Source organism: Schistocerca americana, chromosome 10, assembly GCF_021461395.2.
Source record: "Schistocerca americana isolate TAMUIC-IGC-003095 chromosome 10, iqSchAmer2.1, whole genome shotgun sequence".
NCBI classification, from domain to species: domain Eukaryota; kingdom Metazoa; phylum Arthropoda; class Insecta; order Orthoptera; family Acrididae; genus Schistocerca; species Schistocerca americana.
The window spans coordinates 119,334,477-119,395,424 of record NC_060128.1 but is presented as its reverse complement, the minus strand read 5'-3'; the positions used below and the strand labels follow the sequence as shown (position 1 = coordinate 119,395,424).

The following is a 60,948-nucleotide window of genomic DNA, read 5'->3' as shown; positions in this document are numbered from 1 at the left end:
TAATTATACAGTTTGGAAAAAAAAATAAGAATTTGACAATATATACATATACTTCCAAAGTTACAAAAAATACCAGAGATACTGTTGTACAAATATGGTGAAGATATACTTTTTCTTAGAGTTCATGAAAATAGAGCGCCTTCATTTGTTGGTTCCCGTAACAAAAGAAAAAGGTAACTCAATAGTTGTGTATTTCTACAAAAATAAATAAATAATAATGTTACTAATTCAAACTTCATTAAACCAAACTGGCTATATTTCAGTGTCTTGAAATTCGGTTAAGCGAGGGTCCACTGTAGTGGGCAATGGCACCTACTTGGGAGCAGTCACTTTTGTTGTCAAGTAAACTTGCAACAAATCTTACTCCATGTCAAACAAGCTTTACTGATCTGCTTGTATTTGGTAACCATACAAGGCACAGAGTACACAATAGATATTTTTGAAGTGGATGATGTGCTGAATATTTCAGCATTTGTGAAAATAGTTTTGTTTGAGTCACAGTTCGAACTACTTTCTTTGGTGGTTTCGTGGACTTTGCCAATTTTTGGAGTGCATTTCTAGGAATTTGTAATATTTCCAGTTGTGGATGCTGGTTGAGTGTTTGAACTTTTGTGAATTAGCCACAGTTAGTATTTGAATTCACCTGTGGTTTGACAAATAGTCAGGACACTATTTACTTGCAGCTGATAGTTCAGACATGACTTGGATTATCTACAGTCAGAACTTCATTTGCCACTGTTCCGGTGTCATTCCAAGTAAAATCGGTCAGGCTAACATTCATTTTCACAGCAACATTAGTAAATGGAACAAAGAGTCATACATATTTTAAATCACAAACTTCTATTAAGTCAGTACTGTTATACAAAACGTACCACAGCCTTTGAAAGAATAATTCAACATTTTAACAAGTAAATATACATATATATGTTTGCACAACATGCTGCAAAGGTTTGTGTCTGTTTCTGCTATGTATTCCAATTGTCCTGATATCACAAATAAGTATATTACTAAAAAAAAATTTCTATTTAAAAATTTTGCAAGTACCAACATTTACTTGTAACTCAGTGTTTAGAACATAGAAATTCTGAAGTGTTATGTATAGTGTAGTGGGTGGGCTCACGAGTCAGACTACTGACTTTAATAGTTTCAAGCATATCTGGTGCAGTACTTTGCTGTTAATAGCACTTTGGGCTAACAGTGAAGAGTATTGATGGAATTTGTTACGTTAAATTCTCGGTTAATTGCAAAAAAAATGGTTCAAATGGCTCTGAGCACTATGGGACTCAACTGCTGTGGTCATAAGTCCCCTAGAACTTAGAACTACTTAAACCTAACTAACCTAAGGACATCACACACATCCATGCCCGAGGCAGGATTCGAACCTGCGACCGTAGCGGTCGTGCGGTTCCAGACTGTAGCGCCTTTAACCGCTCGGCCACTCTGGCCGGCGGTTAATTGCAAACAATGAATCTTGGCTAAAGTAATTTTTAGTAGCTTGCCACTTCACTACCACTTATTTGTGCACTTACAGGAAATTGGGTGCAGTTGACCATTAATGGAAGTGAAAGCAGGGCCAAAGACAATAGTTTCACTGCACTGCAGATTGGCCATATTCCAGGTGGCAGTGTAATTTATTATTAACAATCTAGCAGTAGTGCAATAAGAGGCCCATTACTGGTGTTACTGCATACAATTGCATTACATCAAATTTCAAATGGAACTTACTTTCTGAATCCTCTTTCCATTAAACACCAAGTGCTGAATAAATCACAGTGGATGTGGGAGACATCAGTAATTTTAAAATCCAACAGCTCTGTGCAGGGAACAGAGGTATATACTGTCACAGGTTAGAAAACAATTGCACAATGTGATGTTCATTTACCTACAATGCAAGTGCAACTGCTGAACAAGAACAGCAAGCAGTGGGAGGTTATAGTGGAATTGGTAAGAAGGTTGCGGTTCAACACAAAGTTTTGCAATGCATGTGCTGATGTAACCTACACATGAGATGGTATTTATTATAATCTAAATATTGAAATACACTGTATTTCCAGGTAAAGTCATTTAGGCTAACATTTATTTTCACAGCAACAAAAATAAATAGAACAAGGAGTCATACATTTTTTAAATCACAAACATCTGTTAAGTCTCTGTAAGAACAATTCAATGTTCTTAGCAAATAAATAGATATATACATAGATCTGCACAACTTGCTGCAAAGCTTTATGTATGTTTATGCAATACATTGCAACAGTCCTGATATCACAGATAAGCATATTATTAACATTTATTTCTGTTTAAAAATTTCACACATACCAACAACATTAAGTACAAGAAAATATGAACCCCTTGAATTTGCACAAAAACGTGTGCTTAAGATATGCACATGTTGCAAAAGGACCTTAACTGGTTTCAATCTTTACTTTACTTTGAAACCCTTATAGATACACACTTGATATGCAAGAGACAAGATGCCGACTATTATCCTCCATCCCACTCCTGCTGTGCTACAAACCCTGTTGCTTTCTGTTCAACAAATAACAAGAATTTCTCCTCTCCAATATGGTACCAGTTTTCACTGAAATTCTACTATAAGAACAACAAACCACTTTCTTTATTACAGTTGTTGCATAAGAGGGAGGGAATAGGATATGAAAAAGTACCCTATCACTTCCTATCATCAAGTAATCAAGCAAAGGCAGAAAACTGAACGAAATTTTTGTAGGAATCTAAGATTTTGGCTGCAGATTAAGTCAGATAATTGACATGAAATCATGTGTTGCTATACAACACATATACTAAAGGCTACTGACATGTGGCATTTTACAATCTTTGTTTTTTCAAACCCCAAATACTGTTTTACATGGACAAACGTACAGTAGCAGCATTAATTATTCAATGGTACACATACTATTAGTATGAACCTTGTATGTAAACATTAGTTTTATTTTCATAACAACTGTCCAGTGTGTCAAAATATCAGTACTGGTGTCACAGGGTATGTAGCACTTTGTTTTACTTGCTGAACTATGAAGCTAAGTCAGTAAGTATCTGCACTTCTGCTCTATTTATCTTTAGGCTGCCTCTATGGCTTTGCGTGCTCACCAGCCACTACACTGCACCATCGCCTTCACCTGTGATAGGTTACAGCATCATTACATCTGCTTTGTACTGTTGCAACATAAAGAAGTCTGTGACGCTCTGTTTGCACCGTAGAAGAACAGCGTTCCATCCGTTTTTTGTGGTCTGAAGGTGTACCAGCAGTGGCAATTCGTAGAAGATTGTCAGCATAAGATGGGGACAACGATTTGTTCGAAAGTGGTTGGTTGAGTGTGAAGGACAAAGAAAGAGTGAGTTGTCCAGCTACAGCCACAACTATGCCAATATTGAATCAGCCCATCAAATGACTGCTCATCATGTGGCAAACCATATACAGATTAGTTATAGCACACAAAATCGTACATAATGAGCCCAACTTTCACAAAATCGGTGTTAAAAAAAACTCTATGAAGAGCACAAGTGTAACTACATGAAAATCGGTCGGCACCATCATGCTAATGAAAGTGAAAAATTTCTGAAATGAATGGTCCTCTTAAAGATGATTTAAGTGGCCACCGATTCAGCTCCAGTCAACAGGCAAAAGAAACAGTGCATACATGGCTTATTGTGCAATCAAATACCTTTTTTTCAGAGGGTATCACAAAGCTTGTGCAATGATGGACTAAGTGCACTGAAAAGCAGGATGATGATGTTGAAAAATGATATCAATAAAAATTTTGTACTCTTGTAATAAATTATAAAAATTGACTGTAGATACTCATGACTTACCCTCATATATATGAATAAAAGAAAACACTACCTACCATAATTTCTAAATTCTGTAACTTCAGACAGCCTCAATCTTATTTAAAGAACATGATATTCAAAACAAAGGTTAGAAACTACACCAAGAAGAACTATCTGCTTTTAGTAGTTTCAGTAACTGAAAAATTATAGAAAAGCTAAGAAAACACAGAACAGTAGAACATTTTTTTTTCCTACATTACTTTCAGGAAATGATAAAACGGTTCCATCAATTAGGACGAGAGCAAATGTTTTTTCCATCTAATTTGGTGACCCCAGGGCATGACAATGAAAAGGGAAAGACTTGGGGTGAAGGGTGATGAAGAACTAAAAATACCTCTGCGATCAGGTCCAGTAGACCATGGGATGCAGCACCGCTGGCTGCTATTCATGCACATAAAAATTTAATGTATGCCTTTTTCTATATATTTCCATCCCTGTTAGCTCATTGTAAAATACTTCTGGAGTTACATTTCTTATCTATAACCGGCTGCAGCTCATAATTTGTATTCTGGAATTTGATATGGTGTTTAGAGATGCAGCATCAGCCTTCTCATACTGAAAATCACAGCGTTCACAATAATCAATTTAGGAAAACCACTGGAAGCTTAACTTGGATTGTCAAATGAGAATTGAAACCTTGCTCCTCCAAAATTAAAACAAGTGTATGAAAGACTGTGCCATATTGCTTGGACCTGTTTACAATCTTCAATATAATCACCAATCCAATCTGTGCGTTAATGTAGTTTCTTTCTGGAAAGTTAACCTATATCATATCAACACATCAAGAAATAATGCTTAAAAATGGGAGGGGGGGGGGGGGGGTGTTCTTTAATTTCTGCCAGACTTAATCCCTTGGATTTCAACACTAAATTATATCTTTGTTTGAAAGTTGAGGCTTTAGTTAACCTTCCGGCCTTGTTATTTGTTTTCTGTGATTAAACTGTTGATTTGTCTTCCTCCACTCCCTTCTAAGATAATGTTTCCAGAAAGGTAGTCCATTTCAGATATAGCCTATAGCTTTTATTTTCATTTCTTCTAACCCAGTTCACTCATGATAACTACATAAAATGCAACCTGTATGTTATACTGACCTGAGGGGAATTTCAAGAAACAGTTTTTTACTTTCCATGTGCCCAACATGTTATCTGACGTTTAAATATACGCATCTAGCACTGTTTCTCATTTTATTCCAAAAGATTATGAATGAAATACAAGCCACACAACAACTGCTATTCAAGTACCAATGCAGCCATAGAAGTTTTTATATTCTGACTTACATTTCAATTTGGTATGTGGTGGATGTTTGTCGACACGTTTGAGAATGAGCAACACCACAAACTAGCTAGTAGTGCATAATAAAGTACTGTTTTAAAAGGACAGACTGGTAGAAATAATGTTCTTCAAATTCATTATTACCAACCCACTACTGTAGATTAATGCTCTACTTTTTGTTGTTGTCCAAAATAAGATTTTTAATGGCTAGTGAAACACCCTTAACACGAGCATTTTAAAGCATGTGGAAAATTACAACATCGCAAATCTTACACAAATTAAAATATTTTTATTTATTTTTTCTGAAGGGAAGATGAAAGCAAAGTGTCCATAGCAAGAACACACACCCCAGAAATTGCCGTAATTTGCTATGTGACTGCAGAGTTTCTTCAAGTCATGAAATGCATCATCAATTCACAAAGGAAACAGGAAGTTTCAACACATGTGAAAAATATGCGTACTGACACTTGACAAGCACACGTTATAAGAGACCTGCTTGAGAAAACAGACTTACAAAATTTCTAATGCATGTCACTCTACGACATCTCTCTTACCTTAGTAAAATTTTGCCTTTGTTCAGCAACTGCCTCACTTTCATACACTATCAGTATGAACTGAGACTTTTTTCTTTCCCCCTGTTTCAGCTCTCAATTCTCACCTGTCTATTGCTTATTGATAGCAACAATAAAAGTGTAAGTGTAGAAAACAATTCTGAATTTTTAGCTTTTCTCTCATTTTCTATAGGCCTGTCAAACTTGTAGTTACTAGTTATAACATATTCCATAAACTGAAGAGAGATTCAGGCATCAGTTTCATCAGAAACAGGGAAATCAGGTGATAGTGGTGTGTCTGGAGTCGATGTAGCAGGAGAGCTTTCGGTGGGGGAGCTTTCAGCTGGTGATGTGGTGGTGGGAGACTCCGAGGACTCATCTTCTGCAAGTGCTTGCTGCATCTCCCTCTGCCGCTTCAGGCGGCGCTTCACCGCCATCACACCTGCAAGCACAAGAGGTAAACAAATTTTTTTGCAGCAAATGGACTATAAATAAAATGAATGAAATAACAACAGCAGATGGAAGGACGTTAGTGTACAGGAAAAGCAGAAAAAATCAACTGCTCATCTAATAATAAACAATAATTACAGCAGCAACAACAACAAGTGTGAGTTTTGTCAATCCCCATCTAGTGCGTCCCCAAGTGGTGGATATGCAAATGCCCGATAGATATGCAGGGTAGGTGGGAAATAAAATACCACCCATGGACCAAAATAACAACCGAAACCCATGCTGCGCCTGACTTGGAGCAAGTGGCCGTATGGTCAGCATCTGTTCACCACGAGGTGCGGCTGTAAACATGCTTGAGGAACTCACAATCCCTGGTTCTACACCACTGGCAAAAGTCAAAAAATTGATGACAGGCAAACATGACTCATACAAGTGAAGGCAGAATTACCTCAGGTGGACAATCCACCCACACTGATGTGGCAATCAAGCATTTGGATTCTCAAGAGCTTGGACTTATACAAGAGATCAAGTTGGAGTGCTCTGATAAACTTCCATGAAAAAGCGCACACTTATATTGGCGCTCTCAACATTCAGGCACTCAATTGAGCAAGAAAACTAAATAATCTCACAACAGAACTCATGAAACATAAAATCCAAATTCTCGTCTTTCGAGAAAGATGTTTCACAGATTCAGCAACAATAGACTACAACAATCACAAAATCTTCAAAAATGGAACAAACAAGAAAATTGGCAAAGGAGCGGCACTATTTGGCTCATCGTAAAGAAAAAATTTTGGATTCAGTATGAGATGTGAAACCCATCAGCAACTGACTTATGACCTTAAGAATTAAACACACAAACAGAAATTGCACTTTTATTAATGTACATGCACCAATTAAAGGGGACAGTGAAACAAGAGTTTCAATACAAACTGAAAGATTCTGGGAAGAACTTTAAACAGAGAGGGCCAAAATTCCAAAAGATGATGTGAAATTCTACTCTGTGATTTTAGTGCCCGAACTGGCAGGGAAAACAAATACAAGAGGACAGTGAGAGACTATACTGCAGACAAATTCACCAATAAGAATCATACATGTCAGTTTAACTGAGTTACGTCAATGAAACAAACTAAAAATTGCGCCAACCTCACTTTGGAAAAAAAAAAGATATGGAGAATTTCAGATTGACCATGTGGCAATGTCATACAACTACAAAAAGGAATTCATGATTTGCAAGTATGCAGAGGTGCAAACATTGATTCGGATCATTATTTAATCAGAAGCAAAATTAAATTCAAGCCCCCTCCCAAAAAAAGAAACACATCAGTGAATCAAAAATTGGATTTACACAAAATCAAGGCTCTACAATAACAGAGAAGTCAGGAGAACAACCTACAGAAGATAGGGACAAATTTCAAACTAAAATCAGCCAAACAACGAAAGATCTGATCCTTCTTCACATAACCCAAAACACCCTTGCAGGACTCAAGAATGTGAGAGTGCACTAGAAGAAAGAAAAAAGGCATTTCAAAATTACAATTGCAACAAATCAGAAGAAACATAGAAGAAATTCCTCAAAGTTAGCAAACAAACATCCAAGATTTTAAGACAACTTCAAAACTTACAACACATGTGATTTATACAAGACCTTTGTAAATCAAATCAAAGAAAGCAGAACCTCTGCTATCAGAAACAAGGTGATAAATTAACCTTGACAAATAAAAAAACTGCCAGGAACAAGCCACATATTTTTCACAGCTTTTAAACTGTCCAGAACCCAAAGAGAGATTCCTATAATTACATCCAGAAATCACAACAGAAAGTTTGTTCCCACCAATGTGATAAGAAGTTTACTCATACTTAGAGAGAGAGAGAGAGAGAGAGAGAGAGAGAGAGAGAGAGAGAGAGAGAGAGAGAGACAGAGAGAGAGAGAAAGAGAGAGAGAGAGAGAGAGATCAGGGGAGGACAGAATTGTAGCTCAACTTATGCAAGTTTAGGATCAAACTAACTCAAAGAAAGTACACAAATATTCCAGAACATTTGGCAATTTGGCAAACTGAAAAAATGCTCTATGATTGGAAGATTTCTCTAATCTATCCACTACATAATAAAGGCCACAAATCAGATATAAACAACTATAGAGGGATCTCTCTCTTATCAGTTGCCTACAAAATCTTTTAAAGTTGTCTTATCAAGTTGAATAGAGCACAGAAGCAACTAGAACCAAAATTAGCAGAATATCAAACAGGCTTCAGACCCAACAGATCATACCCAGAACAAATTTTTAACCTCAAAATTATATTCAAAATGCGAGCCCTCACAGAAAAACCTCTAGTTTGTACATGTTTCGATTTCAAAAGGGCGTACGACGAATTAACATGGGCCTTCACTATTTCAAATTTTAGAAGCGAAGGGACTGGATCCCAAAACCTGAGACCTCATAAAGCCAACTCTATCTGGAACAAAATCTAAAGTAAAATTTATGTGGAAATCTCAGAACCTTTTGACAAGAAAACAGTAGTGACAAAAGGAGATGGACTCCCTCCTTTCTGTTCAACGTTGTCCTAGAAAGTGTTATGTTAGAATGGGAGGAAGAACTCATGAAACTTTGGTTTTGGGAGCCAATACTACAGGGTTTTCCCAAAAAAGACCTCTACATACCATACCCTGCATTTGTGGAAGACCTGGCGCTACTTACAGAGGGTGAACAGACAGCTGTCAAATAGCTCAAGGTACTTAAAGATTGTGCATAAAAAGTAGGGTTACAAATCTCAGTCTTACGTTCAAAGACAGAAATCGCGAGTGTGACAAAAAAGGTAGAATCAACAGGTTCCCATACTTTAAATACACAGGAGAATTCATCAAACTGACAGGCCTTGAAAAATCTCACAGTAAAAGTCAAACAAGCATCTACAACAAAAAAATCCACATCAAGACAGAAATTACTAAACCAACAGTCCTCTACACGAGTGAAACACTGATGCTTAACAGAATGATCATTAGGAAAATTTCAGGATCAAGACATACTTAAGAAGGTTATGGGCTACAATCACTCCAAACAACAGTAAAGTGTTCAGACATCAAAACTGGTATTAAGAAAAGGCAAATGTAACTCTTTGGTCATCTAAATAGACTACCAGAAAAGTGACTGAAAGAAAGGATAATAGATTATGGAACATCACACAAGATCTAAACACCTCGAGTCAACAAAATTCGAAAGGACCTAAAAAATGCAAATGTAAGACCAACCGACATTTTAGAAACAGACACCCTCAGACATGAAGCAGGCAAAGGTGGAGTTAATTAGAGCATCCAAAACACACACACCTCAGACCAAGGTGGCTGGAAGAACATGAACAAGCCTTCTCATAAAAAATGAAAGCCTACTGGAACAACAATAAGAACCTAAAGAAAAGTTGACAGAGTTATTTGCTTAACGTCTCCCATTTATTGGGAGAATCTGGTAATAATAATAATAACAATAATAATCTTTATCTCTCAACAGTAATTTTAAATTCTTTGACATTATTATTTTTTTTATAATTTGCATATACTGTGTATGTTGTTTGTCACTGTAAAAATAAGCAAACTGCTCACATACACCATGCTAAATATTTAACAAAGTTTGATTCATCATTGCCATTTGTAATCAACTTGCATCACTGAAACCTAAAAATAACAATGACACCTATGTAGTTATAAACATGGTAAAGTAAGTACTAAACAATGGAAATCTCAGAATGGATAATAACAATATTATGAAAAGTATAGTTCAGGTTGGAATATCAACAATATTATGAAAAGGATAGACTGCTACCAGACAGGCACGATGAAAAGACTGTTTTTACACACACACACACACACACACACACACACACACACACACACACACACACACACTACCTCAAGCCAGACTGTAGCGTGGCCAGAGTGCAGCAGTTGTGTGTGGTGTAAGGTGTGTGTGCTTGCTTGCTTTTGTGTGTGTGTGTGTTTGTGTGTGTGCGCCTTTTTTCTGAAGATGGCTTTGGCCAAGAGCTAATATGTAACAGTCATTTCATTATGTCTGTCTGCAACTCAGTGTGTCACCCTTAAGGTGAGAACCAATCTACCCTTTTCATAACATTACAAAAATATATAGCGGAGAGTTGAGTCACAGAGAGGCGCAATAAAAAGACAGTTATACATTTAAGTTTTCAGCCAAAAGCAATACACATCGCACAAGCACAACTCACACATTACCACTGACACTGACTGAGGCCAGACTGCAACTGCGCCTGACGCGAACAGCAATGTGAGCGGTGGGGGTAAGAAGGTGACATGGGGGTGAGGAGGGAGAGGGATAGTGGATGGTGATGGAGAGGGCGTAGTGCTGCTTGTAGGAGCTGCAGGGCTGTGGTGGTGAGATGGTAAGGGAGCTAGGTGCAGTCACAGGAGGTTTGGAGGTGGGGGGAGCAGAAAACAAGAGAAAAGGAAAAAGGCTTGTGGGTGTGTTGGTGGAATAGAAAACTGTATAGCACTGGAGTGGGAGCAGGGATGGGGATAAATGGGTGGAGGATGGGGCTAGTAAAGGTTGAGGCCAGGAGAGCTATGAGAATGTAGGATACATAGCACGCAGGGTTCCTACCTTCCCAGTCCAGAAACGCTGATGTTTGTAGGAAGGGTCCAGATACCACAGACTGTGAAGCAGTCACTGAAATATAGCACACTGTATTGGGCAGAATGTTTAGCAATTGGATGATCCAGCTGTCTGTTGTCCACAGTTTGGTGGTGGTCATTCATGCTAACAGGCTGGTTTTTATTTGTCATGCCCACATAGAAAGCAGCACAGTGGTTGCTGTTTAGTTTGTAGATAACATGACTGCTTTTACAGGTAGGCCTGCCTTTAATGGGGTAGGAGATGCCTGTAAATGGACTGTAGTAGTTGCTGGTGGGAGGAGTAGAGACACTGTCAGTGGTAGGCTGGTATGATGTGGATGGAGCCATCCCTGAGATGGATGTCAACATTGAGGAAGGTGGCTTGTTGGGTTGAGGAGGATCAGGTGAAGCGAACGAGAAGGTATTGAGGTTCTGGAGGAATGTGGATAGGGCGTCCTCACCCCCGATCCAGATGTCGATGCTGTCATCAATGAATCTGATCCAGGTGAGAGGTATGGGATTTTGGGTGGTTAGAAAGGATTCCTTTAAATGGCCCATGAGTATATTCGCACAGGATGATGCTATGCGGGTGCCCATTGCCATACACCGGGTTTGTTTGTAGGTGATGCCTTCAAAGGAGCAGTAACTGTGGCTGAGCATATAGTTGGTCATGGCGACTAAGGAGGAGGTTGAAGGTCCAGTGTTTGTCAGGTGTTGGGAAAGGTGGTGTTCAATAGTGACAAGGTCATGGGCAACAGGGATGTTACTGTACAGGGAGGCGGCATTGACAGTGACAAGCAAGGCACCGTGTAGTAAAGGAACAGCTACTGAGGAGAGTCGCTGGAGGAAACAGATGATGTCTTTTACTGGTAATAGGCTGAAGGGGCTGATGTATGACAGCAGATATTCTCTCAGTGAGGCACAGTAACTGACCCCAAAAAGGCGTCCTGTGTGGTTGGGTTTATGGAATTTAGGAAGCATGTAGAGTGTAGAAGTGTGGAGGATGGACTTAATGATTTTAGGAGTGACTGGAGTTACTGTTGGATTTCAGGAATGGGTTTGCTGTAGCAGGGTTTGGAGGTAGACATATCTGACAACTGGAGACCCTCAGGGTAATACCCTCTCCCAACCCCTTGCCTCACAGCTCGTATCCCTGTAATAGACCTAGATGCAATCAATACCTGTCTCATACATCCTCCTCCCACCACCACCACCACCACCACCACCACCACCACCTACTCCAGTCCTGCCACAGTTATCTCCTATCCCATCAGTAGCAGTGCTATCTGTGAAAGCAATCATGTGATCTACAAACTGTGCTGCAACCACCGTGCTGCTTTCTACATGGGCACAACAACTAACAAGCTGTTTGTCCAAACAAGTGGCTACTGTCAAACTGTGGATAAGAGACAGCTGGAGCACCCAGTTGCTGCACATGCAGCTCAACACGATGTACTTCACTTCAATGACTGCTTCAAACCCGTGCCATCTGTGTCCTTCCTACAGACATCAGCACTTCTAAACTGTGCAGGTGGAACTCTCCCTACAACATATCTTTCATTCTCACAACCCTCTTCGCCTCAACCTTCCCACCCACTTCCTTCCTCCCACTCCAGCACTATCCATGCCTCCCATTCCACCAACACACCTACTAATCATTTCCCCTCCTCTATGTCTTCGCCTCTCCTCTTCCCCCCAATACAGCGAATCAATTCTGTACCTAACAGTTACAGGTGTAGTGCCCCACCACACACCTACCCACTCTCACACCAGCACATCATCTTCTCCCACCCCTAGCCTCCCACACCTCACCCTCCTCACCCAAATTGTGTGTTACAGGATTAAATCATTTAAATAATACATCACAATTGTGTACCCAGTCTCAATGAATATTATTGCTCATTAGATAATTTGTCCTGCTGGAGACTAAAGGATAGAGAGATGTCTTCAATTGTCATTTACGCTTTCAAACCATAGCTGGGTAAGGAGAGGATGCACACACTGCCACAAAGTGGGTAGCAAGGCGTCCAGCAAGAACTTAAGAATCAGTACAAATATTACCCTGACAGAAGAGGTGCAGAATAGCTGTTGATCTCTGGTGGCCCAGAAGACTATGGAGTTAGGCTTATACCCGGCATGAAAATGTGTAAGTTCCTAAGGAGGAGATGCAGAACTATCAGCATTCCTACTTACTGTGTTTAACTGGGTAGTTAGCCTTTGCACAAAGCTGCTTAAAGGTGAGGAGGATGGTCTGTGAAGGGTCTCACTTGACAAGTTGCAGGAACCTTCAATGATCCTGGATAGCTGTTGGAATAACTTCAGTCTACTATGGCATCTGTCAGCAGGTGAGGACTCTATATGAAGGGGAATACCAGTTCCCAGAGCATAGGCGATCATGTCAGAGATGCCTCCCACCATCTCATTGATGAAATATGACAGCGAGGAAGTGATATGACAGAAGAGGCACATAACCGACAGTTAGGTCTTCTAAGAGCCCAACATGATAAATGGTCCACTGGGCAGTGACAAGAAAGGGACAGGATCATTGGAAAGTGGTCACTCTCACAAAGATTATCGTGTAACACTAACTGTAGTGAAGTGGCGAGACTGGAGGAAGAGAACGTAAGGTCAATAGCCAAAAATGTATCCCCATAAGTGGCACTGAATTTGGTAAGAATCTCATAATTGAGGAGACACACATCACGATCAACAAGAAGCTGGTCCATCAGAAGGCCCCCACTAGACGACTTGGTAATACCTTATAGGGGTTGTGCACACTGAAATTGCATAATAGAAGAAACGGCAAGAGAGAGAGAGAGAGAGAGAGAGAGAGAGAGAGAGAGAGAGAGAGAGAGAGAGAGAGAGAGAGGGGGGGGGAGGGGGGAGGGGGGGGGGGGAAGGGTGGTTATCAAGGTAAGTAAATGTCCTGCTTTGAAGTAAATGTGTGTTACAAATGTAGTGATCACGATCGTCACTTGTACCGACACTGCTACAGCTTTCAATGTGATACGGAGAGGAATCCACTTACTGATGACAACTGTGCAAACCAATGTACAGAGCCCTCTACACGTTCTTTTGGGACCAGTATGGTTCCAACAGACTGCACAGTAGCCTCAAAGAGTTAGGGAATGGTCATCAATGAAGTGTGCTACTTGGAGAGCAACACAGATCGCAGAACAAGAAGAAATCACTAGTTGGAATTCTAGCAGGTAACAATTATATCGACTATAGTTCCATTGGATCAGCACACTGAAGTGAGCTGGTTAGGTGTGAAGGGGCCGGGAGGATAGGTCATGCACTATGATCACTGTTTTTGGGTGTGGAACAACAACAATGAACACTTTTTCAGAATTCAATGGCGTGAGGGGTCAAGCAAATCCCGGCATCACTGCAGGAGCCTACTCCTAAGATTTCTTCTTTTTCTCTTTAACAACTTTTGGTGGGCAAAATTCCTGTGAGGCCTTACTCACTAGGTATAGGAACATGGGAAGAGTGAACATGCCTCGGTTCCACGGTCCGTGGCTCCTTCAGTCAGTGATTGGTGTCAGGCCTCCGCTTTGTGGATTTGCAGTGAGAGCATTCCAAAGCGGAAGCCCTGTCGCTAGTAGATGCCACAGGAGGAAGCTGCTGCTACAGCGAGGTGCAGGGAGCGGTTCCCAAAGGTGGTGCTGGAGGAGCTGACAGAGGCAAGGGCCTATTGCCCCCACAGTTAAGTTTATTTGTGCGAACACAGCGTGTCAAAGTGGAGACAGTAAATACGTCAGGTACTGTTGATGACCTGGTCACAGCAGTGCAAAGGTCATTATCACTGTGACTGGATACAAATGATCATATTTTTTCCAAACTTCAAAATAAGAGAGATGATCTATCTCTTTCAGTTCCCGGATTCTATGTTCCCCGAATGGGTTAACACACTTCGGGGTTGGGGAGGGTGGTTGTTTCCATAGTTGACAGACAGTTTGTAGAACACATGGAGAATTTTTGTGCAGTGGCCAGCAAGATTCTCCACAAATCAGGTTGTATTTAAACACAGAAGACAAATGCCCAAAGTGCTTACTTTTAAAATATGGTGTCACATTGCAGCAGTAACATGAGTTGACCTCTTCTAGAATCAGATTCCCCTTTAAAATGAAGAGATATGCGGCAGTGTCTACCTCATTGTCTGGTGCCTCTCGATGTACGAAGTGGATTCCTCACATCTGCAAATGTTTGCCAAGTTCTTCATCTGTCCACAGCATCAGTTCCCGATGAAAAATTAATCTTTGTACCGTGTTGAAGTTCTTGTGGTGGTGTGATGATAGCAGGTACACCAACAAGTTGTTTACAAGAGATTAATGCCTAAGACTGAATAGGATTTGGCACCTTAATTAAGATGGAACCACTTTGCTATTTGATAAGAGAAGGGAGATCACCAAAAACACTTTCAATAGAAGATTGGTTTAGTAGAGAGAGAAGACGTTCTGTCTGTTTGGGTGCAAATCAGGAACTGAGGGAATAACTGTCTGCAAATCCCTTGAATTAGTGTTCCCCTCCTGACATAGCCAAGGAGGAAACAATCCAAGGGTAGTAACAATCAGCACTAAACTGTTGTCCATACTGGAAAGATTGCTGGTGCCTCACAGCGGCCAGTTGTCCTGCGATGCCAAATATCCACCACGATGGCACCCTACTTTGAACGTGGGTTCTTCTCCACCACTGCCACCTGGCATGATAGCCAGTGCCCGGGGTCCAGGTGCTGCCAAACGGACGGGCACCTATTCCTCATTAAGCGCAGGGAGATGACAGCTTGAGCCTCGACAGTGTGACCCCTGCGTGGTCTGGCGGTCACTAATACACAGGTACCTGACGACCTCCACACTGATTGGCTACCACGTTAGATAGTGGGCAATCTTCCCCACATGGCTCGCACAATCTGTAAAAAATTTGGAAAGGTGGATATCAAACCGAGATCTGAGGACTGAGAGCACGATAATCAAAATATGTGTTGTAAAATGAAGGAACAAAGTGGAAGGAGCCAGAATTGACATCCTAAGAGTGAGCTACGTTGTCAACAGGAAATCTGTCAGAGAAAGTCAGAGAAAATATACAATGAGAAAGAAAAATAACAGCACAGAAAAAGATGAAGCACTGCCATGGCTCTGGACCCCTTGCTCCCACGCACCTACTCCAAAAGAGTTCCGATTCCCGTGAGGGCTTCTCTCGTGATTCCCACTTCTTCATAGGAACAAGCACTGCCATTTTGTTCTTCATAACCGGTACTGCCAGAGAGTTTTCGTCAGTGGGAGGATGGTACAGAATGCACTCAGCCTTATGAGGCCAATTGAGGAGCCACTCGACTGATCAGTAGCAGTTCCAAGGTCAAGAAACCCAACAATGACCAGGAGAGCAGCGCCCTAACCACATACCTCACTGTACTGCTGCTGGATAGAGCACTGGCAGGGAATGACACACAGGGCAGTCGGGCGCCGTGGTCCTTCTAGAGCCAAAACACAGAACTTAACCTTCCCATGGTTTTTTTTCTTGTGGTGATAATTACCAGGTGTACCGGTATGAAATGAGCATTAAGATTCAAATGTGTCGATAGGGAACATTTGTTGTGAACGAGCCTTAATTTTGTTTGTTTGTTTGTTTGTTTGTTATGACATCTGTCAAAGATATTTAGTATACATTAAGTCATGGAACAAACATCATCATATGTTTTCATCGTGTTAACAATGTCGAATTTTGTACCAGAAAGTGATGATTTGTGGAAAGCATTAATTTTTTGTTTTCATTTGAAAAAAAGTGCTGCAGAGTTGCATTGAATGCTTGTCGAGGCATATGGTGATCATGCTCTATCAGAAGCAACATGCAAAAGATGGTTTCAGCAGTTCAGAAATAATGATTTTGATGCAAGAAATGAAGACCGTGGAAGACCACCAAAAAAGTTCGAAGACGCCAAATTGCAAGCAATATTGGATGAAGAGTCAGAAGAAAATTGCAGCAACGCTAAATGTTGCACAACAAACAATTTCTGACTGTTTGAACGCTATGGGAAAGATCAAAAAGTGTGGAAAATGGGTGCCACATGAATTGAATGAAAGACAGATGGAAAACCGAAAAACCGTTTGTCAAATTTTGTTTCAAAGTCATGAAACAAAATCAATTTTGCATTGAATTGTTACTGCCGATGAAAAATGGATTTATTTTAAGAATCCTAAACGGGGAAAATCATGGATTAATCCGGGACAACCATCAACATCGACTGCAAAACCAGATCGATTTGGCAAGAAGGCAATGCTCTGTGTTTGGTGGGATCAGAAAGGTGTGGTGTGAAACTGAATACTAATCACTACAGACAACAAATGATCAATTTGAACTATGCATTGATCAAAAAAAGACCAGAATGGGCCGGAAGACATGGTAAAGCAATTTTTTTATACGACAATGCACCTGCACACAAAGCAAAACTGGTTCAGGGTACAATCAAAACACTTGGCTGGGAGCTGCTACCCCACCTGCCGTATTCACCAGACTTGGCCCCTTCTGACCACCATTTGTTTTCATCAATGGGACACGAGTTGGCTGAGGAACACTTCAATTCCTATAAAGAAGTCGAAAATTGGGTGTCCGATTGGTTTGCTTCAAAAGACCAACATTTCTATTGGTGTGGTGTCCACAAATAGACAGAAAGGTGGTCAAGATGTATAGAAATCAATGGTCAGTACTTTGAATAAAATGTTTTTACTTTTCAATACAAAATTAGTGTTTCACTTTCACAAAAAAAAAAAATGCTCATTTCATACCGGTACACCTGGTAAAACTTTTAGCCCTTCAATTTTTTATTTTACATCTCACTTTTATGAAGGGCTAAATGTAAATGGACAAGAAATGATGGAGGAAAAGCTGTTGACGTGACAATCATTAATAGCTTGTTTGTGTGCTGGAATTGGTGCAGTTACAAGTCAACATGACATTCCACTATTCTTACAATACCCCGAACTTGGCAATGAAAGACTTCGCTTCCTTTTCCCAAAGGGTGATATGTCGACTCAGTAAGGCACCCGACAGTTTTTTCAACTGAACACTAGTTTCCCTCTAAGCCCAGGAATTCGTGATGTCTTGTACTGTTTACCCTAAGCCTACATATACAGAACTGTATTATCAGATGTGTAGCTCCACCACCCCTTACAAATTATGGCCACTTATAGAATTCTGGTGCACCAGGCACCTGTTGTGTAGCATAGGGACTGTCTCACAATGAAGTGTGAGCACCTACAGTCTGTGTTGAAAGAAAATGGATATTCACCTGACCAGATCTGCCCTGCTTTAGTAAGATCTCGCATGAGACTATGATAGAATACCATCTGAGGCACTGCAAGCCTTAAGTATAAATTCAATAGCCAGACTGACTGAGGTCATAAACAGAATTTATGAGACAGGAATTTGGCCTCTAATACCTACTTAAGAGCATTGTAACACTTCTACACAAACGGTGAAACATGAAAGAATGCAAAGACTACAGTACAATTAGTTTCAACCGTCATGTTACAAAGGCTGTAAAGACAATGATATTAAGATGAACTGAAAAGAAAAATTGAGGAAAATACTGGGGAAGGCAAGTTTTGGTTCAGGAAGTGCAAAGAAACAAGAGATGCTATGGGTTGCCTGAGGATGATCAGAGAATGAATAATAGAAATGAAGAAGTAGGTGTATATTTCATTTCAACTAGGGCATGACTTTAAATACAGTCACCTGGAGTATACTGCTGAAATTTAAAAGATGTTGGTATGGGCTGGAAAGATTGAAAGTTAATGGAGATGTAGACAAAGCAAATACTGAGAGTACAGAAAGGAGACTGAAGATATGAGCATTGGAAGGGATGTAAGGGATGCCCATTGTCACTGAAGCTGTTCAACATATATGGAGACAAATTGAGATGCAAGGCCTTAGATGACGCAAGAGGCATTATAACTGGAGAAGAAAAGATAAAGATTACAAAATATGTTGACAAACAAGCAGTGCCGGCAGAATCGGAAGAGAAGCAACAGCAGATGTTGAAGAGTATTGGAGGAAGGAAAAAGTAAGAATGAAGATAAATATGCTATAGGAAATACAAAAGTTATGAGAACAAGCAATAAGAAAGCTACAGTTAACACATTCTTACTTGGTAATTAGATAGAACAAATAAAATACTGTATGTACCTGGGAAGCTTAATGACATGGAATGGGTACTGTATAGAAGAAATAAGGAGGTGGATACATATGGGAAAAAGGCATTTGAAAAGGTGAAGCAGTTACTAACATTTAGAAGAATTCCGATGGAGCTAGATTCTATAAATGTTATATCTGGAGTGTACTGTTATACAACAGTGAATAATGGATCATTAAAAAGAAAGATGATGTTCAGAAAGTTTTGAAATGTGGCTATGGAGAAGGATGCTTACAGTGGAGTGGACTGACAGACTTAAGAATGAAGAAGTTATGAAGAAAGAAAGAAGATTTTTTAGACATGATCAGGAAGTGGAAAAAATCTTGGCCGGGACATACACTGCGTAGGAATTGCCTGCAACAAATAATTATAGACGGAAAGGTGGAAGGCATGAGACGAAAAAAAAAAAAGACTGTTGCATGAAAGTCATTTTTCATCCACCTACATAGACCTCACCTCCTCTTGGCTTGCTAATGGGTGATGTTGGTCTGTAGAAAACTGCAATCTGCAGGATACTGCATCTGTATGACAAAACCTGAATTGGCCTTTTGAAGCCCAGTAAACTACGGTATATTGTTAGGATTATTCTGCTACAATTAGACCATTTGGATTTCAGTTATTAAGTTATCTGTGGAAATATGTTTCGATAGGATATGGTGAATCTCTTGATTTCTCTGCAAAGATGAAAGTGTATGATCAGTGCCACATTTACTGACTTTTAATTTGATCAATTTGACTGCCAAGTATTAACTTGGGCAAGCAATTTATCAGAGCATGTGCATTCAGTAACTGCATCACACATATGCCACCATGATTCAGATACAGCATAATTCTGCAGAGGTAACAAAATTCAATGGAGTGTCATAATGCAACTCCAATGGATGTGGATGCACAGCTGTGCCAATCATTCGTTTAAAAACATGGTGACGTGCATCAATTATCTCCAGTTACAAAATTCACCTAAAAGTTGCCCGGTTGCCAGCTGAAAAATTGAGGCGCAGAGTCAACATCATTCGTCATCAATCAAAAACTTGTATGGAACATGAAAGATTGTGCAACATTATGTTGGTGATCTAAGCAGCTGTAAATAAATTGCTTGAAGCATTCTGATTGAAAGCTCGATGTTAGTGGAGCCTAATCACAAAATAATAAATTACTATTGCTGATTGACACTTACATTTAATTGTCTGGTAGAGTTTCAGTCCTCGCCTGTTGATATCACATGCTGTCACTGAGCCACTGTGGTGTTCTGACCTGCAATTACATAATTACTATTAAAATTACTGTAAACAACATAAAACTACTAGTGTTTTTTTGTACTTTATTTATTACCGCACATGTGTTAATGCACTTGAGATCTCGCAATATATTCACCCCCTGCCCTCTCCCCAACATCAATAGACAGGTCCAGCTGTCCTGGTAAGTTCATTACTGCATCACAGGACCGCTGTTTTGGATATTAAACAAGCATCTGTGGGCAGCTCCCAGCAATTCCCTGTTGTTGCCAAAGCTCTTACCTTACACCATCCTTCCTGTTATCGAATAAAGTACAATTTTATGGAGCGAGTTCTCGTAAATATGGTGGATGTGGCACAAAAATGAACCCCAGTGATGTCAACTTTGCAGTCATAACAGCATTGCCAGTGTGGGGCTGCACATTGTTGTGCTGGAGGAGCACTCCTTATGATAACTTACCTTGTCAACTTTGCTGAATCCTGAGTCCAAATCATTTAAGAGGTCACAGTACATCCTGCATTTGACAGCCAGTCCATCGGCAGTATACCTCAAGTGTCCCAAAAGACAGATCATATGCTTACCAGCAGAGGAAGCAGCACAAAATGCCTTGGGTCAGGTACTCCCATGATGTTTCCATAGCATGGATTGGACTTTCTTCTCAGGGGCATGATAGTGACATCTTCATTCTCCACCAACCACTAGTTCTCCAAAAAAATCTATATCTTCATTCTTCGCTTCCAATAGTCAATGACAGATTTCGACTTTGTTGTCTTTATGAGCCCATGTCAAGTCCCCTGGAACCCAGTAAGCACATACATCTTTCATAAACAAATTGTTACGAGTAATGGACCGCCATAACAGCTCAACAAAGGTTATTCACCTGTTGTTGTTGTTGTTGTTGTTGTTGTGGTCTTCAGTCCTGAGACTGGTTTGATGCAGCTCTCCATGCTACTCTATCCTGTGCAAGCTTCTTCATCTCCCAGTACCTACTGCAACCTACATCCTTCTGAATCTGCTTAGTGTATTCATCTCTTGGTCTCCCCCTACGATTTTTACCCTCCACGCTGCCCTCCAATACTAAATTGGTGATCCCTTGATGCCTCAGAACATGTCCTACCAACCGATACCTTCTTCTGGTCAAGTTGTGCCACAAACTCCTCTTCTCCCCAATCCTATTCAGTACCTCCTCATTAGTTATGTGATCTACCCATCTAATCTTCAGCATTCTTCTGTAGCACCACATTTCTAAAGCTTCTATTCTCTTCTTGTCCAAATTATTTACCATCCATGTTTCACTTCCATACATGGCTACACTCCATACAAATACTTTCAGAAATGACTTCCTGACACTTAAATCTATACTCGATGTTAACAAATTTCTCTTCTTCAGAAACGCTTTCCTTGCCATTGCAAATCTACATTTTATATCCTCTCTACTTCGACCATCATCAGTTATTTTGCTCCCCAAATAGCAAAACTCCTTTACTACTTTAAGTGTCTCATTCCCTAATCTAATTCCCTCAGCATCACCCGACTTAATTCGACCACATTCCATTACCCTCGTTTTGCTTTTGTTGATGTTCATCTTATATCCTCTTTTCGAGACACTGTCCATTCCGTTCAACTGCTCTTCCAAGTCCTTTGCTGTCTCTGACAGAATTACAAAGTCATCAGCGAACCTCAAAGTTTTTATTTCTTCTCTATGGATTTTAATACCTACTCCGAATTTTTCGTTTGTTTCCTTTACTGCTTGCTCAATATACAGATTGAATAACATCGGGGAGAGGCTACAACCCTGTCTTACTCCCTTCCCAACCACTGCTTCCCTTTCATGTCCCTCAACTCTTATAACTGCCATCTGGTTTCTGTACAAATTGTAAATAGCCTTTCGCTCCCTGTATTTTACCCCTGCCACCTTTAGAATTTGAAAGAGAGTATTCCAGTCAACATTGTCAAAAGCTTTCTCTAAGTCTACAAATGCTAGAAACGTAGGTTTGCCTTTCCTTAATCTTTCTTCTAAGATAAGTCGTAGTGTCAGTATTGCCTCACGTGTTCCAGTATTTCTACGGAATCCAAACTGATCTTCCCCGAGGTCGGCTTCTACTAGTTTTTCCATCCGTCTGTAAAGAATTCGTGTTAGTATTTTGCAGCTGTGGCTTATTAAACTGATTGTTCGGTAATTTTCACATCTGTCAACACCTGCTTTCTTTGGGATTGGAATTATTATATTCTTCTTTAAGTCCGAGGGTATTTCCCCTGTTTCATACATCTTGCTCACCAGATGGTAGAGTTTTGTCAGGACTGGCTCTCCCAAGGCCGTCAGTAGTTCCAACGGAATGTTGTCTACTCCGGGGGCCTTGTTTCGACTCAGGTCTTTCAGTGCTCTGTCAAACTCTTCACGCAGTATCGTATCTCCCATTTCATCTTCATCTACATCCTCTTCCATTTCCATAATATTGTCCTCAAGTACATCGCCCTTGTATAGACCCTCTATATACTCCTTCCACCTTTCTGCTTTCCCTTCTTTGCTTAGAACTGGGTTTCCATCTGAGCTCTTGATGTTCATACAAGTGGTTCTCTTATCTCCAAAGGTCTCTTTAATTTTCCTGTAGGCAGTATCTATCTTACCCCTAGTGAGATAAGCCTCTACATCCTTACATTTGTCCTCTAGCCATCCCTGCTTAGCCATTTTGCACTTCCTGTCGATCTCATTTTTGAGACGTTTGTATTCCTTTTCGCCTGCTTCATTTACTGCATTTTTATATTTTCTCCTTTCATCAATTAAATTCAATATTTCTTCTGTTACCCAAGGATTTCTACTAGCCCTCGTCTTTTTACCTACTTGATCCTCTGCTGCCTTCACTACTTCATCCCTCAAAGCTACCCATTCTTCTTCTACTGTATTTCTTTCCCCCATTCCTGTAAATTGTTCCCTTATGCTCTCCCTGAAACTCTGTACAACCTCTGGTTCTTTCAGTTTATCCAGGTCCCATCTCCTTAAATTCCCACCTTTTTGCAGTTTCTTCAGTTTTAATCTACAGGTCATAACCAATAGATTGTGGTCAGAGTCCGCATCTGCCCCTGGAAATGTCTTACAATTTAAAACCTGGTTCCTAAATCTCTGTCTTACCATTATATAATCTATCTGATACCTTTTAGTATCTCCAGGATTCTTCCATGTATACAACCTTCTATCATGATTCTTAAACCAATTGTTAGCTATGATTAAGTTGTGCTCTGTGCCAAGTTGTACCAGCCGGCTTCCTCTCATTTCTTAGCCCCAATCCATATTCACCTACTACGTTTCCTTCTCTCCCTTTTCCTACACTCGAATTCCAGTCACCCATGACTATTAAATTTTTTGTCTCCCTTCACTATCTGAATAATTTCTTTTATTTCATCATACATTTCTTCAATTTCTTCGTCATCTGCAGAGCTAGTTGGCATATAAACTTGTACTACTGTAGTAGGTGTGGGCTTCGTATCTATCTTGGCCACAATAATGCGTTCACTAAGCTGTTTGTAGTAGCTTACCCGCGTTCCTATTTTCCTATTCATTATTAAACCTACTCCTCCATTACCCCTATTTGACTTTGTGTTTATAACCCTGTAGTCACCTGACCAGAAGTCTTGTTCCTCCTGCCACCGAACTTCACTAATTGTTATTCACCTATCAGCCATAATCAACTGAGACATAATCTCAATGTTGCTCGGATTTCACATTGCTAACATCAAACAGTACTCACATTCTTCGGTGCATATTTCCTTCCACTACACAACCCAGTGATCCAGCTGTAAGCACTCGTCTGTACAGGGGCTTCTCAATCACACACCAAAGTTAAACTGTTTACAAGTATCTGTTGTTTTGACTCCGTCCTTCCACAAAAACCATGCAGTCTGTCTCTGTTCATGAGAATCACCTTTCATCTTGTTCATAGCTTTCTCCATTTAACAACAAACAAATGCTGTCATTTCAATACACACACTTTTCACAACTACAATGTAGTGTCTGTGTAGAGTACTAGACTCAGTTCATTGTCCTATGAGAGGATGTGTCCATAGTTCGGGCACAATTTGTAAAGCAACGTAACTGTAAATCATTTTTGAATGTCAGTTTTACATTAACAAAAGACAAGCTAATCAAAGAAAGTGATTGTGTGTACTGTGTTAACAATAACCTATCAGCATATTGTTTAATGCTATTCACACTCATGCCACTTAAATTTAACAGAGTAAATTAAAAAGAAAGCTGTTGCTTTGGAATAAAACTGCTGTCTCCCCATTTTATTTCACAGCTGCTGCCCATCTGCTATTAGTAGCTTAATATTTACTTGATTACTATGGTATTTTCCAAAGAAAAAAATATCTTCCTTCACCTATAAACTAGTGGAGAGACCCAGCATCGCCCAGGTATTTATTTATAGCTGTGTGTCCATGACAGTACCAAGCAGCATCTGGCCTTGTGCTTAATGTTTATGTGTAAAGTCTGGGAACTCACACATTACAGGCTATGCTTTTTCAAACTCACTCCCACACGACAAACTGCCTATTGGCTTCTGTCTCGGGTTCTTCGGCCGACGTTCATCTAATGATTTTTCTGACGTTTTGCCAGCACAAGTGGCTGGCATTGTCAAAGCTTCACCCTCCATTGCCTCCAGTTCATCACCGGCAATGGAGGGTGAAGCTTTGGCAATGCCAGCCACTCGTGCTGGCGAAACGTCAGAAAAATCATTAGATGAACGTCGGCTGAAGAACCTGAGACAGAAGCCAATAGGCAGTTTGTCAACAAGTGGCCACGAAAGCCTTAACAATTTTGTATCACTCCCACACCTTTGATACAGATGTATTTATTATCCCCATAGCATTTGTCACCTGATGGTAAGGTATATGAGTAATGAGATTGGTTGAAATTGGTCCATTGGTTTAGGAGCAGATGGTTGGGACTGAGTGACAACCGTGTAAGTGGAATTTCTGTTAAGTCCGGGTCCAGTGTTGGAAATTTTATACATACTAATTATGTTCAATTGAGACTAGAGACTAAAGAAAACAATGTAGTAAAAGAAAACTATTCAGTAACATGTTCAACAATACAAGAAATTATATTACAGTACACTGCAACAACGTAAACCAAAGTTACTGTGATGTAGAAGGTTTCACAATACCCAACGTCATGTGACAAGTCAAATTTTATTTCTTGCAAAATTTCCTTGTAGCCAGCTAAAAAAATTGTTATTCCCTGTTTTGTAGCAGAAATGCTCATTTTGTTGGAGCCCATTTTTTTCTAAAATTTATAATGATTGTTCAAATGAACAGAGGCCTCCTCTGAAGTCTGCAACTGACATTTTATCTTGTGACTGAATTGGATCTAAAGAATCAGGCTGTTCTATGTTTTGCTCTTGCTCACTCATTTGTATAAACTCACTAATTGTCCGCTCTCAATTGTATACATCCAGCAGTTCTTGAATATCACCACCATCCACCTCCAAATTTAATTTTCTGGCAAGATCAACCACTTATTCAATCATGTTACCAATTTGATCAGACTCTAGTGCTGATTCCCCCTGGTTTTCAGTGGGGAGAAATTCATTCCACGGTTGACCATTAATTCTGATGGGTATCTGAAACATTGAACTGCTTCCAAAAGTCTTTCACAGAGATCTCATTGTTTCATCTAATAGCTTTACGTGGATGTGCAAAAGATTGTCTTATGTAGTAAACTTCTGAAGTTTCAACAAATCAAGGGTCTATTGGTTGAAGCAAGGTGGTTGTATTCAGTGGCAAAAATACAACTTTCACATGCAAGTCAATACAAGAGTAAGACGACGATTTAAAGCACCACTTTAAATAGGATTTGTTTTAATTGGCAATAACATTTGACTTCAGGTATGAAGTACTGATAAAACCAGTCCTCAAAAACAGAAGCTGCCACCCAAGCTTTAGCATCTGGCCCCTGAATCATGGGCAACCCAGGTCATATATATTTTTTAAAGCTCCTGAATTTTCTGAACAATAAACTAAGAGAGGTTTTAATTTACTATCACCAGCTATATTCTCACCAACCATCACTGTTAATTGATTTTTGGCACCTTCAAAACCTGGAAAGGTTTTCAATCCACATGCAATATAGGTTCTACTAGGCGTTTTTTTCCAGAACAGATCAGTTTCATCTACACCAAATATGATTTGGTTGGTACAGCCACCTTCTCCTATCACTGACTCGAGTTTCTCTGTATAGAGCAACACAGTCTCTCTATCAGCTCTTGCCACCTCTCTGCTTTCTGTGATGCTATGCCAATTACGACAACTTTTGAACTGGCTAACCCAACCATTGCTAGCACCCCACAGGTCACGCCCATGTGGTCGACTCAGATGCAAGACCTGTTCCTTCACCAACCCACTATCTCCTGCCAAACGTAAGGCAGGACCGTGCGTGAAAGCAGCCATGTTATGAATTAGCTATGTTGCAATTACTGTACAGGATTCTATATGGGCCCGACAAGTAACTAACTGTATAGCTGCATGAATGACCACTGCTAAACTGTGGCAAACTGCAAATTTGACCGTCCACTAGCTGAACATGTAGCACATCACAACACATATGACATCAACAGCTGTTTCGCTACACAAGCCATTTGGATGGAACTATGCAGGTGAGAATTTTCTCTTCAGTAATCCTGCAATCCCCCTGACCTAAATGTCTGCTAAACTGTTTCCCAGTGCCTCACCTTATTTCCCATCTCCCTTTCCCACCAGTCACCCTTTCTCCCTTCCCTCCCTGTCTCCCTTTTCACCTTCCTCTCCTTTCCTCCCCTCTGTCTCCCTTACATGCCTTACCCTCTAAACCCCTTTCATATTGTTGTGCAGCAGCTGAATTATCTGTCAAAAGACCTGCCACACTATACCACTACACACACCTTGCCTGGCATGTCCTTCCGTACACCACCGCCCCACATCCATCTGTGCAGGCAACTCCTCTGAATAAAAGTACTCAATAGTCTGTCTTGCCATAGCCCCAGGAGTGTGTATTTGGGTGTGTGTCTGGTTGCGTGTGTGAATGTATGTACTTTTGTTAGAGAAAGAGCAAGTGCTATAAAGCTAGTATGAATATCTGTTTCTGTTGTGTCTGTCTATACACCACCCATCAGTCCACTACATGTGAGTGTCTGCCTTTCCCCAATTTTACAAGCTATTCTACTCACAAATTTCCACTGCTGTTTTTCATTATTATAAATATATGTATATGTAAACCTACTGTAAAATAAAGTGTGTGCTCAAACTGTAACTCTAATTGTAAATGTGTACTGACACATCCAATATTGCTCTAAACAGCAACTGAAGGAGGAATATTCAAATAAGTAAGTGAATTCCTGCTACTACGACAACACTGTCTATTGCCAAGGGGAAGTAAGAACTGCAGCTAGTGCGAAGGGGCCAGTTGTCAAAATATTGTTCACGAAATGGAAACACCAACTTGGCAGAACAACTGGAAGCTCACCATTAATCAATCATGCCAAGAAAACTGTCTTTAAAAAAATTATTATAGTCTAAAATGTTACAGAGATCTGTTAGTAGGTAAGTTACAACAAAGACTGAATATAATTACTGAGATAAACAGAGTGAGACACTCATGATGGAAGGTGGATGACAAAATAGGTTAGTATGAGTGGAAAAGGAGAAAATTACACAACTAAAAAAGAAATTTGCAAATAATAGATTTCAGTTATCAGTCGTCCTTTGGAATATTTATTGGCAGATCTAGATTTCGACTAGCAACTAGCCGTTCTCAATGCACTATCCTTTTTTGGTCAATGCATGTAATGCCTGTTTGTCTGGCTTTGTACACAGTTCATGAATTGTGTAAAAAAGCCACACAAACAGGCATCTGCCAATAAATATTCCAAAGGACGACTGATAGCTGAAATCTATTATTTACAAATCAAAATAACAGTCACTGCGTGCAACAGCCTCTGAATGAAGGGTAACCTGATAAGAAGAAATTCATTGGACCAATCTTCCCAGCATCAGAATTCCATTTGTCATTAGAGATGAGAAATCTGACTCACACAACAGGAGTGGCATTAAACTCAGAAACAACGACATTACAACTGTAGTCAAATACACTCAGATATCCCCTGCATTAACATTTTATTCACCTTCTGCCAGCTGCAGCTTCTTTCGCTCTACGGTTCCGAGTTGCTCGTACCTCCTCTCGTATCCTCTGCAACTCTTTAATCACGTCAGTCTCAGGAGGAAATAATGCTGCGTCCAACAATGATCTGTGTTTCACACCTGGTGTCGGGCTTTGCAGGTACAGGTAAATGAGACGGCACATCGGCTGCAAAATGTCAAAATACGAATTATATTATACAATGTAGGCTTTCACGGCTGGTACTGTCTTCACTTGAAACTTCTGGGCTGGTAAACCGCGGTTAATGCATAAAACTCTCCCCCAACATTTCTTCTCCAACTGCGGGAGACATCCTCTGAGCTAAAGCCGCTTTACCTCGGAAGATGTCTCCCACAGTGAGATGAAACGTCAGGGGAGGGTTTTATAGATCGACCACGGCCTATCAACGAGGAAGTTTTAAGCGAAGACAAGTTATATTTTGTACAGGTTACTTGAAAAACCTTCAGTTACTTGAAAAACAGAAGCTATTACCGCTAAGAAGCTGCAATATGACTATTTATTTGTGGCAGATTTCATATTCTAGTTTGTGTAATCATAACACTGGCTTGCTAGAATGAACCACTGTCATCACAGTTATAGTGCACTACGCATTGTGCAAAGCTTTTTTAATAAAACAGGTTAATTTACAAAAGCTTTGTACAGTGCACACTGGCTAAACCTAACAAGTATATGATTTGATTGTGTTGACCATAATATGATAGCACTATTGAAACTAACAAGGAAACCACCCAGCAACTGGATTTTTGTAATTTTTTTTTATATATGTACCATATATCAAAATCAGAACTCAAATGTCAGTTAACCAAAGCATTTCGATGCAACTCGAAAAAATTCTCAAGAAAAATGACTTTGAAGATTTCCGAGGAACTATAATTCACTAGAGCTTAGATGATTTTTTTGATGGGGCAAGTGGATTGCTCAGTAGTGTCTGAGGTAAGTAATTGCATGAACAATGGATCGCTGGAACAAATCACTCTATAGCCTTTTCCCATTTTATTTTTATCGTTGAATATAATTACCTATTTCATTTAAATGTAAAATTCATCAAATAGATATCCAATCATCATTTTTTATGAAAAATGCACATCACCTTGCTTCTAATTAGATATCAAATCTACTTCAAATATATATTCTGAATTATCAATGTTTTATAAAACATTTTTAATAAAGATAGTTTCAATAATAGACATTACAAATTTATTAACAATGTTTTATAAAATGTTGATAATTAAGAATTTATGTTTGCAGTGAAAACTGAAATTTTGTATGCAATATGAAATCGTAATGAAGAAGACTTCCATTTTTCTTAAAAATGGAGAGTAAATACGTCTTAATCAGCATATATTTGATGTAATTTATATTTAAATAATGAAAGTATTTGAATTAAGGAAAAAAGATCATAGTGACATCTGAACCACTACTCCAATGAGTACCCAATTACAGTTCTCTAACAATACCACATGAGCCACGCAACCCTTCATGAAAATCAACTCCATGTTAAGTAAATTTGAATTCCTCGGAAAACTTAAAAGTCAATTTTCTTGAGTATTTTTGAGAGTCACATTGAACTCCTTCGGCGACTGATATTTGAGTGATGAACTTCTTATACCAAAAACATAAAAAAAAACTACAAAAATTCAACTGTCGGGTGGTCTCTTTATGAACCACATCCCTGCTTCTTGGCTGTCGTCTTAGTTTTTCATAAAATCATGTTTTCAGAAATGACAAGTAGAGGATGATGATGTCAGGAAGTAGTGTATTGGAGATAAAGACAAACTACAATTGTTTCTGCTGGGGTTAATGAGAGAGCTCTCCTAAGGAGATAACTTGTTTGAAGTTTTTATACCTTAAATTTTAACACTGCCAATCAGATCAGTAAGAAAACGGCTCTGAGCACTATGGGACTCAACTTCTGAGGTCATTAGTCCCCTAGAACTTAGAACTAGTTAAACCTAACTAACCTAAGGACATCACATACATCCATGCCCGAGGCAGGATTCGAACCTGCGACAGTAGCAGTCGCGCGGTTCTGGACTGAGCGCCTAGAACCGCTAGACCACCGCGGCCGGCAGATCAGTAAGAGAATGAGATTTTCACTCAGCAGCGGAGTGTGCGCTGATATGAAACTTCCTGGCAGATTAAAACTGTGTGCCCGACCGAGACTCGAACTCGGGACCTTTGCTTTTCGCGGGCAAGTGCTCTACCATCTGAGCTACCAAAGCACGACTCACGCCTGGTCTCACAGCTTTACTTCTGCCAGTATCCCATCTCCTACCTTCCAAACTTTACAGAAGCTCTCCTGCGAACCTTGCAGAACTGGCACTCCTGAAAGAAAGGATATTGCGGAGACATGGCTTAGCCACAGCCTGATAGCTCAGATAGTGGAGCACTTGCCCGCTAAATCGCTAAATGCAAAGGTCCCGAGTTGGAGTCTCGGTCGGGCACACAGTTTTAATCTGCCAGGAAGTTTCATATCAGCGCACACTCCGCCGCAGAGTGAAAATCTCATTCTGGAAACATCTCCCAGGCTGTGGCTAAGCCATGTCTCCGCAATATCCTTTCTTTCAGGAGTGCTAGTTCTGCAGGTTCGCAGGAGAGCTTCTGTAAAGTTTGGAAAGTAGGAGACGGGATACTGGCAGAAGTAAAGCTGTGAGTACCGGGCGTGAGTCGTGCTTCGGTAGCTCAGTTGGTAGAGCACTTGCCCGCGAAAGGCAAAGGTCCCGAGTTCGAGTCTCGGTCGGGCGCACAGTTTTAATCTGCCAGGAAGTTTCAAATCAGTAAGAGCTTCCAAAGGACTGAAGTATGTTTTTTCTTCCATTTTTGAATAGCTTATGTGAAACTTAATAAACTGAATCTCACTCAACAAGAGAAAGGCAATTCATAAACTGTGATAACTGTATTAATGCCGAGAGTGCAACTAAAATGCAACACTGGTTAGCATTATTCTAAAGTAGTTGAGTGAGAATCAGATTTTAATGTAAGGGAATGGAACTGAACTTGTCTGGTAATATTATGTGTAGGCTTTCAGGTAATATTTAACAATATGGTGCCACAAAGGTAACTATGAGCTGCAGCTCAAAAACTTTGTTTCTTTTTCACTCAGTGGACTGGCAGTCTGGCTGCATACAGCCAGATACAGCAAAGTATCTGCTTACAAAATTGTAAGTGAGAAAATCTGTATAAAACTGAGTACAGCTAATACCTCTCTACATTTGGGCAAGCCAGAAATGGATGTGTGAAGAGAATAACTGACCAACATGAAGAATTCATGAAAATAGATATTAAAACCAACAAAACTGCAACACTCGGTTATGTTGTACAGGCACTCTCCAGCAGTCAATGTACGTACTGGAGATGAGAAAACAGATATGGTAGGTTGATTAATGGGATTGAGAGAGACTAAACAGCAAGTTAATCAGTCACTCTTTGCTGTAATAAGCCTAATGACGCCACAAGGGGAGAAGAATGGATATCCAGTTTGATCTTGTGCTGCACATTTTCATACAGAAGACCAGGTAGAAATAGAGCAAAATAAGAACAAACCCAGAACAGTTTCACACGAGCTTACTTTGACTGATTTGTCACACAGAATGGAACGAGAAGAATAACTCGAGACATCTGGGTGAAGAAGTGTTTCAATATTCGAGGTGCCAACTTCCGTCAAACACTCAAGCAACAGCTGTGGAAGGATTAGAAAAGTTGGAGGAGGCTCATTTACTGACACACTCAATCTGTTGGAGTGGAAAAATAATGATGATGATGATCACCACCACCACTACCACCACGATGGTGATACGGAAATGTTGGATTCAAACAGCAGAATAAAAACATGATTAAGTGGCACAAACAAGGTAGTAAATCACATGGCACTTTGATTCAGAGCATCAACATACTTACTGATGTCACAAAATTAAGACAGTAGAACGTCCACAGGACTGCATTGAGTGCAATAAGAGGAAGAACATCCGGCTGCCTCACCTCTGTTGTGACAGCTGGATAAAGCAACAAGGTAGGCAGCAGGAAGAACATGTTTGTCGCCCTGGAAAAGAAAATGAGAAGCAAAATCAGCTCTCAGACACTGCTCATTTCTTTAAGCAAAGTGACTCATATTGTGGTTGCTCTTTGTGATTAACTATGTTTATCACTTCTTAATGAAAATACATTCCACAAAACTATGGAGTTAATGACACACAAGTACACAATGTTGTATTAAATACTGTATTTTGCCACCAAACAGGTTGTACACATATCCCATGAAAAGTTTCAAGAATTATTTGAGAGCAAACTAGAATGTTACTAGATGACCAGGTTGTACCTGCATCACTGGAAGATGACAGCACTGCAAATAAGGCAATTTAAGGACCCATTTAAACATTTGAGTCCCAACAAAATATAAAAGAATTAATTTTTTTCACAAAATTACCTGTATCATCTGTTATGCGACAAATGCAAAAACAAACTGGCAAAAAGTAAACAATTATACTGAAGTTGTGGTTTCACTTTGGGACCAATGGGACGTACAGATTTCAACGACCTATCATTTAACTTCCATGAATTCATAATGCCTAAAACAAATTAAGGCTAAATAAAAACCAAAAATGGGCTTACAATTTAAAAATGTATGTCTCAAGTACATACTGCTTTGTACTGGCTTGCAATCTGAGCTCTTCCTCCTATCTCCAAAGATCTCTCATTTTCTTAAGGGTGGCATCTATATTCGCCTTAGTCATGCACGTTTCTACAGCCTTGAATTTGTCTTCCAGCAATTCTTGCCAAGTCATTTTCAATTCCCTCCTTTGTCAACGTTTATATTCTATTTTGCTTGCTTTCATTTGCTGCATATTTATATTTTCTCCTTTCATCAATTAAATTCAATATCTCCTGTGTTACCCTAGGAATTCTGCTAGGTTTTGTCTTTTTACCTGTTTGATCCATTGCTGCCTTCACTGTTTCACTTCTCTAAGTTAACCATTTGTCTTCCATTGTATTTCTTTCCCATTTTTAATTTTATGTCTGTGAATAATTCCTCAAACTCCAAACAACATTTTTTTCTCTCCCTCCTAGTCTCATCTCCTTAAATGTTTACTTTTTCGTAACATCTTCAGCCTTAATCTGAAGTTCTTAACCAATAAATTAGTCAGAGTCCACATCTGCCCTTTGAAATGTCTTAATCTGAAATCTTCCAGTGTCCTAACTTCATTCACGATTTTTAAACCATGTGTTAGTGATGATTAAAAAATGCTCTGTGCAAAATTCTACCAGGCAGCTCCATATTTCAATCCTTTCCCCCAGTAAATGATCACCTATTTTCCCTTGCCTTTCTTCTCCTATTACTAAACTACTGTCACCCATCACAATTAAATTTTTGTATCCCTTAACTGTTTGAATAATCTCACTGAACTTGTACTGCTGTGCTGGGTGTTGATTTTATATCTACCTTGGCTACCATAATGCATTCCCAACACTGTTCATACCAGCTCACCCACATTTGTATTTTCTTTCTTTGATTCCTTGGGGATTATACTCACCATACAAAGGCGTGAGCTGCAAATAGTATACGGGATATCACCCCGACTCCTGCTATACGAAATGCACCTCTCCACACAGGCCGGTCAAACAGAACAAAGGCTGCTGCACCACATGCTGGTAATGCTTCAATGTTCATTAAGATCACAAACAGGTATGCAGCCTTCACACACCTTGATAATAGGAAAAGAAAATATTTTGATTACCTGTAACTCACATGAAGTTTCATATAGAAATATAACTAGCAAATTCAATGTGTGCTGGATTTCAATTCGATAGACTGACTGACACATTTCTGGAAGATCCTTATCTTTGTTTAACCTTATATAAAATAGTCAGTGAGGCATTATCAATGGGCCCTACAACATGTTTCAAGGTTCAGAAGTGTGTGACAAAAGTTTGTGTGTACATGCAGACATTTCAATCCATACACTAACACTACTCACATACAATACTGAGATTGTTAGAAGTTATTATCAGAAATGCGTATTATGTTAAGGATTCAAGTCTACCACTATTTAACGATTGAAATATTTTAACTATTCTGTGTATTCATACTTGTGAAATGTATATCTTTATACATAATAAGCCAGGATTATTTATAGGAACCATTTTCAACATGTGTATGACACTGGAAATGAAGACGATTCCATGTGACCATCTCGTAGATTAAAACTCTGCTCCTGGATTCCTCAATATAAGTCTATGAGAATTTATAACAAATTAAAAGCGAAAAACTTTCTAAGATGGAACAATGTACAATGTTTTCCAAAAGGAAAATTACATGCCATATTTGAGCAAAAATATTAAGTCATGAAATTTTCTTTCTAATTTAATAAATTTGTACTGATAGTTGTAAATAAAGGTTGATTTTAAGTTCAGACACACTGTATGTGTCTCGATTATAATATATACACTGGTGAGTCTCCTAGACAACAAATCAATGATTTGTGCTTATAAGTAATGAGATAGTAAAATTCTAATTCTGAACATGTGACAAATAGTACTACTACAACAGTATTATGCAGTAACACTATCCAAAGTAAAGGTGCAGCCACTTTAAATCTATTCTCTATACAGAAGAACAAACTGTTGCTCTGACACTATGTAATATGTTTTGCTGTGACAGTATATCTTTACTATATAGATTTCAAGTGAATAATGTCAATATCCCTGAATGGATTTATAATGTCCGGGTCTATGAATATTGCTAAAGTGCATTCTTCACAATAAGAAACAAAACTTGGCCTTTTACTGAAGCTTATTCATTATTGTGAACACACTGGTGGTTGATTGTCTAAAAACTTAATGCCTTGAAACAGCCATGATGCAACAAAATTATTAGTTTGTCGCAATGTGATTCATACATAAATTTACTGCTCTCTAACAAGTCATCCATAACCTTCAGAGCAAGTGTCACTGTGACTCATCAACTCCCACTTTGTTTTACTGTTCTATGTGAGGTGTATTTATATCATTACTTCAAAAATTATTTCAACAGGATTATTTCCTACTGCTCACACTAAAATAATTTTTGTTATCACGCATTTCCTTGTACTTCATAGTAATTCATATGCCTTCTAAGGATCAGTTAATCAGGTTCTACTTTTATGGATCTGAATTCAAAGAGTATTCAGAATTATGTTAATCTCTTAATTTAATTTAAAGAATCTACAAATTATGGCATAGCATGTAAAATCTAACACATTTCTACACTCAGGGAACACAGTGTTCTAAATCAGTATAGGTCAGTTTTCCAATAAATTAGTATTAGTCAAGTCCAATTTTTTAGAGCAATGGATACTATGGAATTTCTTCTCTTCTAAAATAAAGATTATAAAAAAACTAATTACTTTATCGGAATCAGCCAAACAATTTATTATACGAGTAATAACAATTTGGAAAACAAGATAAAGAGAAAAAAATCTACAAAAGCACTCCTTTAACTATTGATGACATTTGGCATAGGGACAGGTGATGGAGCTTAGAAATAAGTGTAGCTATGTAGAGGTCAATATAAATGAATGCAACTACACTGTAAATGTTTCTGGGCACTTTTTTACTGACTGGGCTCTTACTTGGGGGAAGACGAGTTCACGTAGCCTTCTGGCTACCCACACTCAACTCTCACTCTCTCAAAAAATTAATAAAGGCAAATTTTGTTTTCAGAACAGGGCCGATTTCATTCCTTACCCTTACACTCTTTCTGTAATGTCCTTGTTGTCAATGGGACATCCAATAGTCATCTTCCTTCCTAATAGGAGAGTCATCATGTTGTGGTCTTCAGTCCAAAGACTGGTTTAATGCACTCCCCACATTCCACAACCTACATCCACTTGGACCTGCTAACTGATTTTAGCCCTTGGTCTCCTCCTACAATTTTCCCCCTCATACTCACCTCCATTACCAAATAGGCAATTCCCTGATGCACTGCGGTGTGTCCTAACAACTGACCTCTTTTAGTCAAGTTCTGCCATAAATTTCCTTTTTGCTGCATTTGTTTCAGTACTCCCATATTAGTTATTTGATCTATCTATCTAATCTTCAGCATTCTTCTGCAGCTCCACATCTTGAAATTTTCTGTATTTTCTCATCTTAACTGTTTATCATTCATATTTCAGTTCTATATGAGGCTTCACGCCACACAAGCACCTCCAGTAAAAAATTCATTGTCACCATCACCACATATTGCATTAACCGGCCTTTAAGATTTACACCAGGAAACAAAAGAAATTATCACACTACAATAGAAGAAAACAAGCATCCTATAAAAATTATGAAAGAACACATTACAAAGTACACAATAAAAAAGGTCATCAGTCACACCAGAGGAGATGTCTACAGCAGACAATTGTCTACTGATGATGGTCTCTAGCTGTATCTCCCACCATTGCTGGCTCCACTTTAAGGATTGTTAATACTTGAGCCTTTCATTGCATCTTTGGACGTCCCCTGTGGTGTTTTTCAACAGGTTCAGAATGGAGCACTTGGTATGGGAGGGATCTATCACCTCTTGTGCCCTAATGTCAGGCCAATGTGTGGTTTTCCAAACAGTTGGTACATGTCTTCTTTCATTCTTTGTTCCTATTTACATTCCACGATATTGTAGATAGGTTAATAGATCTTTCTAAGTACCTTCCTCTTGAAGGCACAGATTGCTTCTTCGGTTGTTACTGATGTCGCCCACGTTTCACAAACAGCTGTACTAGTGTCAAGTACAGCCAAATCTTATGCAACTCTGTCACCACTTCACTTTTATTAGCAAGTAGCGAACACAGATACTTGAATTCTTGAACACATTGAAAGTTATGTCCATCAACAACAATAGATAGAAGGAGAGCTGGACAGTGTGATATGAGATTTTTGATTTCATCCTCATTCACCACCAGCCTAATTTTCTTCGCACTGTGGAGAAATCAGGAAGTATCAGTGCATACTTGCTCCGGAGTATCACCAAGAAAATTTGAGAAAATTCCAGGATTGTGTCTGCTTTCAGCATCTCCATTTCTCTGTTTGGACCACCGTAACAGCTTAGTTTTTCCAAGGCCAAGTCAGATATTATTGGCACCAATGGCTCTCCTTGAATCAATGAATTTCAAATTCTGAATGGTGGCAATAGCTGGTTGCTGAACCACACATGACAAGTTGATTGAGAGTAGCAAGCTGCAATCAGTTTGATGTATTTCGATGGGATGTGAAATTCCTTTAATGTTTTCCATAATAAGGAACAGTCAATTGTGTCTTAAGCTTTTGAAGATAAGGTGTAATTCTCAACTGAATTCTTAATGTTTCTCTATCAGCTGCCTCAAGGTAAATATGTGGTCAACAGTCTACCTGCCATGGAAAGTCACACTGATAGTTGGGTACTGTTCCTTCAGCAAATGTTTTTATGTGGTTTAGCAGCAGTGTTGTAAAGACTTTATAATCAGTTTCAAGTAATGAAATCTCTCAGCAGTCTGATACTTGTGTAGCATCACCCTTCTTGAAGATGGGACATAGAATTGCTCCCTTACATTCCTCAAACATAATTTCTGTTGGCCACATGTTCGGTATTAATAGCTTCAAAGCAGCCATCAATGTTTCACTTTCCAAGAGGAGCATCTCAGCTGTGATGCTATCACCTTCTGGAGCCTTGTTGTTCTTGAGGGCCTTTGAGCTACACTGATTTCTTCCTCTGATCTCTGATGGTTCAGATGAATATGATACAGACATTTATGAGTAGGTCAAGGCATGTTTTCTACGATCAAGTTCTTACTTATTTGGACAGATAGCAATTGGTTTTCTTTTATTTTTTAGGTGTGTGTGCGGGGTGAGGGGGGGGGAGGGTCTGTTCACCAGCCAAAATTTATGTGATGATGACTTTGATTGATAACTATTTCTTGTGCTTTCTTTTCTTTCTGGCAATGACACATGGATCTTCAGTTATAAGGTTGAGACCAAGGTCCCATCTTCACAATGGGCGAGGAAAGATTCTCCAAGCCCAAAAATAGCTCAGAGGTCAAATGTCAAAGCCATGCTGACAGTTTTCTTTAACTTTGAAGTATAGCTTCATCATGAATTCCTGCAACAAATGCAAATTGCTGATCGACTGTACTATCAGGACATGTTGCGACGCTGCGAGAAAATGTGAGATGGAAATGGCCTAAAATGTGGTGAGACAATTCATGGCTCTTGCCTCATGATAACGTACCCGCACATTCATCCCTGTTGTTGCGTGACTATTGCACAAGCAATGAAATCACTGTGCTGCCTCTCTCTCCGTACTCCCAACCTGGCCCCTGTGGATTCTTTTACTTCCAAAGTTGAAAACCCCACTGAAAGAATTTGAAACAACAGTCAATATAAAAGAAAATTCGCAGACAGCACTTTGCGTGATCCAGCAAGAGGCATACCAAAACTTCTTCCGGAAGTGGAAACGGCATTTGGAGCAGTGTATCAATTGTGCAGGAGAGTATTTCGGAGGACAGCATGCACAATGTAGAAAAATGTTGTGGACAAAGTACTGGAATTTTTTAAACAGACTTCATAATGAAAACAAACTCTTTCAACTCACCAAAACCTAAACTAATCAATTTTTGACAATATAATATAATCGGATAGATAAACACACATTTGGTATGTGTGTTTGCGTATACATCAAAACTGGTGCTGATGTACTAATTCATCAATTTTGAGGTTTTTCTTGTTGGCATTTGGTAACTTTGCTGGATTGTGGTTAGTAGGTATCATGGATACTGCTTTACAATCACTGGTCAGGTAATGTTTCTGATGTTAGTTTTGTGATTGAGTTTTGGTTTGTTGGTCTCCACGTGGGAAAAATGGAAAGGATGTTGCATCCATTCGTCTTTCCCTCTCCTTCCCTCTTTCCTGTTGATGCAAACATGGGTTGCAAAAGCTTGAAATGTGTGTGTGTGTGTGTGTGTGTGTGTGTGTGTGTGTGTTTGTTATTGTTTCTATCAACGTACCAACGCTTTCATTTGGTAAGTTTTCAGAATCTTTGTTTTTTTATATACATAACTCTTCTGCTGAGAGAAGCAGCCACCGGTTTCAAATGCTTGCATACATAAAACTTTTTTTATATGTGTTCTGCCACTGCTTGGTGAGTAGATTCTAGTAATCATAATTACATTATATTGTCAAAGATTGATTAGTTTCGGTTTTGACGATTTGAATGAATTGCTTTTTTGTGCAAAGTCTGTTGAAAAAATTCCAGAACTTTGCCTACAATTTTTTTTGTGTTTACCTTTCACTTATTATGCATGGTCTCCAACAAAACTCTCTCCTTCACAACTGATACGCTGCTCCCAATACTGTTTCTGCTTCTTGAAGCAGTCTTGGTACGCCTCTTGCTGTATTGCGTGAAGCGCCGTCTGGAAGTTTTCTTTCAACTTGTCTATCACTGTGAATCTTCATACTTTCAACTGGATTTTCAACTTTGGGGGAAAAAAAAAAAAAAAAAAAAAAAAAAAAAAAAAAAGTGTCCGCAGGGACCAGATCTGCAGATTATGGAGGATGAGGCAGCACAGTGATTTGATTGTCCATGCAATAGTTGTTCACCAATAGGGATGTGAGTATGTTATCATGATGCAAGAGCTATGAATTGTCTCACTACATTTTACATTCTCTCTCAGCATCGCAATAGTTCCTGATAGTACCACCAATTACCAGTTTGACCCTGTGGTACAAATTCATGGTGAAGCTATCCTTCAAAGTCACAGAAAACTATCAGCACAGCCTTGACATTAGACCTGACCTGACAAGTTTTTTTTTATATTGGAGAATCTTCCTTGACCCATTGTGAAGATGGGACCTTGGATTCAACATTGTAACTGAAGCCCCTCTTATCACCAGACAACATACGAAAGTCAATAAAAAGTGTACAGGAAGGCTGCTTTCAAATTATGAAAGCAAAAATATCTGATTGGAAATTTGTGGTAAGATCTTATGGGGCCACACTGCAGAGGTCACTTACGGAACATCTCATTCTCATTTGCTTGATCCAGAAACTCTTCACAGATAGCCAGGCGAAGGTCTTTCTGGTCTTGACTCGTGGAACGAACTTGTTGACAAAATGATGCTTACCAAGATGGTGTGCCAGGGTTTCATGACAGTATCCAACTGAAATTTTACATTCTTCTGCAATCTCTTGGGCAGTCAGTCTTTGATTGGCAAGCACAATTTTGTTGACGTTGCTGACACGAGCATCGTCGATTGGCACCAAAGGGCGTCCGGAACGAAGGTAATCTTTAAATTCTGTCCAGCATATGCACACTTCGTGAACCATTCATGACAGCAAGTATGGCTGTAAGCTCCCTGCCGCATTCGGTGTCTCTCCATAAAGGTTTTCTTGAGTTTCATGCAAAATTTAATGCAGACATGCTATCTCGAAATTTGCAAACTGCATGACACAATGTTCTACTCAATACAGCACTGAACAATATTTAACAGATACAACAATGAAACTTTCAGCAGTTAGGCCTACACATTAAACATAGGAGAAAGCACTTCACTCCAACACATCATTGATGCAAAACTACTGATGTCCTGGAATGTTCTGAATGGGCCTCGTACTGTGTGTTTTGTTTTAGTTGGCATACAGCTCAAGTGAAACCAGTGATATCAGGTTTTGGAGTACTGGTATCGTGTCCTTTGAGGAAACTGGGTAATTTTTTTTTATTTCATCTTTCTCAGATGCACTGGTATAAAATTCAGCTGTAGTGGTTAACAGTTTCGGGCTGACACTAGTCAGTAATTATTTACACAATATGGCACAAAAGGCACAGACACGTATACAGGGGGCAACATGCATACTACTTGATCTTAGTCTGTGGGTCTGTTCCTACTTGCTGACACAACTAAAACTGACACAACCAAAAAGGACACAATAAAACATTATCCTATTTCCTCAGTACCGAACAGTTGCAGACCTACCATCCTATGGCAGCATGCCTCGAATATTCATGGGTTTAAAGAGCAATGTCATGTTTTCCATACTGTATACAATTGAAGCAAGGGGCGACAGCATCATGTGTCAAAGCAGACAGGTCGAATCAGCTTTCAGTTTTGCCCAGAAACTGACAGAAAGTAGAATAATCAAGATATGTATAAATAAACATCAAGGTAATGGGCATCTGAGAGTACCTACAAATTAAACATTATACAAGAAAATACAATCAGTAAAGAGCACAATGAGGAAGAAACAAGCATTGCTTTTTAGACATCTGATCATAACACCAAAACAATGATTCTGTAACAGAATAGTAGAAAAACTGAGGGGTAACAAGAGCAACATTAAATGGATTACACAAATTAAGGACGTTATAAGAACTCCAAATTACAGCAGACGAATTAAAAAAAAAATACCCACCAACCAGACTACAAATGCAAGTCAATAAAAAGTGTACAGGAAGGCTGCTCTCAAATTATGAAAGCAAAAATATCTGAAAGAATGAGGAGAAATTGGAAATTTGTGGTATGCCCGAAGGACGACTCAAACCTCTGACGGGGAGGGGAGGGAGGGGGGGGGGGGGGGGGAGCCGGAAAGGGAAGTAGAACAGTTTTTCCTTAAGAGCCTGTTTTGAAGAAGTACAAACTCACACCTCAGAAGAATGTAGGGGAAAAAAAGCCATACTCTTTCAAGGGATCCATCTCAATACTGGCCTTGACAATTCACGTGAATCACGAAAAACTTAAGATGGATAGTTTGACTGGGATTTCAACCAGTGTTCTACAAATCATGAGTCTAGTGTCTTACCGCCACACAATCTCCCTTGGATTGAACAAGGACAGGACATGAAAATGACTGGGTCCTTTTCTAAGTAACCACCCTACGTAAGTCATGAAAAATTTAATACCTGGATAGGGAAATACAGGTCAGAAATCTATATGCGATTGCAGTCTCTCTCGGCATATCCCAATGATGAATTCTTCTCGGGTTATCAGCCAAGTGGTGGCGTCGTCTTGTCCCAATGTTTCAATGAGTTTTGTACCCATCATCTTTCGGCGACTTCGCCAGACATACAAACGTTGCGACAAGACGACGCCACCACTCGGCTGATAACCCAAGAAGAATTCATCACAGGTCAGAAATCTTTCTCCATGACAAGAGTTATGAGGCTCACAGAGTTATTTGTGACTTCTATGTCAAAAAATGTGCAACCACAGTTTCCTGATTTGTTAAATAAAATTACTAACCCATCTACAACAACGTAATAATTTGTCAATGTTACGAGAAATTTCTTATCTTAATTTGTGCCTTGTCCAGGAATGAAGATTTTTATTTTTTTTTTGCGTTGGGATTTCAAAATAATGTATTTATAGCTATTAAAAGTAATCGACATGCTTCGAAAATTGTTCTAAGTATAAGTTTCCAGACGTCATTAAAATGCCAGAATTGTCATACCTCATTAAATGCGCAGTCAACACAAACAGATAAAAGAAAAGTTTCGTTGAACTTGTTAGATTAAATCCTCTTCTCGAAGTTGTCATCCACAGATCATGTACATAAAACGCACAATATAGGCCAAAATATTTCTTCGAACAGGGTGCGACGGGATCATTTCCATGAAAAATGTTTTGTTTAACAAGTTCAGGAAGCCAATCGTCAACATTGGTTCCATGGTCGAGAATGAATTTCGTTATAAAGTATGTGACGCTACAACACAGAAATCCAGCTTTCCAAAATGTTTGCACCAGGAGGGACCTATGTGGTTCAATGAATTCCATCCTCTTCAGTAGCAACTGTTAAACACAATCATGAATGTCAAAAAAATGTTCTTTTTTTCTAGAAGGGTAAGTCTCAACTACATAAAGATTCATCACTATACCTGAACCATTCTGTAATACAGCATGTACAGATAGGCCCAAAATAGAAGCCCCACGAAAGTCCAAGACAACAAGCTGACCGTAGGCCATCGTGTAGGAAGTGCAGTTGATAATACTTCTGTTAATTGCCATAACCACACTCGGACTTCCAAGGCATGCAGTATAGCAACTGCTGTCAATGCTTCAGCAAAATAAATGCAAATGCCCATAACCTGTCACAAACTAGCGTGAGCTACCATCAACAACAACAACAACAGCTGATCGTTACCAGAGGCCATGAGCAACCCAAATGGCGTACCCTGCAATAGATCGATTAAATATGGCGGGAATGTAAACATCACTACAGTTCAGACTGTTACTATTACTTTTATTGGCATTCACATTCGTTGGCTTCACTAACTCGCAATCAAATTATCAGCTTTCAACCTCACCTAGACCTCGGGCTGCGCCACAGCTCAATCTGTCACATAACGAAAGCGACAGATTTCAGCCGATCGCCAACTGTACCACACTCATTTTGGCGACTTATACAGAGAATTACATTAAAGATAGGTCGTATAAATAACAAAAAAAAAAAAGATAACAGTCTCTGGAGAAGATTCTCACAGCAAAATAGTATTCTCTAAGAAAATTTAAAATTTCGTTCGACAATAATTCAAAAGGTATGCACAGACGAAGGAGTTCTTTCTTATTAGCTCATCTTCTTGAGAAGATTCTTGGCGTGTGTTGTGTGCCGCGTCCAGCACATCAGTGTGTTCACGGAGAGCTGCACCGAGTTTCCATTTTCGTTTTATGAGAGGTGACAAGTTATTAAGACGATTACGGACAGTTTCCTTTTATGACGATGTTATGGTATTTTGCCATACGAGAATTTTCTTGTTTCTGAAATTAGGTGAACATTTTGTGCGAACCAAATCTTAGTAATACATCACATTACTATCGACTCCAAATCGTAACCCTGTCAGATTTTTCTGATATGAGATAATATTGGTTCAATATGACGCATGCAGTTAGTTACGTGAAGCAGATCGCTTCGTATGTAATAAACAAGTTATTAATATTTACGATCCTCCTACGTACTTCCAATATCCCAAAATACAGGATTCGTGCTCTGAGTAAACATGATGAACATCCGAAAATGTTAGTAAAAGATGTCTGGTTTATACCCAGTAAGTCTTCTCCTAGTCTGAAAACTTACGTCTACTAAAAAGTACAAAAATGTTATCATTTTCGCTTCGTTGCCCTCGGTACTTTTATAATTTTCAGGAAAAAATTTCGTCAACCAAATAATGTTTTTTGTTAAACCTGAATAAACTCTCGCAGTTTCTCTTCAGTGTTTCTTACTAAGCATATCTTTTGTTACCTTGCGAGCAAAATAAATTCTGCGATTTTTACGAAAAAAACACGGTAAAATTTAATATCAACAGAACTTGCTCAGTTCGAAGTATGCTACAGGGCTCACTTCCAAATAAGGAGAATTTTTCTCGATTTGTGGGAAACTTCTCTAGTTTTATTCATACGAAATTGGAGTGTTCTTTTCGTTGAGCCATTTCGCCCACTCTTTAAGTAAGTTATCAGGGGAAGTATCTCTGACTCGCTTTATTCCCATGGGAAGCCTACACGTATAAAATAGCACAACTGAGCTCTCTCTCTCTCTCTATCTCTCTGTCTCTCTCTCTGCTGGTGTGTGTATGTGTGTTTACAACAGAATAACGTCAACACTCAACCTCCACAACAAATCCATATACATGGACGTGTTCCAGCATTGGCTTTGGCACTTGCAAAAGAACATTCCCAGGTGTCAATAAACGATCTTTATGAAACTTGGGAGGTATGTAGTGGGGGAAAAATAGTGCAAAACACATTTTTTGTTTGTGCCCAATTTCACTTTTAATGGCCAAGACACACCCCAGATGGTAATTTGGAATTTTAGGTTTACAGGGCGTATCTTCAAAACAATTATACGATATTTTTCTTATAAATGTTGACATGTAATTAGTGTTCTTTAAAACTGTATTATCAACTTCTGTAATAATACGAAATTTGGCAAAATCCACCGCAACAAACTTTTTAATTTTCAATAAATGAAAACTTTTGTTACAACATACATTAAAGAAGTTTTCAAGCCACATACTTCCCTGTGTAATGGAGCTGGTGTCTGAAACACCATTTTTGGATAATAAGCTGTACACAATGAAGTATTTTCAACACACATAATTAAAATATGTAAACATTCACTACTATTCTAATTATTTATTTTACTTATACTGTGGTTGTGTTATGTTTTAAATTGTTGTTTTATGTTTTACATTCATAGCTTTTTTGCTTGTTTCTTTTTAGTTTACCATTTCAGATATGTGCATTTTGCTAACTGAAAATAATAAGTAACTCATTATCATGCCATGAAATAATTACAATAATAATAATCTGTTAGGAGATACTTAAAAGATAACATTTTTTACACCATGCACATCAAGTGAACGAAATTTCTTCATGTAATATACTCGACAGAGAAGAAATATAAAATAAAATTCCGTGGGATTTCGAATTGTCTTGGGGCATCCTCTAAATATGCTGATTTGTATCAGGCATATTTCAGTATATTGGTAACCCTTGTCAAAGAGAATTGAATATATACTAATGACTGCAGCTTGCATGGAGATAAAAATAAGAGGAGTTGTCATGACGTCACAAACTTGAAGCCGACCCAAGAGAAGGTCCGCCATGTTAGTTACCCCAAAACATTCGCTTCTGGTGGTTTGATTCAGTGTACTCGTGAAGTGTTTTGATAAAAAATGCCGGCTTGCGTCGCTTACGGGTGTACTAATCGTTCTGAATGTAGTCTAAAGTTTAAACAAATCACATTTCAATCGTAAGTGGACTTATTTAAGCGCTATTTTCTTATATATACTTGAAATTTTGATGCACTGTAAAGTTTTACAGTATGGTTTTATTTCTGTGATTTGACTTTAGATTTCCTATCAATCCAAGGCGAAGAGCTCTCTGGAAATGAGCAATACACTTGGTTTTCATTGTTTGGTTATTCTGAAGTAACTGAAAAGTCCTGGCAAGAAATATCCTGGAAATGGGGACTAATGTTTTAAAATGCAATAATTTAATATAAAACTAATGTAACTACATGTAGTTAATTAAATCTTCAGTAAAATGTGTGGAACACCTGTTACAGTGGTTAAATTATAAGTACTTAAATGGTTACGTATTTGTTAAAGCAAAGTCCCCTATCGGAGTCCAGGCTCAGATCAATACATTAATCACTGTGTTCTCGTGTTACCCTGTAAATTGCTGTTATTTGCCACACGGATTGTCATTTGTAGGTACAATTTAAAAACAAAGCAGTTGTGAAAATTGCAATGGGCCTGACAATCTTAAATTCAGTTCTGTTCCTTCGTAATTTAACGTATTTTTCACTTTGTTGACATGACAGCTGGCTTGTTTATATCATCCCTGCATACGTCTATGGGACACCAAAGGAAATAAGGTAAGTTTCTTGCAAACGTGAACATTTAAAATTTGCATTTGACTTGCAAATGCAACGAATACAAATCGGTGCCTCTAAACTATCAATCATTGTTTTTGGAGTTCTGGCTTTATCAATTATCGACACAAACACAATGAAAGTGAATAGAAATTGATTACAAAAGCACGCTTTTCATAGCACATACGTCTCTTCTCGGTTATTCGAAGTGTATAAACAAAAAGGAATTACAATACTGAGGCAAGAAGCGTAATATTTTTACGTATTACTGTATCGAATACGCATTTAAGATCAGAAAAACGTTTGAAGTTGCGTTCCTTATGCTGTGTTGTTCACTAAAACCGTGTAACATTTACTATATAAAACAAATATCACGTGCACACGACATAAATAACGAACAAGAAGCAATTGTAAACACTCGTCTGCTAATGTTTTGGGGGATCCAAGATGGCGGCAGGCCCCGCCCACTGGCTTCAAAACAACGTACAGCCCAAGTCTGTAACGCCATCTCCCCTTATTCTACCTCCATGGCAGCTTGATACTGTTGTTTCTCAAGTGGAGATTGACATCATAATGATTTAACAGAACTAGATCTGTAAGTCTTCTCATGAAATTCTTCCAACACCAAGAGCTATAAACTTCCCATATGTGCACCTGTGCCATTGAGCCCTTTGGGATCGGCAGATGAACAAGTTCCTTGTACTCAGGTAAGATGTTCTAAATGGTTTTTACACATTGACCACCAAACGAATCTTACAATAATATAGATATTTCTCCCTCACTGAGAAAGAAAACATCTTTTAAATTTATTTTGACCAGGTCCAAAGATATGCAGTTTAACAGATTTTGATACTGTTACAAGGAAATTTGGGGCATCAAAAAGAGATTCTTGAATTGTCAGTCCACACTTCCCACTAGTTTCTTTTAAAACTATGAAACGGCAGGTAGTCAGTGTGAAAAGAAGAAACAAATCGATTTGAGCATTTTAGCTGAGGACAAGGAATATCTGATGTTCCCAAAGGGTTTGATGGCACAGGTACGGCCGTGAAATGTATATGACTTTAGATGTTGGAAGTATTTTGTGAGAAGACTTTCGGATCTAGTTATGTTGGCTGATTATGGTAATCTCCACTTGATAAAAAATACAATCAAGCTACAGTCACTAGTTTATGACCAATTCCCTTGCCAAGACTTACCAGTGTACTGAAATATTCCTAATACAAATCAGTATATTTTGAGTATCACCCATGAAATTGGAAATCCTGCTGAATTTTGTTTTATCTTCTCTATCGAGTGTATTACACGAAATTTCGTTCATTTTAAGTACATGGTGTAAAAAACGTTATTCTTTAATCATTTCCATACAGATGAATATTACTGAAATTATTTTTTTTCTGTAATACTGGTTTAGTTATTATTTTCAACTAGCAAACTACATATATGTGAAACAGTAAATTAAAAAACAAAAAACTATGAATGCAAAATGCAAAATAACAATTTACAAAAAAACACAAATATACATAAAAGAAATAATTAGAACAGTAATGAGTGATAAGATGTTTTAATAAGGTATATTGAAAATACTCTTACATTATTTTCCAGAAATGGTATTTCAGAAACTAGCTCCATTACACAGGGATGTATGTGGTTCGAAAGCTTCTTTAATATATGTTATAACAAAAGTTTTCATTTTTCAAAATTAAAAAGGGGGAATGGGATATTTTTCAAAATTTCAAATTATTACAAAAGTTGATTCTAGTTTTCAAGAGCGTTAATTACAGATCATATTTTATAAGAAAGAAGACATCTTGGATACTTTGCAAGTAAACTGTAAGTTTGTACCAGGGAAGAGAGAACTGTTAGAACCACAGCACCATCTGGTTCAAAAAATGACTGAGAGATCTGAGCTAAAGGTTGAGATACTCACAGGTCCATTGGAAACATATATGTGGTTTGTTATTTATACAAATTGAGGTATGGAGGGACATGGTTTTAAACATACACTATCAAATAAAAAAAGCATTATACAGATAGAGCAATCGGTACACAGGGGCTGTAACGAGTTGATAAAAGAGAAGGAATGGCACCACATACCACACTGAAGAGCCAAAGAAAGTGGTACACCCGTGTAATATAATGTAGGGTTCCTGCGAGCACTCAAAAGTGCTGCACACGACGTGGCATGGACTCAACTAACGCCTAAAGTAGTGCTGAAGGGAAGTGACACCATGAAACCTGCAGGGCTGTCCATAAATCCGTAAGAGTACAAGGGGTGGAGATCTCTTCTGACCAGCATTCCAGATATGCTCAATAATCTTCGTGTCTGGAGAGTTTGGTGGGCACCAAAAGTGTATAAACTCAGGAGAGTGATCCTGGAGGCACTCTGTAGCAATTCTGGACGTATGGGGTGTTGTATTGTCCTGCTGGAATTGCCCAAGTCCGTTGGAATGCACAAAGGACGTGAATGGATGCAAATGATTGGACAGGGTGCTTATGTACATGACAACTAAATTGTATCTAGTAATATCAGCGGTCCCATATGACTCCAACTGAACACACCCCACACTATTACAGAGCCTCCACCATCTTGAACACTATGGTTCTAAGCACTATGGGACTTAACATCAGACAGTATGCTTACCATCTGTCAGAGTCGTATCTAGACGTATCAGGGGCCTCATATTACTCCAACTGCACACGGTCCACACCATTACAGAGCCTCCACCCGCTTGAACAGTCTCCTGCTGATATACAGGGTCTATGGATTCATGAGGTTGTCTCCATACCCGTACATTTCCATACATTCCACACAATTTGAGACTACACTCGTCTGACCAGGAAACATGTATCCAGTCATCAACAGTCCAATGTCGGTGCTGATGGGCCCAGGCGAGGTGTAAAACTTTGTGTTGAGCAGTCATCAAGGGTACACGAACGTTCGGCTCCGAAAGCCGATATCGATGATGTTTTGTTGAATAGCCCAGTATTGAAATCTGCAGCAATTTAAGGAACGGTTGCACTTCTGTGACCTTGAACGATTGTCTTCAGTCGTCATCGGTCCCATTCTTGCAGGATGTTTTTCCGTCCGCACCGATATCGGAGATTTGATGTTTTACCGAGTAAGAGGTCCGAGCAGATGTAATTTCGATGTATTGCTCATGCGCTGCCTGCAATATGCAAGGTATAAGAGAATCGTTGACCAGAGAGCAGTGTTGACTGCAGTAGGAACTGTGTAGCTGTAGCAGTAAGTTGTTGCTAGTCTGCGCTAGTCTGTGTCTGGTCTGGAGTCTGCTCTTGTCTGGTATAGTGTATCATGTTGGCTGGGCCGGTCGCGGTGCAGCGATGCCGGAGCCTGAGTATTATTGTATAAGGTAAAAAGCAGCCTCGCGCATGTCTAGTAATGTATCTGAACTCCCGTGTAAATCTTTTAAAAATGTCTTCATAATAATCTTTGTCATATAAAGTAATTTCTAACAAGCATTCATTTCAATTTAAAGAATTTACTAATTTCTCCAATCCATGATCATTCCGATTGTCGCAAAAGAAAAATCAGTTGCTTCCTTTCATAAATGACAAATCTATCGGCCAGCATTGCACAGAGCTGTGCCGGAAAAAGTTATTGTAAGAGCAGATAGTTGGCGACTTTATTGAGGTAAGAATTTTTGCTTTTTTTATTCAGAATGATCTTACAGGGCCGTGACGCAGCACTGCTGTCGTCCAAAATTTACCAGGTTACTGAAATTATTTTTTATTATGAGGTTTAGGAATTTTTTTGTTTCGAGCCTACATTAAATGGGAAACAAATTTTGTGTGGAGGTTAAATGTGAAGGAATTTCTGTAGGGAGGTTATAAATAGGAACCAATTTTATTCTGAGGTTACACTAAAATTAGAATCATTAACCAAATAATATTTATTTTATTATTTTTTGTGGGGAGGTTACAACCGGATTCCTGATACTCGCAGTACACTCGTAAATGGTCGGACAGGAAAGTACCCATTTCATCGCTACCTTAGACATGTTGTGTCCCATCGTTCGTGCGCCGAATATAACACCACGTTCAGACTCAATTAAATCTTTATAGCCTGCCATTGTAGCAGCGTAACCGATCTAACAACTGCACCAGATACTTGTCTTATATAGGCGTTGCCGACTGTAGCGCCGTATTCTGCATGTTTACGTATCTCTGTATTTGAATATGCATGCCTATACCAGTTTCTTTCGAGCTTCATGTAGTATGCTTTAGTAATAGAATTATGGTATGTTCTAGAGAGACATGGTGACGAGACAAGTGTGTCATTATTTCTCTAGATCTGTGTATATGAGGAAACAGAAATGATTTTATTGTCCTGAATACAGTGGTTTTCTCCCTCAATACATGTGAATTGCAAGGCATACATAATTGAATTGTAAAAATATTTGGATGCAATCTAAAGCAGCATGAGTCCACAACCTATAAACAGGGATCACATGTTGATGTTACTATAAATGAAATCTTGATAAGTTTGTAATTTATCTACAGGACCTAATACTACTACTGTTCAGCGTTTGTCTGATTATCAACCATTTTTTCAGTTGTTATCTCTATCAGCATACGATGATGTATATATACTGCTTTCGACACATATAAAATTGTCCTTTTTGGAGGTGAGTGAACATGTGTTGGAGAGAGATGATTGGATATGCAGTCAGCACTGACTCAGCCCATTTCGTCACAGTGTGATAGGTTAACACTACTCTCGATAACTGTAGCTCTTGGTGGTCCTGTATCATCATCCATCAGCCTGTAAGCTCATGTTGTGATCCTCTGTTTAGCTTTTTATTGTCATATGTTATTATTATTATTAGTACTTAAATAAGCGATTTTATTCTTTCTACAAAGTGGAGCAGGATGGTGTTAAAATGATTTTCCTCTATTAATATGCATTTTGAGTAACACTACATATACAAAAAGGATCACATCCGTTCTACCCATGCTCCTGGGAGAATTCTCATAGCCCCCCCCAACACACACACGCACACACACACACACACACACACACACACACACACACACACACACACACACACACACACACACAGAGAGAGAGAGAGAGAGAGAGAGAGAGAGAGAGAGTAGAATAATTACACTCACACCTACAAAGATGAGTGAAAGTGCTAACATCTGGTGTCTATATTCACAGATTTGTGATACTGATATGGATAATCGACTGAACTGTGTTTAGCATGTGGGGATCTAATGTAGAATATTATCCACCTGTCTACAATTTTAATTATGGAGTGTAGAAATGGAATACATGAATGTATGCTCATATAAAATACTACAGATAATTTATAAACATTCCTTGCAGAGTGCTATTGCTAAAAACAGTCAAGTTTTTTAATAATATTTTCTTAAGCATTTTTTTTCGCATTAAGTTCAGTTGTAATCTTTGTTACCCTTTCCAGCTTGTCCTGCCATCACTGTTATCACAGTCTAAGACAGCAGTCATGACACTCTGTCTATTTTTTGTTACCTGCTGCAAAAGCAGTGACCCAAGTGGCCAGCAGGTTATGCTTCTATATGCAGTATCGCGTGAATACGAATATTTCCGTTTATATTCATTTATAACGTAATTTATACAATTAACAGCATATGTAATGCAATAAAAATCGACAATAAGTAATAAATGATAGCACATCTGTCATTCATTAGTTTCCAATGGACCCTGGGAGCTATGAAACGGCACCTTATAGGATAGTTTGTTTCCGATTCTCTTGTAATGTACAGATATTTACTGAAGACTGTCATTCTCCTGTGATAACAAAACATTGCTAGTAAACACCAGAATACCTGATCTTCGCAGAAAAATGGTGTGTCTACCCAACAATGCGAAGTTTCGGTTTTTACATTTCCATCCATAGCAGTGTAAGTGGAACGTAGGTAACTTGCACAGATTCTAACAACTATATTATTTTACTTATAAAGTAAGCAACCACATCAGTAACTGAATGGAAAACCACACAGATGCAACAGTAAAACGTCAAAGGGAATAAAACTGATTCCCAACACAGAAGAAGCCAATTCTACAATAACTGTTACATATGAACCACAAAAGGTAAAAATTTACTAAATATTCGCTTTTGCAGAAAAAGTAATTACAATTAAGAAAATGTGCATTTATTAGAAAGTCGAGTGAAGTGTAAAAATGGGCGTCATTACGCTCCATAAAAAACTTTTACATTTCAATGAAAGTTATTTTCATAGTAAGAACATGCAACAACAGAAATACATGCTGATCATGTATGTGTTTATATTCTCTTGTATTCATTAAAGTAAGCTGCAGTTATACTCATGTTCAGAAGCATTTCTTCATGAGTAAGTTGTAGTTTATGTTACTGAACCAGTGAGATTTGGTTGTTTTCACATTTATTTCACTTTAATTTATGTCTCTTGGTAATTTATTAATGCATGGAATGCAAAACATAACAACTATTTGGTTAAGTGAGTAGAAAAGTAATTAAAAAAGAATATTGTCATTCAGACGCAGTTAACTCTCTGCTTTCTCACTGCTTGGAGCGCTAGTGTCACTCCAGCTGTCAAATGGTAAGAACTTTTACAGCATGTAGTATCATGACTGTTCTGTTAGATTGTGTTTTTGTTGTGTGGTAATTGTGTTTAGTTTGTTAACAGGCGCTCAGAAGCTGTTGTATGTATCTATCATTAGCCAGACAATGCAGAGGCGCCTTTTCCACATGAAACATGGCTGCTACAATCCCAAGCTCAGGGGTTGTAATATGTCAGAACACCAAGAGGTATGGTTTGGGAGGAGGGGTGACTCACGCCGAAGCGAACAGAGAAACACAAGCAAGTTTTTCATTGACATTATTAAATCGAAGTTACACAGAAGGACTTCCGATGAACTGTGTGTGTGCGTGAGTCAGCGCCAATGCCATGGTCAGAATCTGCAGCGTCGGCGTCCGGTCGCCCAGCCTTGCAGATTTGGCACCCCTGCTCGCGCCATAGCTAAGTGGCCTCCGTGTGCATTAACTGCGCCTGTAGCCCAGAACTTGGCTGACTATTTCCTAAAGTGCGACTCATGGACCCCATGTAGAACGCCGAAGGAAGCAGCCGACCGCTGTCATTGTAGTGAGCCTCAGCAGGTCCGATTGTCCAACCAGGACAGCTCGGTTAGTGATCACAGACAGCTTTGCTCTCAGGAGGCCGCAAGTTCGTGTCCCTGTCCCGACCCCACGTACAACAGCTTGCTGTTCGCTGTTCGCTGGATAATGTCACCCAGAGAGCGGAGGCCAGCAACCCTATCGGTCCTCGCGCCGGTGCAGCACCATGGTGCAGTGCGCCCCACCACAGCTATTACATGTCCGTGCAACGGAGGTTGGAAGTAGTTTCAGCAGGCCAGTTGGCCGCCGATATCCATCACCAAAAAATCGTCGTGGTTGGCCTGCAACTTAAACAATCGTCATTTTCTACGGTTTTAGATGCAGATAGAATGGCAACACAACTGCCTCCTTTGAGCCTCCAGGGGAAACTCATGACAACAAACTGTATGTTCGCACGTTTTCGAACAAAAGCGAAACGATATTGTTTGCCCTCAGAAACTTTACTGCAAATAAACGAAAAATAAAGGAACATGACTGCGACGCTATCGTTATGAGAAGTAGAAAATAAAGCTGAGAGTGACAAGGAAGCATTCACAGACAAGGACAGGGATAGATATTGCCGGAAATACGAAATATTCTTCACGCTTGGTGAACAACGGTGGCAATACGTTGGCAACTACCTGCAACATGAGCAATATTGCCCATCCATTTCACAAAGTTCCGACACAGCAACCACTTTGTAGCAATGCTGAGAACAAATCTACTGTCGGCAAATATTGCCATAAAATACATCTGTCCTAAACAGATCTTAAAAAAGTTCATTCCGTCAAACCCAAGTGTGACGTCATTAGGACGAGTAGAGTGGCTGGAGCACACGTTTGTGTGAAGTCAGCAATGTAGTGTTACTGCATGCTGACACAAATGCAAGAAAGCCTGAGACCTGTATCACTCTGCAAAAGATCTTTGTCAAAGAATCTGTCAACTGTCTTTGACCAAATTACTTCACTGGAGCTATTACGCTATCCTAAGATTTTTCGCCATAGTAGTTCCATAATGGAAGCCAAACAGTTAACTGCTTGTACAACAGCAATTGTTGATGGTGAACACACTGCCTGAGAAGAAAGAGAAATGGAAACGATTGTGTGTAAAACAACGTATAGCGAGAAGAGGTAGACAGAGTGTTCGCCAGAATTTGCTTCGTGAGTTAGTGTGTGAGGACATAAAGAATAATGAAAATTATTTGAGAATGGGTGAACAAGCGTTTCAGTTTCCCCTCATGAAAGTGGCCTCTCATATCTGCATACACGACACCCATTTAAGAAACGCTGTTTCTTAATTTCATTGGTCATTATCGATGTTTTTGGAAAGCCTGCAACTGTGTCATTCATGGTTTAGATAATGGAACATTGCTCTAGTTACGTATTTTTTCATGCTTAATATGACTTGTTCCGAGAATTTATTCGCATTATCAAGAGGAAGTACAGTGAGGCGAAAAAAGTCATGGGATTCCTCCTAATGTCGTCTTGGGCTTCCTTTTGCCTGGCGTTGTGCACTACTCGACGTGCCATTGACTCAACAAGTCTTTGGAAGTCCCCTACAGAAATAATGAAGCATGCTGCCTCTATAGCTGTCCATAATTGAGAAAGAGTTGCTGGTGCAGGGTTCTGTGCACAAACTGACTTGTCAATTATGTCCCTTAATTGTTCTGGGTGGACAAATCATTGCTCGAATTGTCTAGAATGTTCTTCAAACCAAGCACCAATGTCCTAAAATGACATACCATAAGGGAAAAATATACTATGGGTTAATTTTTTGTATCACAAGCATTATTTTTTTGTTAGTTAACACAAAAAGCTATTAATCATACGGTGATTTACAAAAGAGATTTATATTATACCTTATATGATTATCACAATGTTCTATTAGTAAGCCTACAAAATCACATGTCATGAGACTCGTTTGGCAAACTGAAATTCTCATATGTCTTCTGTAGATAGTCACTTTTATTTAGAAAAGCCCCATGTAAACATCACAAAACTGTGGTTTATCGAATTATAGGCAGGCTATTAAATGCTTATTGTTTGTCTGATTATATTAAATAGGTATTTACCTGCTTGCTGAATATGTTGCCAGTTTTATTCCTCTTGGTGAACCGAATGCCAGTTTCCTGACATCATTGAATAGCCCGGGTTCAAGGTATTTAATATCCTAGAACAGCTTAGTTGCTAGCTGTGTTGGAAGCATTTACTGGAACCGAACTTAACCTTTTGCCAACTCTTAGGATTTGGTTATTCATACCTTATACTCTCCTTCATAAAATAGCTTGAGGAATATTGAACATTTTTGAGGCATGCTGCTAGCCCATTTGCTTATTATTAACAACAAGCCGGCCGAAGTTACCGAATGGTTCTAGGCGCTACAGGCTGGAAGCGCACGACCTCTACGGTCGCAGGTTCGAATCCTGCCTCGGGCATGGATGTGTGTGATGTCCTTAGGTTAGTTAGGTTTAGGTAGTTCTAAGTCCTAGGTGACTGATGACCACAGCAGCTAAGTCACATAGTGCTCAGAGCCATTTGAACCATTAACAACATCAACAACCTTCTGCATGCTGTCTGAATCCTATGAGAGTCAGTTCCCGAATCTCTTATAATTTCCAACCATTATTACTGAATAATAATAATAATAACAATGAAATACATGTTACATTATCAAAATAGAAACGAATGGAAAGATAGGAAGCATAAAATGTGGTATTTTCTCCTTTCATGATATGTCATTTACCTGCAGTTACAGCATTCCGTGTACAAGTAAGCGTTTATTCACCTTCTGTATAAGAAGTATTATAAATAAAATGATCTGGGTGTAGTATGCTACAGAAGAACAAATCACAACTTCTGAAACCCAGTGTGTAGGTGCTGATTCTTCACATAACACGTCAGCTTCGAAGCAAGCGGCGTTGCCATTTCTTATGTAACAGCGTCGCCAATACCAGAGCATGACTGTTTACCACTGAGTACCATAAAGTGCTGTTTCTCGTGGCAGTAGCAAGATACACATGGTACGTCATTTTACCACACTACGTCTATTTAGGACACTTTCTCCTACACATTTTTACTAAATTTGTGTTCTTCGTCCTTTTTGGACTCCATATCATAGTGGCGGCAGTTTAGGGCAAATATATAAAAAGGAGCAGATTTCCAGGTACGAACATGGCACTTACAACACCACACAGCACCATGATGACATGACGTCAAATTCGGCTATTTTGTCATTCACATACCACAACGTTAGGTCCTTTCGCAAAGTTGTCAGATTCTCACTTCTAAAGATAGAAAAACGAGTAAAAACTTTAAAAATTGCAATGATTATACTAATATGAAGCGATAATGAGCAGCTCCTTTAATTTATATGCAAGAATGGCTCCTGCAGTGTATCGTCTCTAACGATCACATAAGTCGATAATCAGTATCTGTCACCTTAAGTGGGAAATACGAATTTCAGCACTTTTTGTGTGACATGTTTTATTGTATACATTTTCCCCTTCCTCTGCTGGTGACAGGAGCTGATTACAAAATAAGGCTACACAAAGTCATTTCTTCTTTCATGTCATTGTACATAAAAAGAAGGTGGCAGAGCATTCAGTGTGACGTCACATAGAATGGGCCAGTGTTAGTGAGGCGCAGAACCGACAGAATCGAGGGTCACACTCTGCAATCTTTCTCAAATCATTTTACAGAATATGTTCCGCAAAAAATTTGGTTTTTGCGTTCATTGTAACTTTATAAGTCAGTTTAATGAAGAAGTGCTCATCATTTCGTTATTGGTCATAGCTAATGTGATACTTCACATATAGCTAAGAAATTCTGAAACATTATAATGAAAGTTGGGGTCGCTACGAATTTTATTATTGTGCACATTAGACTATGTGTTGCTGTGTATGAAATGTAGCTAATATTTTGAATTTTACTTTGAACATGGGTGGGAAGGGGGTCAATATCTGCCTCCAGTATCGTGAAAATGTATTTTGTTCAAAAAATGGCTCTGAGCACTATGGGACTTGAATTCTGAGGTCATCAGTCCCCTAGAACTTAGAACTACTTAAACCTAACTAACCTAAAGACATCACACACACCCATGCCTCAGGCAGGATTCGAACCTGCGACTGTAGCGGTCGCGCAGTCCCAGACTGTAGCGCCTAGAACCGCTCAGCCAACTGGCCAGCTGTATTTTGTGTCACGTGTTTACTTCTGATTGTACATGTGAAGGAATGAAATATTCATAACATTCCCGAAATTTATTCTCTTTTTTACTATAAACTGCACAGTAAAACTTACCAAAGGATTTTCTTTCTACAATTCATTCATCTTTGATATATTAAAAATTACAGTAAATAGTATACTATCTTTCTGCTCCTATCCCTGCACAGAACGGGAGAGTGAATTTTCTTACTACAAATACATCATAAGTCACCACTGAAAGCGTCTTTGATCAATTGCTGCCAAGGTTCTGCAGGTCATCAGTGTTTTCACAGCCCCAGAATATTATTGGGTCAGTAACAGCCTGCTGGAAAACTACATCTACATCTACATTTATACTCCGCAAGCCACCCAACGGTGTGTGGCGGAGGGCACTTTACGTGCCACTGTCATTACCTCCCTTTCCTGTTCCAGTCGCGTATGGTTTGCGGGAAGAACGACTGTCTGAAAGCCTCCGTGCGCGCTCTAATCTCTCTAATTTTACATTCGTGATCTCCTCGGGAGGTATAAGTAGGGGGAAGCAATATATTCGATACCTCATCCAGAAACGCACCCTCTCGAAACCTGGCGAGCAAGCTACATCGCGATGCAGAGCGCCTCTCTTGCAGAGTCTGCCACTTGAGTTTATTAAACATCTCCGTAACGCTATCACGGTTACCAAATAACCCTGTGACGAAACGCGCCGCTCTTCTTTGGATCTTCTCTATCTCCACCGTCAAACCGATCTGGTACGGATCCCACACTGATGAGCAATACTCAAGTATAGGTCGAACGAATGTTTTGTAAGCCACCTTCTTTGTTGATGGACTACTTTTCTAAGCACTCTCCCAATGAATCTCAACCTGGTACCCGCCTTACCAACAATTAATTTTATATGATCATTCCACTTCAAATCGTTCCGCACGAATACTCCCAGATATTTTACGGAAGTAACTGCTACCAGTGTTTGTTCTGCTATCATATAATCATACAATAAAGGATCCTTCTTTCTATGTATTCGCAATACATAACATTTGTCTGTGTTAAGGGACAGTTGCCACTCCCTGCACCAAGTGCCTATCCACTGCAGATCTTCCTGCATTTCGCTACAATTTTCTAATGCTGCAACTTCTCTGTATACTACAGCATCATCCGCGAAAAGCCGCATGGAACTTCCAACACTATCTACTAGGTCATTTATATATATTGTGAAAAGCAATGGTCGCATAACACTCCTCTGTGGCACGCCAGAGGTTACTTTAACGTCTGTAGACGTCTCTCCATTGATAACAACATGCTGTGTTCTGTTTGCTAAAAACTCTTCAATCCAGCCACACAGCTGGTCTGATATTCCGTAGGCTCTTACTTTGTTTATCAGGCGACAGTGCGGAACTGTATCGAACGCCTTCCGGAAGTCAAGAAAAATAGCATCTACCTGGGAGCCTGTATCTAATATTTTCTGGGTCTCATGAACAAATAAAGCGAGTTGGGTCTCACACGATCGCTGTTTCCGGAATCCATGTTGATTCCTATATAGTAGATTCTGGGTTTCCAAAAACGACATGATACTCGAGCGAAAAACATGTTCTAAAATTCTAGAACAGATCGACGTCAGAGATATAGGTCTATAGTTTTGCGCATCTACTCGACGACCCTTCTTGAAGACTGGGACTATCTGTGCTCTTTTCCAATCACTTGGAACCCTCCATTCCTCTAGAGACTTGCGGTACACATGGCAAGTTCTTTCGCGTACTCTGTGTAGAATCGAATTGGTATCCCGTCAGGTCCAGTGGACTTTCCTCTATTGAGTGATTCCAGTTGCTTTTCTATTCCTTGGACACTTATTTCGATGTCAGCCATTTTTTCGTTTGTGCGAGGATTTAGAGAAGGAACTGCAGTGCGGTCTTCCTCTGTGAAACAGCTTTGGAAAAAGGTGTTTAGTATTTCAGCTTTACACGTGTCATCCTCTGTTTCAATGCCATCATCATCCTGGAGTGTCTGGATATGCTGTTTCGAGCCACTTACTGATTTAACGTAAGACCAGAACTTCCTAGGATTTTCTGTCAAGTCGGTACATAGAATTTTACTTTCGAATTCACTGAACGCTTCACGCATAGCCCTCCTTACGCTAACTTTGACATCGTTTAGCTTCTGTTTGTCTGAGAGGTTTTGGCTGCGTTTAAACTTGGAGTGAAGCTCTCTTTGCTTTCGCAGTAGTTTCCTAACTTTGTTGTTGTACCACGGTGGGTTTTTCCCGTCCCTCACAGTTTTACTCGGCACGTACCTGTCTAAAACGCATTTTACGATTGCCTTGAACTTTTTCCATAAACACTCAACATTGTCAGTGTCGGAACAGAAATTTTCGTTTTGATCTGTTAGGTAGTCTGAAATCTGCCTTCTATTACTCTTGCTAAACAGATAAACCTTCCTCCCTTTTTTTATATTCCTATTAACTTCCATATTCAGGGATGCTGCAACGGCCTTATGATCACTGACTCCCTGTTCTGCACTTAAAGAGTCGAAAAGTTCGGGTCTGTTTGTTATCAGTAGGTCCAAGATGTTATCTCCACGAGTCGGTTCTCTGTTTAATTGCTCAAGGTAATTTTCGGATAGTGCACTCAGTATAATGTCACTCAATGCTCTGTCCCTACCACCCGTCCTAAACATCTGAGTGTCCCGGTCTATATCTGGTAAATTGAGATCTCCACCTAAGACTATAACATGCTGAGAAAATTAATGTGAAATGTATTCCAAATTTTCTCTCAGTTGTTCTGCCACTAATGCTGCTGAGTCGGGAGGTCGGTAAAAGGAGCCAATTATTAACCTAGCTCGGTTGTTGAGTGTAACCTCCACCCATAATAATTCACAGGAACTATCCACTTCTACTTCACTACAGGA

At 39.3% G+C, this 60,948-nt stretch overlaps 1 protein-coding gene and 1 non-coding gene across 4 annotated transcripts; one reads left to right on the top strand and one right to left on the bottom strand.

Moving 5' to 3' along the window:
- Window positions 1-1,985: 1,985 nt before the first annotated feature.
- LOC124552516 lies at window positions 1,986-43,493 on the bottom strand. Of its 3 annotated transcripts, XR_006967925.1 has the most exons (8): window positions 43,222-43,493; window positions 42,798-43,135; window positions 33,898-34,068; window positions 32,267-32,408; window positions 28,335-28,516; window positions 20,123-20,199; window positions 15,352-15,666; window positions 6,056-6,111 (listed from the first exon to the last, which is right to left on the bottom strand). XR_006967925.1 is itself a non-coding variant. In XM_047126809.1 (7 exons), the coding sequence occupies exons 1-7, from the start codon at window positions 43,426-43,428 to the stop codon at window positions 5,918-5,920; spliced, it is 1,311 nt and encodes a 436-aa protein (XP_046982765.1). In that variant the 5' UTR covers window positions 43,429-43,493; the 3' UTR covers window positions 1,986-5,917. The 3 variants fall into 3 exon arrangements, 2 of the variants coding, with proteins under 2 accessions (XP_046982765.1, XP_046982766.1); XM_047126809.1 differs by lacking the exon at window positions 15,352-15,666 and having other exon boundaries at window positions 1,986-6,111; XM_047126810.1 differs by lacking the exons at window positions 15,352-15,666; window positions 42,798-43,135 and having other exon boundaries at window positions 1,986-6,111.
- Trnas-cga lies at window positions 31,041-31,115 on the top strand. The gene has a single exon. It is a non-coding gene; the product is annotated as a tRNA-Ser (tRNA).
- Window positions 43,494-60,948: the final 17,455 nt, after the last annotated feature.

Bases quoted from the DNA above. Each gene is read 5' to 3' on its own strand.
- LOC124552516 (XM_047126809.1), bottom strand. From the start codon at position 43,428: ATGGGCATTTGCATTTATTTTGCTGAAGCATTGACAGCAGTTGCTATA. The intron at 34,069-42,797 runs GTATGACAATTC...CCTATTATCAAG, and splicing joins TTGACTGCGCATTTAATGAG to GTGTGTGAAGGCTGCATACC. The intron at 32,409-33,897 runs GTGAGTATAATC...TTTCTTTTCCAG, and splicing joins GCAGCTCACGCCTTTGTATG to GGCGACAAACATGTTCTTCC.